This window comes from Mustela nivalis (genome assembly GCF_964662115.1).
Source record: "Mustela nivalis genome assembly, chromosome: 7".
Classification (NCBI taxonomy): Eukaryota; Metazoa; Chordata; class Mammalia; order Carnivora; family Mustelidae; genus Mustela; species Mustela nivalis.
The window spans coordinates 29,607,137-29,679,225 of record NC_139026.1 but is presented as its reverse complement, the minus strand read 5'-3'; the positions used below and the strand labels follow the sequence as shown (position 1 = coordinate 29,679,225).

At 40.3% G+C, this 72,089-nt stretch overlaps 1 long non-coding RNA gene across 1 annotated transcript; it reads left to right on the top strand.

The window, feature by feature from the left end:
• The first annotated feature begins 39,722 nt into the window (after positions 1 to 39,722).
• On the top strand, positions 39,723 to 45,154 carry LOC309868624. Its single transcript, XR_014313756.1, has 3 exons — positions 39,723 to 39,840; positions 41,901 to 42,023; positions 45,066 to 45,154. It is a non-coding gene; the product is annotated as an uncharacterized lncRNA (long non-coding RNA).
• The last annotated feature ends 26,935 nt before the right edge of the window (positions 45,155 to 72,089 follow it).

The window sequence follows — 72,089 nt, the reverse complement described above, 5'->3', positions numbered from 1 at the left end:
GACTGTAATCAGATTCCAGAACCAAATTCTCAAATTTCCATACTCCCCAACCCCATCCACCCCTTTCTTTGGCTGGTATCTTCCCTTTTCAATTATTTATTTGTTTGTTTGTTTGTTTGTTTATTTATTTTTAATGTGGACCCCAGTTTGTGATTTGATCTACATGAATGACAAGCCCTGTGACTTTGCTCAATTTGGTAAGAATCGTGAATGCATGGGAGTTCACAAACTTAGTTCTTTTACCCTTTCAAGTTCTTATTGTTTTTTGAAAATCTTCCCGGAGCTATTTGGAATATAACAGCCCAAAAACCAATACGGTCTGGATTGCCAAGAAACTGAGTAAAATCCTACTTAAGAACTGGTGTATCACCAAGTGATACACTAGAGACCTTCGGACTTGACGTTGGATACCTGGGTTTTCGTGTTGCCTCTGTTCCCTGCTGTGTAGCTGACCCCAAGCATGTCACTTAACTTCCTCAGCTTAGATTCCTTTGCAAGAAAATGAGGGAAAGCTGTCATATCCCGCGCAATGACACTGTTTTAAGGATTACACATGGTGCCGTATGTACAGTTCCTTTTTCACTATGACCCTCCTTTTGCTGCAAGGAGATGGCAGGATGAGGGGTGAGGGGTGAGACAGAAGCTGCTCCCAGCAAGGAAAGCAGAAAAGGTCTTCTCTGGGACCCTCCTGGGAGGCACCTCTCTGCCTAGCACTAGTTCCCGCAGCTCCCAGATCTGAAGGCCCATCTTTGGGGGAAGGTCACATCCTGCTTCCCAGAGTTTCAAAACTCAGCTCTAGATCCCAACCATTCCCCTTCACTTCCTCCTCACAGCCCACAATAAACGGTCATCAGAAAATGCCTATTGTAGAGGCACCTGGATAGCTCAGCGGATTAAGAGTCAGGCTCTTGATTTTGGCTCAGGTCGTGACCTCAGAGTCATGGATAGAGCCACCCCTGCCCCATCCTCCTCGTGCTCTGAGCTCAGTGCTTACTGCTCAGTGTGGAGTCTGCTGTCCCTCTCGCTCCCCCTATGCTTCTTCCCCTTGTCCTGCAGGCGCCCAGGCGCATGCTCTTTCTCCCTAAAATAAATAAATAAAATAAAATCTTTTTAAAAAATAAAACTAAAATGCCCTTTGTTGGTTCATCAGTGGCATGAAAAAGAAAATGTGCATCTTGATTGAACAGTGGAGGCAGATTAGAGGTTCCCACGCATTCCCCTCAGTACTCCAGGCATAATTAGAAATGGAAGCACACAGTGAAATTATGGCTTTACGGGTCAGTTTCTTGTAGGTAGGTTGGGAAAAAAAAAAAAAAAAAAGACACTTTAAACTTCTGGAAATAATTATGGCCAAAGAGAACTTCTCAGTTTATCTCTGGAGAATGACTTTGACGCTTGTTTCCTCGTGGTACTCCTTATCCCCTGCCAAGGAGTCATGCATTGTCCTGAAAAGCAATACTGAGCATCGCCATCTTGGCTCTTCCTTCTCTGGGTGTGACCACACGCGGGGCAGCCCCTCAGCCGCTATCATTCTACTCTCTCCATACTTCATTGTTCTCACTACTGCATAGCTTCCCCCTATTACCCTTGCATTGTTTCTAGGTCTCTCTCAAAAAGAAGACTTCTCAAGACTTACCAGCACACTCCCCACCTACACTAGGACTTTGTTAGGTCCTTTCTTTTTTGGATGCGAATATCTTTTTAAATGGAGGAAAGAGGAGAAGCCAGGCCATCGGTGACAATAAACACACACTTGCAGCGGGACAGAGTAGGGTAGGGGTGTGGGAGAGAAAGCCTAAGGCCACCTGTTTGGAATAGATTAGTGAGATTTAAACAAAAACATCCCTAAGTCTCCACTCAACCCCCAGGATAAGGGTGTATTTTCCAAATCCTTACTCCCACACTTTACCCTGAAAAGGGAGAAATGAAGAGAGATTGGCTGGAGCCCAAATGGGGCCAGGCTCTCTCAGAGCAAAATGGGGCCTTGACTGGGGCTCACGGGGTGGTCCACACTCTCGTACACAAGGAGTGGGAGAGGAAACAACAGCTGCAGGAGCTTGCCTCCGCGGAAAAACTGCTAGATGACCCAGAACTAGGGATTTTGTTTCATGGAGTGGGTGCGAACCTTGCTGAGATAGGACATTATTTACTCTTTTAGGACAGTAGCTATACCATAGTGATGGTATTTCCTGAGTTAAAAAGGCAAAACCGATAAGCCAACCGAAGACTTTGTAAACTGGTTGATTCTATAATACATCTTATATATTTATTGAGATAGAAATCATTTTATTAGAAAATAATAATTTTATTAGAAAATAAAATAATATTATTATTAGAAAATAATAAAAATGATTTAAATCACTTTATTAGAAAACGATAATAATCAGAAAATTAAGGTTGTCCTCGAAAAAGCTCATATGCGTACTGTACTCTTACTTGTAATCACTCGCTGTAACACACACACACACACACACACACACACACACCCTTATACACTCTTACACATATGAGGGCTTGCTATGTGAGTATTTTGAAATGAATTAGCCTGATCATTGATGCATTTCAATCACGTTCTCCTGGAGAAAACGTTAATCCTTAAGAAGGTCCTTATGCGTGAACTGGTAATGCCTGGCTGGTGGGGAAAATGATTATACCCAGTAATGGTTACTCTGACATTTAGGCAGATCAACCTGACCTTCAGATCTCACAGTGTGGACCACGGCATTGGGACTCATTGTTGACTGCAGTCCAAATTAATGCAAACTATGCGGAGGCTGTTTGGTCATATTATTAAATGTCCATTCATTTGACCCAGAGATTCCACTTTCAGAATGTTTGAGGACTTCTGTAACAGTACAGTTTTCAGTGTGACATTTGAGAATGACCTAATGTTCATCAATAGGAGATTGGTTAAGTAATTTGTTATTCCCATAAAAAACACAATACAGATCCGTATGTATTCACATGTAAAGATGTTCACAATATATAGTGTTTTTTCTTTTTTTAAGATTTTATTTATTTATTTAACAGAGAGAGATCACAAGCAGGCAGAGAGGCAGGCAGAGAGAGAGGGGGAAGCAGGCTCCCTGCTGAGCAGAGAGCCCGATGCGGGCCTTGATCCCAGGATCCTGAGACCATGACCTGAGCCGAAGGCAGAGGCTTAACCCACTGAGCCACCCAGGCACCCCACAGTATATAGTTTAAGGGAAAATGGAGATTGCAGACAATATACAGAACAATACAGAACATGATTGGGTTTTGTTTAATGGAAATATGAATTATATAAAAGTATATATAATTTATAAACATGCATACATCCTGGTTATGCCTGGCAAAAAATCTGCAACAAAATATTAACAGGCTTATACAGGCATGTTTGATGCTCACAGCAGGGACAGCAGTATCGAGAGAAAAAAATCAAGCCACTGAAGGACTCTTGGCATGCTATCTTTAGTTCTTAATGAAAAGATGCATGGCAACGATCTTTTTTATAAGAGCAAGTCATCCATTCCAACTTCTCCCCACCCCAGTGAGAGATAGAATCCTACAGAGTGGGGAAGGTAAAAGAGAAGAAGTAAAGAAAAAGTAAAATGTTTCCATGCTGTTCAGTGCCTCTAAGTATATGTGCTGCCGAAGCGAGCACATGTTCAGCGCCTCTAAGAAAAGGCGATGCATCCGTCCCCTTCTCATGACCCAAGTCAGGGCAGCCAGAGGACAACAGAAAAATCCAAGGTCTGTTTGGGATTCTGAGAGCCTTGTTTCCCAGGTGAGGTTTGGGGCCAAAAAGGAGCTGCCCCAGCATAGCCTGAGAACTGCAAACAATCAGTGCTTGGGAGGGATGCGTTAGCAGAAGAGCCTAGAGCCGCTTAATGGAGGTCCTTGAGCCCCAGTGGCGTGGTGTGCAGCCAAGAGCCACACGAACTTGGTGGCAATGGGCTAGAATAACTCCTGCAGCTTCAGTAAAGGGAGGGATATGATGCCTGCTCCCTCATGCTTTGATATTATGCATGACTCCAAAATGTAAATGCAAGCACCAGAAGAAAACAGGAAGGAAAGAACACACAAACACCGAGTCCACGTTGAGTTTACTAAGCTTACATTGCTACCATTTGGGAGATTTTGTTAGAAATGAGATAGGTTGCAGGAAACTAGAATAAATTAATGGGCACCCTGAGCTATGCATGATAGCATCCTTGAGACACATCAGCTGAGGATCTCAACGGAGGGATTCTTCTCCACCCGAGGAATCCTTGCATGAGCTAAGGCCATTCTCATTGTCGTATCTAATCTTGCTGACCTGCCCCCACTAGGCTATGCTGATCATTCTGACTGGCTACGCATATAACCAGTGTAGTCTCACACAGACCATGATATTTTCCTGGGACACCCCCCCCCCCACGCCAGTACATGTGTCCTTGGGCAGACCCTTTTATAATTGCAAGGACTTTTATATCAGCCCTTCATTTGATAGGAAAAGAAGTGATTTGGAGTAGAATGTCACTATTCTGAAGGACCTTTTCTATTTCCTTTTTCAAAACTCTTTCCAATCCTCCCCCATCCCCAACACACACACACACACACACACACACACACACATTTCTTTCAACACGCATGTGTGTTTCCAACCACTAGACATAAACATCCTGATCTTGGCTGTCTAGCTGAAACCAGGAAAGGCAAAAACAAAACAGTCATTTCTGTAGCACAGTGCAAATTCTTCAGTGTTTCTCATACCCTCTAGCTCTCCATCACCTCTAGATGCACACCAGAAATAAAAACAATAAAAGCCCTCTAGCCCATTCCAGTGGAATGGGAGGAAAAAGGCTGCCGGAAGCCATATAGTGCTCAAGATCAGAGATAATAAATAAGAATGACCAGTGATCCCTTCATAAACCTTTAAAAATGTTTGGCTCAAAAAGATTAGCTCCAGCTGATCCAGTGGAAAAAAAAGATGTGGTGCGGAAAGCAACAAGGGCTACCTCTTATAGTCAGAACTTCAAGAGTGATCTTTGGAAGCAGCCAAAATAGAATGTAGACAGAAGTCAATTTCACTTGAATAGAGCTTTTGAGAATTTCAATTCCTCTGAGTGCCCAGAGTTTTGTATAGCTTTTATATTTGATTAGCAATTTCGCTGTGAGAGAAGAAAGAGACACAAAGGAGTTATATTATATGGAAAATGCATCATTTTTATCCTCCTTCTCACTCCAGGGGGACGTTTGAGAGTCTGCAAGAGACTTATCGCCGTGCTCCCACTGGCTTCCGGTTTAACTGTAGAGTTCGACAGCCATTCCACGACACAAGTATGATTTCAACACTACAGGGAATTTCCAGCAAGATGGGAATCTGAGATGGCACATCTCATTGATGGAGTACTAGCGTTTTATTAATTCAGTTATGTGCCAGACCAGAAGGCACCAGTTAGGACCCTCTAAAGCTAATCACTCTGCTGTGTACTTGCTTGTTTACTTGGCTGCCTGCATAGTAGAATATGATCTCTATTTGGCCAAAGATTGGGTTTTTTCCAACTATGTCCTCAACCCCCAATTACCATTAAATATTTGAGGAATATGTGAAGGAGTTTCCTTGAGATTTTAAGATCCAAGGTGATGAGGAGCTGCACCCAGGGAATAGCAGTGGCCACGTGAAAGTATTTCCCATAGGGATCCCTCTGAGAGGATCAGAATGGGATCATACCCAAGCAAGACAGCCTTCAGAGAAAGTGTCTGATTCCAGTTCATCTGGCATAGTCAAGGACCAGGATCTGCTAAAATTTTAACCGTCAGGTATAAGGTATAAGGCACAAGGGAATTTTTAAAGTGGAAATAAGCCGTAGAGTGTACACCACCAACAGAACCCTAAGGAAATCGGTGGACTTTGGATGATGATGTTGTCTATGTGGCTTCATCAATTGTAGCAAAGGCCCCACTCTGGTGAGGGGTGTTGATAATGGGGGAGGCAGAGCATGTGTGGGGGTAAGGGAAGGTGGGAACACTCTGTACCTTCTGCTCAATTTTCCTGTGAACTTAAAATCACTCTAAACAACAAAGTCTATTTAGGGGGAAAAAAAAAAAAAACAGGAAAAAGTGAAGAGGGGAGGCAAAATGTAGAGGAAAAAGAATAAAGAACATGGGAAGTCGTGTTCTTTATGGGAAAGAATAAAGAACATGGGAAGTCACCTGCAAATAAGAGCCTGTCCTTCCACTTCCGTGGCCCTCAGATCACAGGGGGGCAAAGCTGACCAACGGATGGACCCCGCCATGTTCATGTACAGGCTGGGAGCCCTGACCTAGGTTTACAGACTCAGACACAAGAGTTCCTGAGTCCTGATGCGCATTTTCTTATGCATAGAGAAGAGGCAATCTGGAAAAATCTAGTTAATATAGTCATTTCCATGCCTATCATGACGTTTTTCTGACCCAAAACTCAGAGAACATTGTCTGATAGCCACTCTGATGTAAGACAGACATTGTATACTGGGACTATTTCAGATTTAAAATATATATAACTTATTTTATTGAAACTCCAGATGATGGAGGAAACAAAGACAAAAGGCACCTAGTACTGCTCCTAACCACCCTCAGTCTCCAGGTCAAAACTCAAGGTGGTTGATAGCACTTAAAGCCAACACTCAAATAGAAACCATAATTAAATTTCACAAATGCAAAACTCTGACCATACCTCCGATTATGTCTATGTCCTCTTGGTACCTAAGTTATTTTATGAAAAAGCAGTCTTCCATGAAATTTACATAAGCTGGTTTGATTTCTTAAAAATAATTTTTCTCCAGGCACCTGGGTGGCTCAGTCTGTTAAGCATCTGTCTTTGGCTCTGGTCGTGATCCCAGGGTCCGAAACCAAGTCCGCCAAGGGGCTCCTTGCTCAGCGGGGAGCCTGCTATTCCCTCTCTCTGTGTCAAATAAATAAAATCTTTTTTAAAATAATAATAATGGTCATTTTCCTCAGAATTTTAACTTTGACAAAAAGAACTACTGAAGGAGTCATTTTCATCCAGTGGATTCTTTCTTGCCGAATGGCTACTGTATGAGTGGGAGGGAGGCTGGGGTGGAGGAGATCACTGTGTTCTACTACCTCCAGAGCTGAATGCGAACTGAATGTAAACAGAAGAAATAACGTGCTCCAAGAAGATACACCCTGCCTGTGTCCCGGAAGCCGGTATCTGTGTCAGGACCAAGCCAAAGCCAGTACAACGAGTGGAGTTATGATAAAATACCTAAGGACTAGATCACCCTCCGAGGAAGAGTTAGTGCATTTACAGGGACAAAATTTTCTGTCAGTGGTTGTCAGTAGAGCGATTGAGCATTTAATAGAGGAAAAAGTCAGAAAATCCTCAGGGCCTGTGAGCAGAACAGTATCTACACATTTTATATATCTTACATTGTATTTTTTCTTCTGGGGATTGAAAAATATATTACAAGGAAGGTTAGGAAGGTAAGACTCCTTTTAACCACTAACCACATTCTGTTGTCTTTCCTCTCTTTTTGTCTCCTCCATAGATAACTTGTTGGGAGTTTGATTTTTATTATTCCAGGTCTTTCTGTCATTTTAATTATCTGTTATTATTTCAGTATTTCATTGCTATATGTTATTTTATTATTACTTTTTGGGTTTAGGTTTTTGTTTCATTTTTCTTTGTTTTATAATTGAAGTATATTTTACATGCAGTATACAAAATTTTACATGTGCTATGCAAAAAAGTCTACAAAATTTTAAGAATTTGGCTCAATGAATTTTTACACGTGCAACCACTGTAACAATTAAAATATTTAAAAATTCCATGCCCTGGAAGGCTCCCTCATGTTCTTTCCAAGTCAACATCCCCCAACCCCAAAGGCAGCCATAATTCCCACTTCTGTTATCATAGATTGGTTTTGTCTAAGGCCAGATCCAACTCTTGGGCCTGAAGAACCCCTTCATCACTGCTGTCTGTGATTATGGGTTTTCAGACAATTCGAATATGAGGAATAACGTAGACTGGTTGCAAATGATATGGGACATCTTAGATGGTTCAGAAAATTCTCCAGTCATTTCTTTTGCTTCAGGGTCAAAGTGGTGAGGAGCTAGGCAACAGAGGCTTCCTAAATTATTAATACTGTTGTTCTCTGACCTGCAGATGAGCGGGTTAACCTATACCCAAAAAGAGAAAAGGCCTCTGTAGGTTTCCAGGAGACTGGGAGAGCCTCACCTCATAAAGTGAGGCCAGAGGTGGGGAGTAAAGAGTACTGCCTAACGGCCCTCCATCACACGGGCATCCTGAGGAACTGGAGAGGGGCTGGTTTGATTACCTGGGACTACACTATTAGGGGTATAACATCAGAACCTAGGAGTAGGTCGGCCCGTAAACTTTCATGAGAGTAAAAGAGACCCACCAGCAGTCCCACCATGCTATGGTCCTATTCCAGATACTTGGGCACGTTCCAGCTGCATCGACTTGAGACATAACCTTTTCAAAAATAACTAGCATTTACTAAGCATCTATTCGGGGTCTGACACGAATACGTTGGTTCAATGGATCCTCAACAACTATCTCATGTTGTAGGAATTATTTGTGTTGGTATGGTTGTGACAATTATTTTACAGCCGAAGAGATCATGAATCAAAAAGTTAAGTAATTGTTAAAAAATCACATAATAGGAAGTGTTGGCTGGACACTCCACTCAAGTCCGCCAAACTCCAACCTGTGGTTAATTCATGTCTGTGGCAAGTTCATTAGAATAACGGCTGCCAATTCTTTACCCATCCCTAGGTCTATGCCCCTACCATGTAACTCTACGGTTCCCACCTGTTCTCACTCTGCTCTTAGACATACGTGTCCTGTGCTGGCCAAGGAGATGACACAAACAGACTTGAAAAGCACTTTCTCAGTTGGGCTTCTTCATCTCACTCATCTATCGTGGTCCAAGACCGTGAGTCCTAAAGAGGGTCAGTGCCATCTCATTGGGTCCCATTGAGGCCATCATGAACCCAACCAATTCCCCAGCATGAGGGAGTCCAGCCTAGATCAGCTGAGCCCCGTAAACTTGTGAGCTAAACAAATGCTTCTTGTAAGTCACTGAGGCTGTGTGGTTATTTCTGCAGCATTATTCTAGCACTGGAAAACTGACACACCGCAATTCTCCTCTAGTCAGACTGTCTGGGTTCGAATCCTACCTCCAATACCAGCTGGGTGACCTTGGGACATTGCCCAACCTCCGTCTCAGTTTCCTCATCTGCATAATGTGGATTATAATAGTATCTCATGGGGTTAAAAGTTTAAAAATTTGTTCATGGAGTATAAATTATATAAAACATTGCATACATCTTTAGCACATACCTTAACAGATTTTTACTTATATACATATGCATATGCTCATATTGAAATATTTCTAGGTATCCAAAAAGTCCCCTTATCCTCTCACAAACAGTAACACCTCAAAAGTAACCACTAGGCTGACTTCTGCCATCATAAATCAATGCGTCCTGGTTTCAAAATTCATATAAATGGAATCATATGATAGACACTATTTTGTGTTTGCTTTCTTTCACTTCAGATAGCCATGGGAGTATCAATATTTTGTAAATGGTTCTGGTTTTTTCTTTATTATTGCTATATAATATTTCATTGTATGAATACACCACATTTCATTATCCATTCTACTACTGTTGGTGGTCATGTGAGTTGATTCCAATTTGGAGCTTTTGAAGTATTATAAATGTTTTTGTATGTGTCTTTTAGGGGATATCACATCTCATTTGTGTTGCACTCATACACCTAGGAGTAGAACTTCTGGATCACAAGCTATACATGTTTTGATTTATGAATATTGCCAAAACAGTTTTCCAAAGTTCTGTACCAATTTACAAACAACCCTACTAGCAACACATAAGAGCTCCAGTTCAGGGGCGCCTGGGTGGCTCAGTGGGTTAAAGTCTTTGCCTTCAGCACAGGTCATGATCCCAGGGTCCTAGGATCAAACCCCACATCGGGCTCTCTGCTCGGCAGCTAGCCTGCTTCCCTTCCTCTCTTCCTCTCTCTCTGCCTGCCTCTCTGCCCACTTGTGATCTCTGTCTGTCAAATAAATAATAAACAAAATCTTAAAAAAAAAAAAAAGAGTTCCAGTTCATTTTCATTCTTGCTAACATTAAGAGTGAACAGTTGTCATACACTGAGAGAAGATTCTGTGATTACACATAGTTGATAAAAGACTTTCTGGAAAAAGAACTACAAATCAAACTCTGTGGTCAAAAATCTCTACAAAAAGAAACATAGACAACCCAACTAAGAATAGGCAAATGACCTGATCAGCTCTTCATAAAAGAAGATATTCCAATGGCCTATAAATAGGTGTCCATCATTACCACTCACCAGAGAAATGCAAATTAAACCACAATGAGGCAACATTACCACTAAGAATGTTAAAATTAACATTTTAATTAACACAGGCAATGCCAAGTGTTTTCTTTTGTTTTTTAATAAATGGCATCTTCTTCTAAGTATCATTTAGCAACTTGGATCATTCACCCAACAAATGGGCTTAAAGATCCAAACGTGTTGCTATGAATATCACTAACTTTTAATTCCTTAGAATTATAGTATGAAAATACTATAGTTTGTTTCAACATTTCTATTTCCATGGAAATTTAGGTTGTTTCCAAATTTTTTCACTGTTAGAAAGAGTACAACAGTGAACATTCTTCTGTGCTCCTCCTTCTGTAATGTGCAAATGCTTCTCCACAGGAGACAAGAAGAGGTAACATTTGGGCATATAGGGAATATGCATATTGAACTTTAATTGGTACTAAAAAATGACCTTCCCTTTCAGCTGTACTAATTATCACTCAATCAATAATGTATGAGAATATATTATAGTACCTCCTTACCAGTTTTTAAGGTCATCAATTTTTTTTCATTTTTTAAAGATTGATGTTTAAAATGGTATATTATATTAATTTTTATCCCCTCGATCACGAGTGAGGTCCTAGCTTTTGCCTCCTCTCCCTCTTTTCTGTCATTTGTCTTTCTTACTAGCATATATTTGTAATACATTTCATCAGTCTGCTATGAGTGTTGGAAATGTTTTCTCCCAATCTACTCGTTGGAATCTGCTAGTTGTTTTCTAACTTTTTAAATTGAATTTGCTGTATAGGGGTTTATAAATTATGATTAATGAAATTTATCAGTATTTTCCCTTTTCATTTTTGCGTTTTTCTCTCATTTATGAGTGTCCTCCCTATTCTAAAGAATTGTGTGTGTGTGTGTGTGTGTGTGTGTTACATAGTTTTAGTGTTCATGTTTTTAATCCACCTGAATGGTGTGAGATAGAAGTTTAATTTTTTTTTCCCAAATGGAGAGCCAATTTATTGAATAACTCGTCCTTTGAACTCTGGTCTACACACCAGAACCATAATAAATCAAATTCATATGTAAGATAATATATATTTATAATTTGAGTTCTGTGTCATTGATCTGCTTATCTATCCCTATAGCAACCACACACTGTTTCGATTAATACAACTTTATTTTATTTTCTAGCCATGCTGTTGGCAAGACGTAGCTCTATAACTCCTTTTCAGAATTGCCTTAGCTATTCTTGCACATTTACCCTCATAAAATTTTTAGAATCATCCTTTTAAAAATCCTTTTTATATTTTGTTTAGGATTGCAATGAATTTGTAGGTTATTTGTGGGAGAATTGATATTTTAAAATATAGAGTATTTTTTAATCCTTCAACAGTCAATCCTTCCATTAATTTGGATCTTTGTTATATGCTTCAGTAATGGTTTACAGTTTCCTCCACAAAAGTCTTAGGGTGCCTTTTTATGTTACTATAGTTTTTAAATGAGATCCCTCCCCCATTTTATTTTCTAATGGGATATTACCGCTGTATAAGTACGTTTTTGATTTGTTTTGTTTTTACATAGTTTTTTTTTCTATAAAATGCCTTAATATTCCTAATATTGCCACTACTGGTAGGAAACAGGAAGGAAATACACCAATTAATAGTATCCCACAAGGGACGCCTGGGTGGCTCAGTTGGTTAAGCGGCTGCCTTTGGCTCAGGTCATGATCTCGGCATCCTGGGATTGAGTCCCGCATGGGGCTCCTTGCTCAGCGGGGAGCCTGCTTCTCCCTCTGCCTCTGCCTGCCATTCTGTCTGCCTGTGCTCGCTCTCTCTCCCTCTCTCTCTCTGACAAATAAAAAAAAAAAAAAATAGTATCCCACAAAATTGATTACCTGTAGAGAATTCATGAAAACATTTTAAAATAAGTGTGATATAATGAGTTCAGTATAAAAATGAGGGTCTGTTAAACCCTGTTCAGGAAGTATGGATCCCCAAAATATATCATGATAATGTAGATATTATCACCCACTAAATCATCTAATAACCCATTCGACATACACACCACCTCCAAGCTTTGAAAGCAAGTCCTTACTGTCACGACTTCTTACTCTTTTCCTTGTCAGCTTCTCTCCCAATGTCTCTCTCAGTTGCGTGAATCAGCGCACCTCTTCCTGTCCCTTCTGGTCATCATCATTTCTGCTCTCCTCCCTGAGGTCAGTGTCCCATTAATTCAGTAAGAACTGTTCATGTTTTGAGATGAACAAAGCAAGAGAGAAAGGTTACATTGACCTTTCCCATCCTAATAGTGTCTAAGTGCCAGCTGCATCTTTTTAAAAAGAGGGAGGGGAAGAACCAGAGATCTAGAGAAGTTTAAAGATGCTTCCCCCTGATTTTCTCTGGTTTCATCTTCAGGGCAACAAAAACCACTGTAAAAGCTAGCAGGTGTTGAGCCCATGCTTAGTGCCAGGCCCTGTGCAAAGCATTTAGTATGCACCGTATTTAAGACCCCCATCAAGATTGGACGGTAGGGACTATTCTTACCCCCGCTGTGAAGAAAAGGAAACATAAGTCCCATGGAAGATGAATAACTTTCCAAGTTGCATAACAAGTAAATCTGTCCAGGAATTAACCAGTCATCCGACTCTAGCCCCTGTTTTTAACCCTGACACTAACCCAGGAAGAGTTTGGGGAAAGGGACGGTGCAGAGTAATAGCAGTGTTCATTCTATTGGCCACATGTATGCCTGCCTTCATGACTCTAAAGCCTGAAAGGTTTTACTCATCTCACTGCTCACCCTGGTAACGATGGTTTTAGCCATGAAAGACAACCATATTTTAGGCTAACTACTGGATGCAAATACACAGCCTCCTGGTTACATGGAAGCCCAAATTGGGACTCACAGCCCCCCAAAAATGCTCCTGGGCCCATAGGTACAGAGAAAGAAGAGGAAAAATGGAATTACCATTTCTGTCTTTTGCAGGATTCTGCGAGCTTCAGACTGTGGGACCTTGGGCATGTCACTCCCCTTCTCTCTCAGTTAGTGCAGTGTAGAGCGATAATGAGAGGGCTGGTAGGGTTGCTGAAAGGATTAAATGAGCACATAGAGGGCACTCATGAGAGTAGTTGGCACATTTTAAGCACCTTTTGGGGGTTTCCATCATCCTTGGAGCTTTCATAATTCAGGGTAGCAAGCTCAAATTTATTTTTATTTCAACATCATAAACTGGTTTCCAGCGGAGAAGTGATATAAAGAAATCCAAATATTGGGGCTTTTCAAAAGCTTTAAGACTCTTTCAGCCCTTTATTTTCAGACCTATACACTCTTCAAAGACAGTGTGATGGATGTTTCCGGCTCACTGAAAAGGATATTGTTTTGCTTCACTTTCCCCTCCCGTCATTACATGCCACTTCGTTTTCATCTACTATGAAACTTTTAGGAAAATAAATACCTTTCTTTTTTTTTTTTAAGGCTTCCCCTTTGAATTTGAACATGATGTTTTAGCCAAGTACAAATCCCCAACAGTATACACATCCTTCAGAGGCAGGCCTCGGGTGGTTGAAAGGGCTTTGCTACTGAGTCTAAGCCTGGAAGTGAATCGCTGGGAGCCCAGCTGACCCTCGCCAGTTTGCCTTGCTGCAGCTTGCGGACATACTGCAGTGCAGACCCGCCTCAGTGCAGTGTAGACCAGCAGTGACCTCCGAACCACCACAGAAGCAAGCCTCAGAAGTAAGAACAGGAAGCCTGTTCAAGGATGGAGTGCCCCTGATACAGATCTGTCCTTCTGCACGGTCCCGCCTGATCCCTCACCCACTTTTTATTTTCCTACTCCCTGTAGACTTAATCTAACTCTGACTATTTGACTTTGGATGCCCTTGAGCTAATCTCTCTCCCAGAAGTTGATTTCTGGTTTTGCGAGGCCCCACCTGCTCTTATGAGTAACGAGAGCCTGCCCCAACTGCCTGCCACCTGTGCTCACCTTGGCCTTTGGACAATTGTCCTTGGCTCCAAATCCTAAGTACTGACTTTGGTCACCTGTGCCACAGCATGGACCTATTCCAGCCTTTTTGTGTTTCTGTGCAATGCCTTGGGATCTCAGCCCAGGAAGCTCTCTGGACCAGGAAGCTCAGAACGATCTGTTTACTCTCCAAGGATGTGAGTGATGTATTGTGGCATTGCAGAGCCAGAGAAAACATGCTCAGAAAGCCCTGTTCATTCTTTTTATGCATAATCTTGGGATATTGGAGTTTCTGAAACCAAAGTATGCAATTTTCTTTTTTTTTTCAAAGTATGCAATTTTCTAAGGTTATTTTGAGGAAAGGATTTCAGATATTCTGTGCTTATTAGTGGATGGCTTCGTCTAGTTTTAGGACCAGAATTTAGATGACAAACGGACCAAAACGGGACAAAATCCAGAGGCTGGAGTTGTTATTGCACCAGCTGTCGGACTTTGGGAAAGTCAATTCCTCCAAACTTCAATTTCTGCTTATAAAAAAATTGTGGCCAAAAAAAGCCACTAAACCATATTCTTTGAGATTATGAAATAGGTCTTATTTTTTTTTTAAGATTTTTATTTATTTATTTGATAGAGATCACAAGCAGGGAGAAGGCAGGCAGAGAGAGAGGGGGAAGCATGCTCCCTGCTGAGCAGAGAGCCCGATGTGGGGCTCGATCCCAGAACCCTGAGATCATGACCTGAGCTGAAGGCAGAGGCTTAAACCACTGAGCCACCCAGGCGCCCCGAAATAGGTCTTATTTTTGTCAGGCTCTTGCCCCTTGCAATGGACTCAGAGAAAGTGCTCCAAAAATGGCTATTATTAGACTGATACAGGATAAAGGGGGGCACCTGGGTGGCTCAGTGGGTTAAAGTCTCTGCCTTCGGCTCAGGTCATGATCCCAAGGTCCTGGAATCGAACCACGCATTGCGCTCTCTGCTCAGCAGGGAGCCTGCTTCCTCCTCTCTTTCTCTCTCTCTCGCCCGCTTGTGATCTCTGTCAATAAATAAATAAATAAAATCTTTAAAAAAAAAAAAAAAGACCGATAAAGGAAATTAAATAAATTCAGGTATACATAATCCCTTTGAAAATTGTAAAGCCACAAGATACATATGTTTTTGTGATTGTAAATGAGCCGTATGCCCGGAGTTTTTAATGGAATTCAGAAATGATTTCCCCCCAAATCCATGCTGCAGTCCTCTTCATTCCTCAGGGCTCAAATCAGACAGGACTGGAATCCCTTTGCTTCCCCTCCTTTGTGCTTTCTGGTATCTCCTTGTCTGAACTTCCCACTAGACTACAGACCCCTTGAGGCAACCCACATGGCCTATGTCAGAGTCATCATACATACTAATAATCTAAAAAGCTTTCAGTATAATTGGGGCTTCATCATAAGTGTTTTATATATATTAAATTACTATGACATCCATTTTATAAATGTGGAAACTGAGGCATGGAAAAGTTACGTGAACTTCCCAAGCATACACAGCCAGCGAGGGGCAGACTGGGTTTTGAACCCACATAGACTAGTTTCATGGTCCTTGTTATTTGCTACATCACATCAGCTTGGTTGGATGGGTAAGTGGGAGGGTAGATTGGCAGGTTATTACATTTATTATTGGCATTTATATCTCTAATCATAGACAATGTAACAATGCAGAAAGCATGAATATATAATTAAATATATATGAGTTATCAGAGTAGAGTTCTCCAATCAGTACACAGATGAGTTCAGTGGGGATCAAACCTGGATGGTTATCTAACCCACAGGTTTTTTCCATTGCAATCAACAACAAAATTATTTAATTTTCTATATCCAAACAGCAATTATTGCTTACATTTAACTGTACCTTTTTCTTATTTTTTAATAGAATGTTAAATTTACTGCAAAAGTGTATATTAAAGATGTGCAAACATTTCTCTGATTATATATAGTGATGGAGAAGGGGAATATGAAAGGACTATATTTCCCTCTCCCTAGCTTATCTGAAAACTAACTGCTCAAGGTCTGGATCCTTCAAGGTGAGGTTTTCAACCCAACCCTCAAGAATCCACCCAGAAGCTTCTGATGAGCTCAGAAATGACAGCTTTAAGTCAAAAATGACTCCTACAAACACAGACACATTCACCCCTCCACCCTGGCCACTCACACAACCCCCATACATGCTACCTCTAATCTAGAAGCACCATCATTGTGGTCTAGTTGGTTGGTTTGGGGCTTCTCTCATAGATATCTCATTCACTCTCATGTTCCAAATACCCTCAAAAAAAAAATTAAAAAAAAAATTAAAAAACCATTAATTCCTATCCTTTTTGTCCAGTTCAGATCCATTTATTGAACTGTTTGTTCATCACTTTAATGTGGATGCTTTATAGACATCTTAAAGTCAATATATCCAAGCCAGAACAAGGGAGCTTCCTCTTCAAATGTGTTCCTTCTAAGAGTAAATAGTACCACCATGACGAGGTACTCTAAACAGAAACCTGGAAATCACATTAATTATCCTCATCTTCACATTTTATACCTATTCAGTGATTCACAAAACCGGACCATTCAATCTGTGAAGTATCTTAAAGCTCCATTCCCACTCCTCCCCAGCTCTGAAATCTAAGCCACTCTATCTTATCTAGACAACTTTGGGAGCCTCTTAACAGATAGCTCTCTTCCGTTCTTGTGTTCCTACCATCTATTCTAGCCCAACAGAGTTTAAAGGAAAATCTAACTACAATTATTCTTGAACAATGTCAGGGATATGGGCACCAACCATTGTGCTGTTGAAATATGCAAATTACCTTTGACTCCCCCAAAACTTAACTACTAATAGCCCGCTGTTGTCTTTATGGATAACATAAACAGCCAGTTAACACATATTTGGTAGATTATGTGTATTATATACTGTATTCTTATAATAAAGTAAGCTAAAGAGAATAAAATGTTAAGACAATCATAAGGAAGGGTCCAGAAAAAAGTATGGCATTTCCTCAAGAAGTTAAAAATAGAAGTACAATGACCCAGCAATTCCACTACTAGGTATTTACCACAAAGATACAAATATATTGGTCCAAAGGGGCATCTGCACCCCAATGTTTGTGGCAGCAATGTCCACAATAGCCAGACTATGGAAAGAACTGAGTTATCCATCGGCAGATGACTGGATAAAGGTATGTTGTACACACACATACACACACAGGAATATTACTCAGGTATCAAAAAGGTTGAATACTTACCATTAACATCCACATGGATGGAACTGGAGGGTATTATGCTGAGTGAAATAAGTCAATCAGACAAAGACAATTACCACATTGTTTCACTCATATGTGGAATATAAGAAACAGGGCAGAGGACAGTAGGGGAAGGGAGGGAAATCTGAATAGAAAGTCATCAAAGAGGGATAAAAACCATGATAAACTCTTGATTATGAGAAACAAACTGAGGCTTGTGGGAGGGGAGGGGAATGGGAGGATGGGGAAATTGGGTAATGGGCATTAGGGAGGCACATAATGTGATGAGCATTGGGTGTTATATGCAACTGATGAATCTGAACCCTACATCCGAAACTAATGATGTACTTACTATATATTGGCTAATTGAATTTAAATTAAAACAAGTCATAAGGAAGAAAAAATACATTTACAATACTATTCTATACTTATTGAAAAAAATCTCTGTATAAATCAAATTATACAGCAGTTCAAACAGGTGTTGTTTGAGGGTCAACTGTATATTGTTTCCCATCTTAAAGCCTTCCAAATGCTTTTGGGAGAAAGGACAGAATCTTTAATGCTGTTGCAGGATTTCCTTTTCCTTTGGTGCCCATGGTTCTTGGTAATGCCACTTTTAAGAATGAAGAGATTGACCAGACAAAGCATGGTGGACAGCAAAGCCAAGTTTATTGAGTAATAGCAAAGTTCATTGAATGATACAATGCTCCCAAAGAAGGAGGGTACCCGAGAGGGTTGCCAGAGGCCTAAGTCTACGGGTTTTTTGGGCTGTTTTAATCTGTTTAACCCTCCATGAACCTCCACCCGACCAGGTTTTATCAAGTGGGAAAGGGTGGAGGGCTCCTTCTAGGGTGGGGTAAAATCCTTTAAAAGGTGGTTGCCTCTTGGAAGTTGGTGGGGTGGGGGTGGGGGGGTTCTCTTGTTCCTGCCTACCTTTCTTTCAATTATCCTTCAGCAGTGTGACCCACAAGACCCTAGGTGATTCTGCTCCCACTTGCTCCTACAACTTTAGCTCCTGATCCTCTTTCCCTGGCTTTCTAACCTTTGAACAAATGAATTCCTTGAACATGCCAAGCTTTTTCCTGCAACTGGTGGGCCTTTGCATATGCAATTCTGTGTGGAACTCTCTCTTCCCCATTTACTATCTAGTCAATCCCACATTCGTCTTTTGGACCTCAGTTTAAATGTCATTTTGGTGAAGAAGCCATGTTTGATCACCCACTCCTTCAGGCTAGGTCAGATTTCCCCCATCATGCATTTTCATGATGCAATATACTTTTCTTTTACTTAATTTGTTGTACAGTTCATTTTCCTTTGTTGTCTTTTTTACAGCTTATTAGTTTATAATTACTTGTTTGGGTCTATGTCTTCTGTAAGTTCCAAGAGGCCAAAGACAGGTGTGGTTCACTATTCTGTTTACAGTGGTGAAGGCACATCCTTAAGTGAGTCAGTGAAGAAATGAACTGGGTGGCTTGGAGAAACAGTAACAGAAAGCTGAAGCATAGTTTTTCACTCTATCCTCGTAACAACTTTGTGAGAAGATATTATCATTGCCTTTTCATAGGTGAGGAAGCTAAAGTTCAAGGAAGTGAGGTTACTTGTCCAGGATGTATAGAACAATTCTTCCAGGAGGAAGGGTCTTTGGGATACTCCAAGTTATAAAAAATAACCAATTGCCTACTAATAAATTTCTCCAACTGCTTTGTCCTTTGTAAGTGCTAAATAGTATTGATATCTCTTTGTTATTTCCAAGAAGTTCTTTAGGATAAGCAAACCAGTTGGGCCAAGCCCACTAAAGCCTTCAGGGAAAGTTCTGATAAATGAAGAAAGCATTTCTCCTTCATTGAAATGGAAAACAGAAAGGAGCTGGGTGGATTAAAGCAAATCAGGTAGAAAAAAGAAGCTTGTGTGATAATGGCAAGAACAAAGAAAATGGATGAGATAAAGAAAGCAAAGGAGAGATAAATACAAGGACACAGGGAAGCAAAGAAAAACAGACTTCTCAAGTCCTTAGGGAAATCCAGAAGAGCAGTGAGGAAGATGTTTTTATGTTTAACAAAACTAGCAGTGTTTCTAAATACCCAGGTGTTTAGGAGCAAATAACCCGAGTACCTGATGGCTACCTGGGTTGTTCACACCAAGATTTCAGCATTCTTTTGGTGGATCAAGATTAATGTAGCATTTGCTATTTGCTCCTAATGTATTTGTTTCAATATAGATGAAAGTGAGAGGAAATTAGAGGAATAAGATTTCCTCCTCTATCCTAGACCAAAATAAATAATGTGTCCCCATCTCCTATGCTGTGTTCCCCCATTGGCCCCATTCTGAGGTTTGCCCTGACCCCTGTTAAATTAATTAAACAAGGAGGCCATTAGATGGATGTGGCTCTCAAGCCATGGTGGCCTATGTAAGCAAACCAAAGTCTAAGCTGACAAACTCCTCAAGGCTATGAAGTAAAAATCTCAGGACAACCAATCACAAACAACCAATGAGGATTTAAGCTCGGGCTGATCAAAAAATTTCCTTTCTTCACTTCCACACTTTCTCTATAAAAGTCTTTCCCCTTTGTTCCTGTTGGCAGTGCCCTCCTAACCTCTTTCAGCGTGTCGCTGTGAGATTGGAATTGATCTTTTCTCAATTTAACTCTTAAAATGTGTCATATGCCTCAGTTTATCTTTTAACACTCTCTAAGTGGGTTCTTCCATGAGCCAGCCATGTGAAAATAATTTTACTCCTCTAAATCTCTTTCCTTGTCTATTCTCTCTTTCTGAGAGGATCATTCACGGTTCAGGGCGTGGCTCCCAGAATCTCGGTAGGGGTAAGGAGTTGAGGAGAGAACTTCTAGTACAACCTCAGACAGGATGTATGAATCTCTACTGTATTATCCCACTTACCCACCAAGCTTTATGTGTTCTTTCACCCTTTCCTCAATTTCCAACACTTTAAATTTTAGACTTTTGATATTGCTTCATCTATGAAATAGTTTTTCTGGAATTGTGCCCTATGAATGGAAAATTTTGTGGCTTCTAAAAATTAAGGGGAATTAGTTTCTGTCTTATGGATTATATATAAAGGAAATATAATTTGAGGGTAAGTGAAAATGACAACACCAGGTTTGGAATATATTTTTAAAGGAAATATGGATGTTTTAATATTGTTTTAGAACCAAAGTAAGGGAGAAGCAAGTCTTAAAGTTGTATTCTTGAGGATGCTATCCCTCTATGCCAGTGGATCCCAACGTGTGATCTTGGACAAGCAGCAGAAGCAGCATCTGGTATTTGTTATAAATTCAAAATCTTGGGGTACCTGGATGACTCTGTCAGTTGACCATTCAACTCTTGGTTTCAGTTGGGGTCATGATCTCCAGGTCCAGGGATCAAGCTCCATCAAGCCCCATAGAGCCACTCATCAAGCTCCATGCTTAGCCCAAAGTTTGCTGGACATTCTCTCCCTCCCCCCTCTGCTCCCCCCACCCCACTGCACTCTCAATCTCTCTCTCTTGCTCAAATAAATAAATGAATAAAATATTTAAAAAGAAGAAAGAAAGAAAGAGAGAAAGGAAGGAAGGAAGGAAGAAAGGGAGAGAAATAAATTAATTCAAAATCTCTGGTCCCATCACAGACTTACTAAACCAGAGACTCTGAGGCTGAGGACCAGCTATCTGTTTTCTAACAAGCTCTCCCCTTTAAAGTTTGAGAAAAAACTGTTTTATGCTATAAAGTGGGAAGCTTGGGTAGGGGATGGAGATAGTAGACAGAAAACAGAGCAAGTGTGAATTGATATGTTTTCATCATTAAAAATGAAGATAATAATAGGTTGAAGCATGTGAAATTGTCAGCAGTCAACTATTTCTGACCCACATAAAGGCAAGATAAGACAATCAAAAATGTCTATTTGGGGGGTATTATTATGAAGATAATATAACTTATGTAAAAAAAAAACCTTGCACGAAGTCTGGATGTGAAAGTTCAATAAACATTAGTTTCTCTTCCTTTTTTTCCTGTTTCTTGAAAACATACTGATCAGGGCCTCTATTCTCAGAAACAAGCTCTAAAGTAATTATCAGGTGTGCCTTCCAGTGCCCAAGAAAGATCAATAGCAGACAGTTCACCCCCATACTCACCAGAAGGAACTGTTTTGTTAGATGAAGAATGTGCCACCAGCTCACATTCCCTCTAAGAAAATAAGTAGTTGTCACTCTCCAGTGATTTAGACAATTGGAATAATAAAATGTCTAGATGTTTACCTACACATACCTCTGGACCAATATAGCAACTAGATTTCTCCTTATCTACCTGCTTTTTTTCAGGTATTTGTATATGCCTAGTCCTTCCTTCCAGCTCCTTACCTGCAATTACATTCTTGTAAAATAACTGGCTTCTCGGAAGAGATGGAAATGAGCACTGGTCCCAGAAGCAATTCTGACTCTTGGCTGATGTCAGTGCAAATCAGGTGTAAGTTCAAGGTTTCTCTTGTCATAACAGGTTTGTCAGTCAATGTGGTGCAATAGGTTGTGTTATTGGAAATGGCCAAGAAGGGAAAAAAATCACACCTTCTAATCAATCTATGTTAGCTAAATGAGTAATGATAAATCTGGATGATTAAGCTAAATGCATCTTATAATCCTTGATAGCTTCAAAGGAAAAAGATGGAGATGACGTTGGAGGAGGAGGAGAAAGAAAGGAGAGGAATGGAAAAGAGAATGGAACACTTTTCTTGGATAAATACACCCTATCCCCAAATTAAAGCGCATAAAGGATCAGAATTCTGTTATATGCATCGTCGAATAGTGCTCTCTCCCATAGAAGGGAAAGAGAGACAGTCAATAAATAGTCAATACTCGTGAATGACTTCAGGAGTCAAAAGAAGTAAGGGATCTACAGATTTTTGTATAGTAGAAAGTTGACAGGATAGATACTTTATTGGGTTTCTTAGTGAAGAGTTCCTGTGCACTGAATGTTTGTGTCCCCCCGAATTCACTCAAGGTGATGAAGGTGATCCTTCATCATTTAGAGATGAGACCTGTGGGATATAATTAGATCATGAGGATGGGGCCTCATAAATGGAATTAGTATCTTAGAATGAGAGACCAGAGCTCTTCCTCTTTCCCTGCCATATGAGGATACAATGAGAACATGGCTGTCTGTAAACCAGGATGAAGACCTTCACCAGAACATGACTATACTGACACCTGGATCTTGGACTTCCATCTCTAAGACAATGAGAAATAAATGTGTATTATTTAAGCTACCCAGTCTACAGTATGTTGTCATGGCAGCCCAAACTGACTAAAGGAAGACTTTATTTGCCATTCAGACTTTGAAATAATGATGCCCGTTCTTACCATCTGCCCCTTGCTTCAAACTGATGAATTAACGTCAAAGCACCTGTCCATGTTGGAAATAATCCATATGCTCAAGGGACTGGTGGTTCCCCCCACCCTTTGGTAGAATATTAGTGCCCTGCCTCTTTGTTGGTGCTCACTTAATTGTTTGGGGAAATGAATCTGTCCTTCTCAGTTCATTCCCAGAGCACACAGCCAGATGGATAATAACCTTCCAGCTCAAATATGAGGTTACAGTGCACTTGGGAGTTTGTAGTTACGTGTTTGCTTCCTAATGACAGTCTCTATCCTGCCTTCTAGTCCAACCCATCGAACCTCAATCTTTCAGATTCATCACCTGGTAGCTGAGGGCAGGGCCACTGTGCAACCAAGCTGGGGTGTGATATAAACACTCAAAGTTCTAAAGAGCCTGACAACTTTGAGATAATTGGAACTAGGTAAAGACAATCTGTTACATATTCTGTTCGTTCTTAATTATTCTTATCCACCCTCCTTTCACACACAATTTTTGTTTTGAATATTTATGTGTATCTGATCATAACAGGAAAAAAATAAAGCCAGTCATGCTTTACTGTGAACCAAAGATGGCTTCATATGCTCAGTTTTCTCTGTCACCTAAGTATTAAAAGTATATTTTCCTCTAGAAAAATGGAAATACTTCTTTCTATTAACTACAAAACGCTGAGTGTAATTATTTTTCCCCTCTTGAACCTGGCCTTTCTCACCCAGTCAAATAAAATGTTAAAAAGGATGAAAACGTACTTAACTTGAAGTTATGTAAGGTCAACATACTGTCTTACACACAGACACACACACACACACACAGACACACACAGAGAGAGAGAGAGAGAGAGAGAGAGTCTTTGTCTCCTGAGAAGACTAAGTAGCTTTTCCTTCATTTCACCCCACTCTTTCCTCCGCATAGAGGCCCCTACAGAGTGGCTAGCCCAAAACACAACATAAGAGGATCTTGTCAGAGGCTCAAGAGAGCAGCTCCCCGCCCCCCCCCCCCCCCCCCCCCCCAGTTCTCACCTGCACACAGTCCATTCTTCCTGCTTGGGTCAAGTCCATGGGCATATAAGCTCCCTTAGCACTTTCCAGTCCTCCTCCTGCCTGAGCTTGCTAGGACTGCCATAAAGAAGTACCGAGGTCTGGGTGGCTTTAACTATAGCAGTTTCTTTCCTCACAGTTGTGGAGACTCACAGGTATCAGCATGGCTGGGCTCTTCTGAAGGCTTATCTCCTTTCTTGTGTCTTTATTTTGGTCTTCCTCTGTATGTGTCTGTGTCCACATTTCCTCTCTTTATAAGGACACTAGTCCAACTGGATTAGGGCCCACCCTAAGGATTTCACTGAACCTTAATTATCTCTTTAAAGACCTGTCTCCAAATACAGCCAGTTTCTGAGGTACTGGGGTTAGGACTTCAGGATATGGATTTGAGGTGGGGGGGTGAAATTCAGCCCAGAACACCCCTTTATAATAGCCAAGATATAAAAACAACCTAAGTGTCCATTGATAGATGCAATAGATGAATGGGTAAATATCTATATAGATATACAGATATCTATATCTGTATATCTATATCTATATCTATATCTATATCTATATCTATATCTATATCTACAGCTTTACCTTGGCCACTTTCTGTCAACCACAAGCAAGTTATACAATAAAGCCAGCCTATATTCAAGGGAAAGAGATGGGACCTCACAGTTATATAGGAGAAGTTTCAAATCATTTGCATGGGTAGCTTATAGGTATATATCTATCCGAACCACATAAAAGGTTGCAATCTCATCATTCATGATGACATGGATAGACCTAGAAGGTATTATGCTAAGTGAAATAAGTCAAAGAAAGGCAAATACCATATGACTTCACTTATCTGTGAGACCTAAAGAGAAAAACAAAACAAATGGACAAATAATGGTAAGAAAATAGAAATAGACTGTAGACTCAAACAGAGAACAAATTGGTCGTTGTCAGAGGAGACAGGGGTCAGGGGATAGGTGAAATAGGTTAAAGGGATTAAGAAATACAAGATTCCAGTTATAAAAAAATAAGTCATGGGAATGAAAAAAATACAGTAGAGGGAATATAGTCAATAATATTGTAATAACTTTGTATGATGACAGATGGCTACTCTACTTATCGTGGTGAGCATTTCCTAATGTGTATAATTGTCGAGTTACTGTGCTATACACCTGGAACTAAAGCAATATTTTATAGCAGCTGTGCTTAAGTAAAAAAAAAATAAAATATAATAAAAAAATAAATCCTGCCATTTGGGACAACATGGTCAGACCTTCAGGGTATTATGCTAAGTGAAATAAGTCAGACAGAGAGACAAATACTGTATGACATCACTTATATGTGACATCTAAAGGAGCTGAACTCATAAAAACGGGGTAGATTGGTGGCTGCTAGGAGTTGGGAGTGGAGGGAGTGGGAAGATGTTGTTCAAAGGTTTAAACTTCCAGTTATAAAATAAATAAGTTCTGGGGATCTAAAGTGCAGCATGGTGATTATAGTTAGTATTACATTACATACTTGACAGTTGCTAAGAAAATATGGTTGACCTTTGAACAACACATTTATAAATGTATTTTCTCTTCCTTATAATATCTTAATAACATTCCACCTAACTTAAGTTTTTTTTTTTTTAATTTTATTTATTTATTTGACAGAGAGAGGTCACAAGCAGGCAGAGAGGCAGGCAGAGAGAAAGAGGAGGAAGCAGGCTCCCTGCTGAGCAGAGAGCCCAATGCGGGACTCGATCCCAGGACCCTGAGATCATGTCCTGAGCCGAAGGCAGCGGCTTAACCCACTGAGCCACCGAGGCGCCCCCTAACTTAAGTTTTTAAAGGACCATTCTGTTAGCTCTTTGGAGAACAGAATGTAAAATGGTGTTTGGCATGGATTGTGAGTATAATTTTATTATGTTCAATAATATCTGGGCTAGATCCTTTATAAGTAAGCATGCCTAATGTCTGAACACACTTTTAAATGGCCAAAGAACGAGGAAAGGCCGGTGTAGATAAGCAAGTGTAAGAACAAAAGGCAGCCAGGAGTTAAGCTGGTGTTGTAAAATAGAACAGAATATGAGATTTCAGTGAGTCCTCATGGATTAAGATCTTGGAGCATTTTGAAAGTGAGAGCAGAATGAATAAATGTTGATCCTATATCAAATAAGTAAAATAGTTCTTAAGTAAGATTACCATGGATCATGGCTTTGTAGATCAATAGTAATATAATCACCCCAAAATTAGTAGTTTAAAATAATAATAAAATTTACTTTGCTCACGAAACTGCAATTTGGGCAGAACTCGGCAAGAACTGCTCTATTTCTGCACAGCATCAGCTGGGAAAATTCAAAGATTAAGGCCTGGCCTCACCTGCGGTCTTTCTCCCATGTCTGATGGCTGATGCTGGAAAACTCAAACAGAGAGCTGACACAATTGGGCTTCTGTGATACTGTGATTTATAATAAGAAATATATATTTGGTTCTTATCCAGTTCTCTCCTGGCACAGAAGACCTAAAACCCTTGGAATTTCCTGTGATGAGAGCGATAGAGGTGGCTTTTGTTATGTTAATGAAGCACCTAAAGATGGGGGCTGGTTGCCAGGGGAACCAACAGTGATTAAAGGGTTGGCAACTTTCAGTCCCACCCCAGACATCTGGGAAGGGGAAAAGGGCTGGAGATTGAGTTCAATCACAAATGGCCAAGGATTTAATCAATCAAGCCTGTGTAATGAAGCTTCCATAAAAACCCAAAGGACTGGATTTGGAGAGCTTCCAGGTTCGTGTACACAGCAAGGTTTGGGAAGAGTGGGGCACTTAGAGGGGGCACGGAAGCCCCCACATACCTTTCCACATACCTTGTTCTATGCATCTATTCCATCTGGCTGTTCCTGAGTTATATCCTTTTATAACAAACCAGTAATCTAGGAAGCAAAATGTTTGAGCTGCTCTAGCAAATTAATCAAACCCAAAGAGGGGGTCATTGGGACCTCCAATCTACAGCAGGGTGAGAAACACAGTAACAGCCTGGTCTTGTGATTGGCATATGATGGGCAGTCTTGTAGGACTGAACCCTTAACCTGTGGGATCCGAAGCTGTCTCTGGGTGTCAGGACTGAGTTGAATTGTATAGGACACCTAGCCGATGTCACAGAATGGCTTAGTGGTATGGGAGGAACCAGATAACCATGCACGTCAGAACTGATGATCAGACTCCTAGCTTCTGTAGGTCTATGTGAACTCTACCTGGTCCCTCTAGTATGGCGGTTTCAGGGTTACTGGACTTCTTACATACTAACTTGTGAGTCCCAGGGCAGAAGTCCTGAGAGATAGAGAAAGCCTGGTAGAAGCTGTATCACCGTTTAGGATCTAGCCTCAGAAAGAGTACAGCTTCCCCTAGGCCACTTTCTGTTAGCCTCAAGCTAGTTATACAATAAAGCCAGCCTATATTCAAGGGGAAAAGATGAGACCTCACAGTTATATAAGACAAGTTTCAAATAATTTGCCACATACTTTAGAACTACTCCATGAATGTTTTACTTACAGCTCTTTAGATACCTAGAACACACTTGCATCGGCCTCTGACCTTGATGTCGCCAGGCCCTCTGAGCATGGCCCCTTTCCTTGGCGTGCCAGTCCCTGCTAATCCTCACTCTGGAGAAGAGGCCTGCAAACCGATGAACCTCTGGGAGTTCTCCTATTTGTGCCCACCAGGGACGAAAAGGAATAATTAAGTTCCCTAGAAACCATTTGCTGTTGTTCGTGATGATATAGCGCAGGTCTAATGGAGAAGATGAATAGACAGTTTGCAAATGGCAATCAAACAATATAAAAACTACTGGCTCCTGGGCATCTCCACCTAGTTTATCCCCTGAACTCAATGTATCCAAAGCTGACTTCTCCTCTATCCTTCCTCAACTCTACCCACTCGTATTCCTTCTTTTCTTTTTTTTTTTTTAAAGATTTTATTTATTTATTTGACAGAGATCACAAGTAGGCATAGAGGCAGGCAGAGAGAGAGAGGAGGAAGCAGGCTCCCCGCCAAGCAGAGAGCCCGATGCGGGACTCGATCCCAGGACCCTGAGATCATGACCTGAGCCAAAGGCAGCGGCTTAACCCACTGAGCCACCCAGGCGCCCGTATTCCTTATTTTCATTTCCCTACCTCATCACCCACTCACATTGCTCACATTAGAAATCTGGTAGTGGAGTGACATCCCCTTCCTCTCTTCATTACATATATTAAAAAAGTCCACCCTCTAAATAACTCCTGAATCCATCCCCTCCTGTCTACCTCTATTGCTTCTGCCTTAATTCAATCCTCAATGTCCCTCATTCATAGTAATTAATAAACTAGCTATTTAGCCTCTCTTATCATTTTCTCTTCTACAAAGTCAATGATCATCTTTCTAAAACAAAGATCTAATAAGGATATTGTCTTGAATAAAGCAATGTTTCTTCATTACTCTTCTGGTTCCTTATTACTTATAGGATGAGGATTCCAGTTTTCAGCAGAGCATAAAAAGCCACGTTTCATTTTTCATCAACAGGTGCATCTAACACTTTAATCACTGCCTCCGTCTCCAACACATATGTCCTCTCTTATCTCTGTATCTTTGGTCTAGTGTTTCTTCCAGGAAGTCCTTTATGCCTTGGATCCATCAGTGAAAATCCTTCATTTTTCAAATCCCAGCTTCAATGTTACTTCTGTTATAAAATCTTCACTCTAAGGCCATCTTCTATCCCACAAAACCTATAAGTTTCTTAAGCATACAAAACATTGTCTTGTCCATCTTTGTATCTTACCTGTCCAGCATATAAAATATAGTCTATAAATATATATTAAACTAATGAATGAATAAATGAATTAGAATTAGTATTTTTAAACTAGCACAAACTTTACACTTGCTCAAAATTTTCACTGATTTATACTCCAAAATTGCCTCCTTTGTAGGTGATGTTTATGGTGCCATTCCAAAGAATATTAGATCTGGCAAGGGATTCAGAGAGTATTTAATTTATTTGTGTCAATTTTTATATAAAGAAGGCAAGGCTCAAAGGAGAAGAAAGAAACAATTTATTGACCCAGCCAAATCCACATATATATCATATTTAACCTTCATGTCAAACATGTACCTCAGATGTTAATTTTTCAATTAAGAAGATATATTTCAGAGAGATTGTTTAATTTCCCCCTCTGTCACACACTAAACTGGGCTTCTAACCCTGCTCGCTTGTTGTTCTTTCCCATACATTCTAATATCTTTCCCCTGTTTTTCCTTCTTATTTATTATTGAGATATAATAAAGACCTCCGTTAATTACTAAAACCACACTCAATTTTCGAATTCATTCAGATCTCATTTCTAATGCATTAAAAAAGGGATGATCTGATCTTCTCCCTAGAGATAAGGATTTGAGTAAAGGTATGACATCTGCAAAGAAAAGGGACATGGGAGTAAATCACAAGAGACAAAATAGTATAAAGGAGAGGTCACAGGCTTTGGAATCAAGTAGAAATGAAATCAATTCCTAACTCTACCTTGAATTTGGAGCACCAGTCTGACCAAATCCTTAAAAGCCAAAGTATAAGTGTACCTCAGAAGACTATAAAAACCATCAATTATAATTATTTTACAGGTTCCTTGCACCTCTTACAGTGATTATAGAAACTCTAGTTTCTTAATTCCTTCTTGAAATCTTAGAACACGTAGCCCAATGGCAGTATAGGCCGGATAAGCATTAAGATGTATCCTATCTTCAGACCTAATAAAATACATTAAAACTTATTTTCCCATTAAATCTATTTTCAAGTTGATTTTCTATGTAGGATTGTTTTATTTCTTCTTTCTTTCCTTCTGTCTTCCTTTCTCTTTTTTCTAATCAGAAAGAACCATGTTTTCTCAAAGAAGTTTGACTATATAGAGACCATTTTAATAAAAGAGCGAAGCAGCAAACTCTCCTTGTAAATAAAATCCTTGTGGATAAAATATGCAAGAGTCAGATCTAAATGAGCTTGGAGAATCCAAGAAATCACTCTTTTGTGAAAAGAAATGAGAGAGAAGTAAATGTACATGGTGGGTGGATGGCTAGAGCCCCAGGTAACTTAAGCCATAATTAAATGATTCTGCTCAAGAAAAAGTAACTCCTCTACCTGAAACTTGCCCAGGAAAGTGAGCTACAGGAAATATAATAGCCCTTCCACCCGTCAAGTTTCAACAGAAAAGAGAAGTGGTCAGTAACAGAAACGACCAGGGCCAGACACATGCTCATCAATGCTCCGGCCAAATACAACCAATTCTTTTCATGACAGAATGATTGTACAATTTGGTCATTCTGGCTAACAGTGGAACCACAAAAAATGTACAGACTTTCCCAGAACTTATGTATTTGATTTTCAAATAAATGCCTCCTCCTTTGTATTGCATAAAATGTGACCAGTTTCACTGAAAACACCATTCGTGCTACATGCTTATGGAAGGTCAGTATCTTTAGAGCCGTAGACCAAAGAAGAGTATGCATATAGTTCCTCAGCTCCCTCCATGCTATCCAAAAAAGAGGAAGTGAGCATTCATGAATGCCAAACTTTGGTAACCTGAAAAGAAGGTGGTTTATATCTGTTTTGTTTTGTTTTTGTTTTTGTTTTTGCAGAACTGGACAGAGAGGTGTAACTCTTCAAACTAGAGGGTCAAACAGAAAATGCATCTCCACATGTTTCTCATTGCAACACTGATGGAAGGGGCCAACTTGGCGCATATGACACATTCCGTTCAATTTTCCTATTTCTTGGGGTTTTATCTTTCTTTTTTTGAGGATTTTATTTATTTATTTGAGAGAGAGCATGAGTGGGGGGAGAAGGAGGAACAGACTACCTGCTGAGCAGGGAGCCAGACCAGGGGTTTGATTCCAGGACCTCAAGATCATGACCTGAACCTAAGGCAGACACTTAATGAACTGAGCCTCCCAGGCCCTCTTTTTATTTTTCTTTGCACATCTTTCTCTTATCTTTCTCCTTTTTATCTCTTTCTTTGTTATCCTTTTCTCCCTCCTTTCTCCTTCCTTTTTTTAAAAAACTTCCCTACTCATCTGTCAATTTCTGCCTTTACTAGTAGAGAACCTCTATTTCCTCATGATGTCACAGATGAAAGAAAGAAAGAAAGAAAGAAAGAAAGAAAGAAAGAAAGAAAGAAAGAAAGAAAGAAAGAAAGAAAGAAAGAAAGAAAGAGGTGGGGGGAAGCTGATAAATCCTGGCTACAGAAATTGTGAAGAGTGAACCATTTTGTGGGGAAAAGAGGCACTTGATTCTTCCCCAAATCACCACCATATGTGGTGACCTTCAGTCAATGAAAACAATACTGGGTTACACTGGTGGTTGGCTTCTTGAAGAATTTCAAAGTGTATTATGAGGCACAATCTTGGGTTGAGCTTCCTACTCCTCAATATAATGAGTAATTAACAATTATTGCTTTTATTAACTGAATAGGAATTTGTCATTTCTGAAGATGTTTAAGCAAAAGCAGATAACCACAAATGAAATATATTTTAAAGGAGATCTTACTGTAGAGATTTCAGCAAAGTGCCCCTTAAGACTCTTCCAAGTGTGAGACTGAATTGCCTCACTTAACCTATACCATAATGAGAATACAGAAGGTAATGCAAACCCCACTTAAATTGAAACATGAAGAGATTATTTGTCCATTGCTTTATGGGGCTAGGTTCCAAATCTCCAGATGCCTCGTTATATGTTCTTTCTATTGCAAAAGAATAATACCTTCATGCAATATTTTCCAACTCAGAAAATACAAAAGAATAATGACAAAGAGAATGTGAACAAGAAGTGCAACTAGAAATCAAAGATTTCCAGTCCCCAGAGCCAACAAATTTTCCTGCAGGACCCAGTGATCATTTACCCCAGTCAGGAGGAAAACTGTTGGCTGAAATGAATGAGATTGAGAAATCCTCTGGTGAAACTGATGACATTTCACCCTCTCCAAAGATTAACTCATTGAATGGTGTAACGGAAAGGATGTGACTTGAAGACATGCCTTGCAAATACTGAAACTCAATGTTTTCAAAGAGATTAGTCCTAATAGCATGAGGAGGGTAAAACATGCTTCTGATTAACAAGAAAAAAAAAAAAAAGCTAATCTGGGAGAGCCTTTTGATTAGATTGGCCATTCCATGCAAAATGTCACAACAACAATCAGAAAAGCCATCCCTGAAACACACAGTGAAGGGTTTTAAAAAGAATTGGCTTTGCCTGCAGAGACTAGGGAGCAATGCAATTTAGTCCTTGTATAAAAAGTCTCAGCCAGAGGAAATGATGGGGTGTCTGAGCAGTTCCAGCAAATTGAACAAAAAATGTGAAACAGATTATGTTGCTACTTCCTTCCATTTTTATTACTTCAATGGCTACTCATCTTTTTTTCCTACACCTCGCAGTCATGAACAATCTGGAACCTATGACAGAAAGGGAAACTGTCATCACTCTAAGACTGTGCCGATCAAGTCTGGTCTGGTGTTAATTTGAAGTCACTAAGGCATGTAATAGGAGGGAGTGGATATATTTTTCATAACATAAAAATGAGTAGTCTTCAGTTAAAATAGAATTTATCAATAAAGTCAGAAAGTACTTAATATATATCAGTGGGGATAGATGTGAAGTTAGGCAAGAGCCAAGAGAAAGGAAAGTTAATTTTTTTAAATGATTTTTTATTTATTTATTTGACAGAGAGAGAGACACAGAGAGAAAGGGAACATAAGCAGGGGGAGTGGAAGAGGGAGAAGCAGGCTTCCCGCTGAGCAGGGAGCGTGATGTGGGGCTCAATCCTGGGACTCTGGGATCATGACGGGAGCCAAAGGCAGACATTTAACCACTGAGCTGCCCAGGTGCCCCAAGGAAGGAAAATTATTTAAAAACAAAATACCTGATGGGGCACATGGATGGCTCAGTGGGTTAAGCTGCTGCCTTCGGCTCAGGTCATGATCTCAGGGTCCTGGGATCGGGTCCCGCATCTGGCTCTCTGTTCAGCAGGGAGCCTGCTTCCCTCTCTCTCTCTGCCTGCCTCTCTGTCTACTTGTGATCTCTGTCTGTCAAATAAATAAAAAAAATCTTTAAAAAACAAAACAAAACAAAACAAAATACCTGACAATGAAAGTACCAATAGTATATTAAAATTCAAAGAAATAAATATTTTGGTTACATTATAAATGTGATGATAAACATGAAGAATATTTGATCAAATGGAAAGATATAAAGGATGATAAAAATGTACGCTCTTTTCTGTTCTAGAGTTACAGTTTCCACTGAAACTGGATAATGTTCCAAAAGTAATTTGAAAGACACTTATTTGAAGTTCAGGGTGTATGTTCCCATAGAAACATTTTTGAAAAGTGTGAATTAGGTTCCTCAGTTATCTATGAATTTTGTCTAAAGCCAATATGTAGCAAAAGTATACTAATTCATATTTTGAATCAGTAGAAATCTGTTGCACTGGAACCAGAATTAGTTACTGGACCATGAAAAAATTAAGGAAATAGTTTCATGGAGCTCCTGATAAAGGGCTTTGAGGAGATATAAAAGAAATTGGGTGTCCATTGCAGCCGGTCATTATTCAGGTCCACTTTCATTACTTCTCTAGCTACATCGTCCCTCTTCGTGACCCTATCCAGTTTGTGGCTTTATATGTCACAATATGCTGAGGAATTTCCCAAATTTCTGACTCTAGCTGAGACCTCTCGCCTAAACTGCAGTCAAGTGTATCCCATGCCATCTTGTCTGAAAGACATTTCAAACTGAACATATCCCTAACCAGATTTCTAATCTCCTCACCATCAAACCAGACCTGCCCTCTGTCTTCCCCATCTTGGTTAATGGCAATATTGGCTAGTCTTTCATTTCTGACTTTTCTCCTTTCATACCCTAAGCCCACCCTAAGCCCAACCCTTTTCTTTGTTTCTTTTCTTTTTAAGATTTTTTATTTATTTATTCAACAGAGAGAGATCACAAGTAAGCAGAGAGACAGGCAGAGAGAGCAGGGGAAGCAGGCTGCCCACTGAGCAGAGAGCCCGACGTGGGGCTCGATCCCAGGACCCCGGGATCATGACCTGAGCCGAAAGCAGAGGCCTTAACCCACTGAGCCACCCAGGTGCCCCAAGCCCAACCCTTTCCTATATCCTGTCAGCTCTACCTTTGACGTGCATCCTGAATCCTCCTTCCATTTCTCATTTTCTCTGGTCTAAGACACCATCATTTCTTGGCTCAGTTACTGTACCTTCCTTCTAACAGATTTCTCTGCCTTACCCTTGCTCCCAAAAGTCTGTTCTCACCACAGCAGACAGAAAGACCATGTGAAACCACAAGGTAGAGCCACTCAACGCCCTCCCATAATGCCCTTCTCACTCAGGGTGAAGCCAAAATGTTTACATGGCTCTGTGCCCCGTCACCAACCTTCCTGAGCTCATCTTCTAGTCCCTTCCCCTTGTTCATGCAACTCCAACCTTGTTGGCCTCTTCACTCTTTCTGAAGCATTCCACTTCTGCTGCTCCCTTGGAGTTTTTGGGTCTCCTGTTCCCACTGCCTGAAGTGTCCTCTAGGTGACCATACAGTTAACTCCCCACCTCGCTCCTGTCGGGTCCTTCTTGAAATTTCACCTCCTTGGGCCTTCAATGGCCATCACACCATTTAAAAAAATTCCAACCTCCCCAGCTACTCTGCATGCCTCAGCTGTCTTTTTTTTTTTTTTTTTAATTTAAGATTTTATTTATTTATTTGACAGACAGAGATCACAAGTAGGCAGAGAGGCAGGCAGAGAGAGAGAGAAGGAAGTAGGCTCCCCTAGGAGCAGAGAGCCTGATGTAGGGCTCCATCCCAGGACCCTGGGATCATGACGTGAGCCGAAGGCTTTAACCCTCTGAGCCACCCAGGGGACCCCGTGCCTCATCTGTTTTATTTTTCTTTTCAGCCTTTACGATCATCTAACATACTGTATATGTAAGTTGATTACTTTCTGTCTCCTCCATGCTAGAATATAAGCTCCACAAGGTCAATGGCTTTGGTTCCCATTACCTAGAACAAGGCCGGGTATATAGTAGGCATTCAAATAGTTGTTGAGTAAATTGAATGAATTAGCAAATTAAATACTTGAATGAATAAGTAAATGACTTTATTTCACAAGTGCTTTGTTGGCACTGCTCTTACTTACCCTTATTGTCTATCACAGAGATACATTTTTATAAATTACAAATAGAAAAGAAAAAGTCAGTAACGTCCTGTTTGTCTCTGCATCTCCAGTCTTGTCCACTCTCCATTTTTCCAGCTACGATGATCCCTGTAAAACTAAACCTGCTAAAACTGCCTCTATGGAACTCCATGACTTTGAAGATAAAATCCATCTTTTTAATCTGGCTTATAAGACATTTCATTACCCACCTCTCGCATTTCTTTCCAGCTTCACGGTCAGTCAACCATGTTTCTGACAGGGAAGAACCATGGCAGTGAAGAGATTCTGACTCCAAGATTTCTCCTGTAGGTCAATGGCTATTGTGGCTCTTGATGCTGAACAACCTGCCTCCATGACTATGAAGAATTTTTTCTGAGTTGGCCACCTGCCATTCTTAGGGATGGGGTCGTCATTCGTTACTCAGAGTCTCTGTGCCTTTTAGCGTTAGAGGGTAGTTGGTTTACCTACTCCTTTTCTCTTGAATTAAGTGTTCTAAAACACCCTAGTATAAAAACAATTGAAGTGAACCTGTTCTACTTAAACTGGGTGGACTTGAGGTAGGGGCGTTTAAGCCCTGACTGTCCATCTCCCAAACACCTGGCATGGCCCCTGCTGCCCGTCTGAACAGCCACGGCTAGTGAGGCTCCGAGCCGCGATGCCAGGCAGACTCACAATTCACCGACCCAGAAGAAGAAAGCCTTTCGAAACAGCCACATCTATCGCTTATTTGGAAAAATTGCCCCAGTAACTGAAATGCACTTTGCTGTTCTCTCCTTCTCTCTTTGGCGTGTGACAAATAGCAACATCTCCAAATGGCAGGAAACAACAACACGAGAAATATGTCAGCATCTGCGTGGTGCGGGAGATGGAACATTCTGCAGGTTTTCGCCTAATGATTGGCTCCCAGGGGAGTAATTAGGATTTGGTGCACTTCTTAACGGGCGCTACCTCGGCGTTTCTGCCAGAGGATTCTGAGAAAAGATTTGTTGTTTCAGTTTCAAAACTGCATTTTAGACTGACACTTTGAATAGAGTGCATGTAGGGACATGTGGCGTAAATGTTTAGCAATTCCATCTCTCTGCCTCAGGTCCAGGACAGGCTTATTTTTCGGAAGTCTAATAAAAAAGTGATTATTAAAAAATGGAAAAGTGGAGTTTTTAACTGCCAGAAGATAATGATTTTTATTCTTAGATACTAAGATGAGGAGGCTTTAAAGGAGGCTGTGTAGTGGGGAGGGGGTGGTCTTTGTCATGCCCTTTGCTGAAGTGCAAATTTATTTTCCAGTTGAGAAATAAGACCCTATTTGATTTCGAAGCCCTTATTTGAGCCAAACCAAAGCAACCTGAAGTATTAGTCCATTTGCAAAAAGGGTGATAGCCAGTGCAAACCTAATGTCTCTGACTTAAGATGAAACACGTATACAAATCAATGAATAACTGTGTGCTTTTTTTAACACTTGCACACAGCCCCCTGCTTCCTCCACTTCCTGGCAACATAAGCCAGCTCCCCAGAGGATCGGGGGCGAGAGAGACCTATTGGAAAGAACTGGTTAGTCATTCCCGTCTGCAACCTATCATGACTTTGGAGGAACCAAGAAAAAGGAGCAGTTATTTCTGTTACCGTTATATGCAGCTTATTTCAAGACAGACCCAATTGCCAAAATGGTTTTGACTAGCTCTTCAGCGACTCTGGGACCTCGGAAGGGTAAATGGCCACCCATTGCTATAGGCACACCCCTGTCTCTCTCTCCCTGTCTGTCTGTCTCTCATACACACACACGCACACACACACACAGACATCATACAGACACTGTACACAAAGCACACACACTGCACACAGACAAGTCGCACACACACCAACAAGAGACACCGCACACATATACACACCACATGCAAACACCCCGCCCACAAACCCACATCATCTGTACGTTCCTCACACATATGCACCCACACCACAGGCATACACAGGCTCTATACGCACACCACACACACACATACCATATACAAATGTACACATTAGACACACACCACACATTTCAGACACCTCTACAGACACGATGTGCATGATCATACAACCCTTGCAAACACACACCACATACAAATGCATGGACACGGCATATAAATTCACCACATGGATACACACCACCTAAGACGTAAATGCACACCCCAGCTGCCAATAATCACACACGTGTCACAAATATACACACGTAGCGTACATATGCACACCCCAACACAAAAACACAGACCATCCTACCACCTACGAATGCACATCTCACACCCACATCCCATATGGCCAGTGTGCACACACCACAGACGAATTTACTGCACACATATGCACACATCCCATGCAAATTTACACACTTACACACCACATACAGACATACCTCTATGCACACATACACATCACACACACAACACACACACATACGCAAACCTCACCTGCAAGTACGCATACGTACACATCACAAGCATACACCCAATGGGCTCACACACGTATCACACACACATACCACATACCCATAGGTTCTACATACAAATACACACACTCGCCACGCACATACCGCATTTGAATACAGTACACAGACACGAAGACCACATACACACATATCCCACACACATCCATATACACTCCACGCTCATAACCACACGCCACATGCAAATACACGCATCGTGCAACACACACTCATACACACCACACACCTATGCACACCCCAAATGCACTTACAAATGCACATGCCACACATCTACACACCACATCATGCACAACATTCATACATACAGCACATGAAAAGTCATCTTCGTCTTCCCACAGAGGTTGTAGGGTGGCCGAGGAAAGAACCTTGAGAGAAGAGAACTGGGGCTGTGGAGCACAGCGGGGACGCAGGAATCAGCTGGGCTTCCCGCAATCTGACTGAGCAACCATGTGAAGCTGTTGCCTACCCATCATTGCTGTTGCTTCTACCCCTGTTGGTAGTAGCTCAGAAATCAGATCTGTTCGCATTTACTAAGTTACCGGAATGTGCCAGCAACCAGTAGGCCCACACCTCTTGTTTCATCAGCTCGGGTGTTGGCAGAAGAAATGCACTAGCTGCAGAAGATGAGAAAAGGGATTTACCCCCTCCCCCAGGAAGACACTTTTATTGTCCTTATAAATACTAGATCTTACAGTTCAAAAAAAGAAAGTAGCTTTGAGTTTCCAAACCATAGGTCAATCTGCAAAAAAAAAAAGTCATTTCCAAGATATCCATTTGACTCCCTTTTGCAGACCTGCCTCCAGGCCTTAATACATGGAGGAATTACTCCAGGCATGACTGAGCCCAGAGTCAGCAGTGAGGTCTTATCTAAGCCCAGCACAATTGCTTCAGGAGCTATTGTTTACTTTTAACAGCAGGTCTTAGTGAAGTTGGATGGTGGCAGTTATTTTAGTTCTTATGTCTGTGAAAGGTATGGCCATCTCATCTGGCATTCTGTTTTGGGGTACCAAAGAAAATGCTTGCCCCAAATGTAGGCTACATGGTAGTTCAACATGAAGGTTCTGGAACAGGAAGCTGAAGCCAGCTCCCCCGCTGAGCTGTTTACCAATTAGATGTCCTCAAGCAAGTCATTTAAACCCTTAAAAGTCACAGCTCTTCATTGGTCAATTAAAAGTATAGCTAGCTCCTGAGATTGTAATGAAGGTTAAATTAAGCAAAATGCTAAGAACAGCATTAGCAGTGTTGGCAAAAAAGGAAGCCTTCACTAAGTGGTAGGCCCAATCAATAGGAAAAAATGTTGTAAGAGAATTGGGAAGTTGGACTGCTCTATTATTAGCAAGAAAATGGAAGTGTTCGCATTTGTTAGGCATCTTCTCAAGGTGAGGCTTTGGCCTTCAACAACCCCATGGTGTCAGCTGGCAGTGCCTCGGGTTTTCAAATATGGAAACTGATGTTCAGAAAAGTTATGGTAGCCTTCTTGTCACACAGGTGACAAAGTTGAGATTTGAACCTAGGGTAGAATAATGCCAAAGTTCTCTTTCTTTCGACTCCGCTACTACATTTTGCATGTTCTAAAGCCTCTCCTCATTACCCTACTGCATCATTACCCTACCTCCTAAAGGTCAAGTTAATAATATCAGTTCATTCCTAGCAACTATAGCATAGCCAACTATAGTATAGGAGCACGGAATTCCGGGGAGATCTGAGAAAAAGATCTAAAGCCATCCTGAAGTAGAGCTTAAGGTCTCCTATGGAGGAGGGAGGGACTTACAGACAGCCTAAGTTCCTGAGTGGTTTCATAAAAACACAGCTTCCCAAGTTTGTTCTGAACTCAAGACATTCAAGACTTTCTCCTGGTGGCATATTCAGGAGGAAAACAAAGGAGAATCTGAGTAAAAAAAATGTGCAGAAAAAGAGGAAGAGAGGAAGGAAAAAAGGGAGGGAGGAAAGGAGAGAGAAAGAAAATTAGAGAGAATCATTTCATCCTGAAAAGCTTGCAAGGGAAACACAAGAGCCTGCATATCTATAGTACATCCAAAGGATATTGGGAAAGGAAGTAATGTCCCTCAGGAAACCAGGATGTGAGCAAAGCCAGACACCCCAACAACACAACAGCAAAAGCCCTGTCTGCTCTCTCCAGCCTGAGTCAAAAAAGTCAGAAATTCAGGCCCCTTAGGGGGGGATTTTTCTGAGATGCTATTTTCTAGAGGTCCTAGAAAAAAGGTAAGTAAAGTGCTATCCACTCCCACCACTCCCCCTAACCGGAGGCCATGGGGGAACACCATTTCCTTCTCTTCTGTCCACCACAAAAGCTTCCACTTCTTCCACAGGCCACAGAAGCACAGGCCTGGTAGGAGTGTCGGGAAGTGGGGGAGGGGTGGTGTGGAGGGTTGCTCTGACGACAAGGGCCCGGCTTGTCCCAGGAACGCCACCCTCTCAGCAGGACCCTGAGATCTGAGTGCCCTCCCCAGCTCTGAAGGTCGTTTGACCTTTAAGATTTTCATATTCTAGAAGAATACTAGTTTTCCGTTCCAAACAGCCTGTGCTCTTCAGTGGTCCGTCTTCCACATTCTCATGTAAATAAGGCGAGATTGTGACGATAATTCCATGTTCATGCATTTGGAAGAGAGGCACTGCTTTTTCAGGAGCCAGGAAAAAAATACCATGGAGGATACGCTATTTACAGATGATTAAAATGCAGGCGCACACACGCAGAGAAGCAGAGAGCAGACTGGCTCTGTGGTCACCGAGCCATGGCGGCGAATGAGATCACTGAAAGCCAGGAAGGTGAGCTCACCTTTGGAACTGATAGGAGCCATTGTTTAGCCTTCCTTCTTTTTTCTCCCTTTGGATCTAAGGCTGCCTCTCCTATCACTTTCTCCTTTGACACAGTTATCTCACTGTCAGCATTGAGACTAAAGAACATCGGTCATTCCACATCAGAGCAATGCACTCCCCTCCTTTTGTCTTTTTCAGGAAATTAGTAGCTTGTGTTCCATTAACTGGAGTGTTTGGCCTTATCTCATTCCTATAAGCAAAGTGGAAATTTCAAGGCCATAATTTAAAATTATTCTGTCCAATTCATTCTAAATGCTTTCAATTGCAGCCTTTATCTCCAGACCTCACTAAAGATAATATTCAGGCTCACCTGCAGGCCCACAATTGTCCTCTTTTTGGAGCTGAGGTCTTTAGAAATGTAATGAAATGTGACAGCCTTTTGAATTGGGCCCTAGAAACTGTCCCTTTTATGACCAAATGGATTCTTTGCCACCTTAGAAGCCAGTCTCTACATTGTTTTCTAATTTATTTTACAGGAAGACCCGGGAAACTCTGGTTTCCTAAACAGACAAAACGAGTACATTGTTCCAGAACAGTCTTACAGGGATTTGTTGCTTTTACTGATAGTCATTTCAGTCTTGAGGTTGACAAACAACATCTCATCATCAGACCGAGGCTTCAATGCGCCCTTTTGTCACCTATGTACGGAGGGTGACATATTAGCCTGCCCTAATGGTGCAGGCTAATATGGCCACTTTTCACTGTGTGCAATTCAATTTCAAGAGAAACTCACAGAGCTCAAAGCTTACCTTCCTCCAGGATGCACCAGCTCCCTTAATTGAGGTTTTGTTGTTGTTGTTGTTGTTTTAGAAATGGCATCTATTCTGATCTGTCAGAACCTATGTTGTGCCAACAGCTAAGTCGTTTACCATCTCTAATTTCTTATTTTAAAAATAAGTCAGGTCTCAAAGAAGTCAGATGATTTCCTGGAGTCGTATAGATAGTAGATAGCTGAGACTGGCTCATGTCATTTGAATTCCTCGTCAATACCCTTTTCACCAACTTGTATGGGCATCCAGAGACGTGTAATCATGATCTGTGTTCTAACAAGACTCCACTGTTTCAATAACTGAAAGGGGGCCTTACAATTCATTATACTAGCTCAGTTATTCTACGACACTTAACAGAATTCTAAAAATACATGGATTGTTATAGCTTATAATTCACACAAATCTCTCTTCTCTGACCACAGCGTGGTCGAAACAGAGCTCAGAGGGGTTCATCCAGGAGCAGTAGAAGGAAAATAAAATCTACCGTGTTCTCTGGATTCTAGTCCTGATTGCCACCCCTAATTCTGTGACTCTGGGGAAGTCGTTAGTTTTCACATGTAAAATTGGACAAGTTGAAAAGACAGTTGAGATGTTTCAGGTGAGTGGTTGGACTAGGTGATGACTGAGGTTTCCTTTCAACACTGAGATTCTGTTATTCCCTCATCTGTTTACCAGACAATCGGTTGGATGCACTCCCCTTACTCACCCCTGCTAGGAGCTCACTTTCATCTCGGGCGGCCCAGCAGAGTCTGCCCACAAAGCATCTCTGAGGTGGAAGAAACCAACCTACAGTGTCAGGTAAGCCATGGTGGCAAAGAGAGCTAGCCATCCACCAATGTTCACTTCTTCTTTCTGGTATTGAAATCCCCCACCCAGATTTTCACTGGGTTGAAGGCCTTCCAATTATTGATGACAGTTCCTGGCTTCACTTGCAATGAGGTGTGGCTCTGTGACTCAGTTCTGACTCATGTCAAGTGAGCCAGAAGCGCTGTGTATGACTTCTAGGTTTTACCCTTAACTGGAAAGGATGTGTCCCCCACTTCCTATTTACCCTTCCCAGTGTCTGAGGGAGAGTCACGATAGCCAACTTGGACAAAGATAGAAGCTGCGTGCTATGTATAACAGAATTAATATATTTATCTTATATTGCCTACCTCCAGACAGGCGCATAAGAGAAAAAAATATCTAATGGCATTGTGAGTCTCTGTGTTACCAGCATAAATAGTTCACCCAATGGTACAGCCATCAAGGCTGCCATGAAAGAAAAATGAGGAATGCAGGGCACCTGGGTGGCCCAGATGGTGGAGCATCTGCCTTAGGCTCAGGTCATGGTCTCCAGGTCCTGGGATCGAGCCCCACATCTATCTCCCTGTTCAGGGGGTAGCCTGCTTCTTCCTCTGCCTGCTTCTCTCTCTGCCTGCTTTTCCCTCTCCCTCTGCTGCTCCCCCTGCTTGTGCTCGCTCTGTCTCTGTCTCTCTCAAATGAATAAATAAAATCTTGAAAAAAAAAATGAGGAATCCAAGCAGGCTTCTTCAGCCTTGGATTCCATTTGGTAATGACCAAGTAGTGGTTAATGGTAATCCAAGGAATCTCAAGCTTAGAGTTCATAAGAAGACTGGATGATGATTGTTAAGGCCAATGATGTTTTTAATCTGATGTACCCTGTAGAATAATGGTATAATGAATCCTCATCCCAATCATATGTAGCCAGATATGTTTTTTTTAAGAATTCCAATCTCAATAAATAGTCTCACACTACAGAAACAGTATAAATTATGAACATAGTATAAAATATAAACACTAGAGCCATCAGTAACAAAGTCATTGGTATTGGGTTTTAAGAGCCACCAGATTGTCTTTAGAGAAGTCTTTCTTCAAATACATCATCGTCATGAATCTGGAAGTCCCAGGAGCCCATGGACCAGAGATCACCACCCTATGGCTGGTATACTAAAACAACTATTTCCAAAATTCTTCATTTACTAGTCAGTTCCCTGCCACATCTCTCTTTCAACACTGGGCAATTTACAGACCATTATGTGAGTTTGTAAAACTTGATATCCGATGTCTGATCAGCATCTTGCTTGAGAATAAAGAATGAACCAGGGGCACCTGGGTGGCTCAGTGGGTTAAAGCCTCTGCCTTCGGCTCAGGTCATGGGATCGAGCCCCGCATCAGGCTCTCTGCTCAGCAGGGAGCCTGCTTCCTCCTCTCTCTCTGCCTGCCTCTCTGCCTTCTTGTGATCTCTGCCTGTCAAATAAATACATAAAATTAAAAAAAAAAAAACAAAGAATGAACCATAATTTGTACAAGATAACTGTGGCAAATACTACAGATGGCTTCACTCAACAACCGTTCCAGTCTCCCTTCCTGTAGAATAAAGTCGAGAAAACTATCCCCACATTCCTGTAGAGAGTTCTGCGTGGAACCCAGGTTCTCCAAAGCCCACTCACATTCGGTGAGCTACCTGATACCTTATATTAAATCTCTTTCTGTTTACACTAGCTAACCTCGATTCTATTTCTGCAGCTAAGAACCTGATCGCTACAGTGGTATTTTCATTCTCTGCCTCTTCAAGGATTGAAAACATGAGCTTCTTAGAACTTCTTTGTTATGGCTATCTTCTTATCACTAGCATGTTCAACATTAATTATTTTAATAAGGAAATTTTAACAAGGGAAAAAGAAGGAAGCCCCAGTCAGGAGGTGGGGTGGTAGGCGCTATGTGCTAGTCAGAAAAGATACACAGCTGCCTTCTTTCCAGACTGACTCACTGGCCCTCTGCAGAGACATGTGGTCATTTTCACACAGATCTCAATATAGAAGCCAATGCTAGGAGACTACAGAGGGCAAGGAGCTTTTGGATGGGGTACTTTGATAATCTGTTATGCTTCCAGAGGCTAAAGGAGTAAGCATCAGGAGCCAGTCCTTAGAAACCCTGTCCATAGAGTCATTAACTCTGTTTCATGTAGGTTTGTAGTCCCCAAAGTGTGGTCCCCAACCCGCAGCAGCACCTGAAAAGCTCCTAAAAATACAAATTCTCACCTGCATGCACACCTACAGAATCAGAAACTCAGGGCTGGACTCACCTATCTGGTTTCAGCAAAGCCTTGAGATAATTCTGATGTGTGCTCAAACTTGAGGACCACTGATACTGATTGTCTGATTCTAGCCGGGGTGAAATGGAGTTTAAGAAAAATAGTGGCAGGGTAAGAAAGAGAAAAGACAGTTGAAGAAACTGAACTTTGATCACAAAGGAGGCTCAGGTTGGAATATAATGAAATCTTTTCCCATGTGACATGTGAAATGGAGAAAACATCAATAGAAAGAGTATTGTGCTGGGAATCTAGGTTATTGGATTGGAATTTGGAATTTTTAACTAATAAGTAATGTCAAAGTAGTCACTTAACTTTTCTGGGATTCCATTTTCTCATTTGTAAAATGAAGAAACAGGGCGCCTGGGTGGCTCAGTGGGTTAAGCCTCTGCCTTCGGCTCAGGTCATGATCTCAGGGTCTTGGGATCAAGCCCCACGTTGGGCTCTCTGCTCAGCATGGAGCCTGCTTCCCCCTCGCTCTCTGCCTCTCTGCCTACTTGTGATCTCTCTCTGTGTGTCAAGTAAATAAATAAAATCTTTAAAAATAAATTGATTAAAATTAAAAAAATAAAATGAAGAAACCAGATAAAATGTTCTCCAACACACACAAATTCTGTTTTCTATCAGTTCTGGACAAAATTAACACTATTATCCCTGATTAGCATCAGATTGCTTCCTTAGTATTGTGCCCTTTTTAGTATAAACCTGATGATAGAAATTTCCCAGCATTCTGTTTCTCTACTTAGGAGCTGTACTTGGAGGAAAATTACCAAAAGACACACGCAATTCTCCACCTCAAGTCAATGGTCCAGGCATATACTCCAGCTGAATTCAGGTCTGGGAAAATCCATTGCATGTCTGAAAGACCTTATGTAGCATAAAAAATATATTGGAAAATAGTCCTATTTTAGAAATGTGTACAAGTTACTTATATGTGTCTTTTGTATTATTGATGCTTTTATCAGACATGAGCTTTGACGGTTAAGGACTAGATTTGCACAGTTCAAGATACTGTGTGCATGTGTGTGTGTTAATTAAATGCTTTAATCTACTTCCAAATTTAAGAATTGAGAATCGCTGGCATTCAGCCAAGGCCGAGGCAGGTAGTAATTACACTTGGGAAAACCACAAAATTACATCCTTTAACAATGTGGAAACATTGCAACATTGACAGAAGATTGTGTCCACTTGGTGAACTTGGGAACTATAGAATTTAAAAAAAAAAAAAAAGGCCTTTGTGTAATTGAAGCTTGAGTGCATGAAGGAAAGAAGGGCTTGGCCTACCCATGAAGCAGCAAGGATGAAGACTCAATCAGTTAATGAATTTGCTGAAGGTGGAAATGCAAACACATTGCATAACTATCAAATAATAAATTAATAAAGAACGCTAGAAGAAGGGACAGCAAAAATGTGTGATCCTTAAGGCTGAGCCTGGATCTTTCTTCCTACCACCTTAGTTAGGTAAATATTAGGTACTTAGTAAATATTTGAGGTTGAATGGAAGAATAACAATTGAGGATGAGAGTATTTTAACTCTTTGTAAATAATTACAAAGAAACACAAATTTTAGCTGTGTGTTTCCAGTAGCAGCAAGTTGCTTTACTTTTATGGAACCTAAAATTTAGTATCTTTGCAATGCCGGTGGAGGAGGCATGAAGATGTAAGGTAAGCTATATTATGCTGAACCTTGTGAAGTTACAGAGACTCACTGTTTCTGGCCTACAAAAAGGGCAAATTGAAATGGTCCAAAGGGTCCAGGTTTGTCGTTGTTGTTGTTTGGCTTTCTGTCTAGGAGATATCCTCAACATTTTAAAAAACGACTAGCACTCTGTAAACACTGAGTCACAAAGAGTAAATTCTGCCACTAGCAGACACGGAGCCCTTATATGTTCTTAAGACTCCTCCCAACCCCCACCAAAATATGTGACGGCCGATTAACCGCAGGGGTAATTTCAGAGCACAAATCTTCTTTAAAACAAATGAAACATAGTGTTATTCTGGAACTATTAGAAGAACATAAATAGAAAAGACTCTGAAGAAGGTTTTAAAATGAGATTGTGGGGATGGTTGCCCAACTAAACTAAAAAACATTAAATTATACATTTTAAAAAGTTGAATTTGATGGCCTATCAATTATATCTCAATAAAGTTTTTGTTTTGTTTTTTTTGTTTTTAATAAAAGAGACTAGAGCTACAGAGAGTGGAAATTCAAATGGCCTCCGTAGACCATTCTGTGATTCCAAGGAGGAGGAGGAAGAGGAGGAGGAGAGCGTTACTTGCCAAACTTCAGACATCTGCCTGCTGGCTGGCCAACCCCACGGCATCATCTCTGAGAAGATTGCATGTCGCAGCTCCCATCCTTGCCAAGTCATGAAAGTAAATATACAAGCAGTATTAATAGCCTCTGGTATTTTCAGCGCCGTGCTCAAACTCCGGAAAGGGATCCCCTGAACATTCCTAACTGAAGCATGGTGAGAAGTGTCATCTTCGCAAAGGCCGTTCGCGTCTTTGTGGGAAGGATCTTTTTCAATCGACTCGTCCAGTCAAGTTCCTATGGCTGGTTCTAGGCCCCAGAGTAAATGTAAGCGTTACCTGTAAGCAGTGACCCTTCACCTGGGAGGAGAAAAGGTTAGGAATCTCAGATGAACAGCCAGAACACTCCAAAAAATGTAGGAAGGCCTAGACCCAATTTTACACACAACATCAAGAGTCCAAGAGCCTTTGAATCCCTTCCATGGATTCCAGATTAGGAATCTTTGGTCTATCTTCTTTAACATGTTCTCTCTGCATTCTGTGAGAGTCTTTTAGAGAGATTTAACATTGAAAATGAAACACCAGAATCTGAGAGAGACTCTAGGTAGGCTATCGCTTTCCATCACTATCACAAACACTGATCTTAATTACCTGACTAGAACCTACGGTGCCTTCTAATGGGATCTAAATGGCACCTGGCAATGGGGGGAAAGAGCCGGGTAGAATAGACTCATAATTCCCGTGTGTTTTCACTGCCTCTGGCTTCTCTCTGTACCCCCCCCACCACCGCTTATAATCACATACATTATCATTCTATTCCCAGTGTTTCTTTGACATTGCGTTGTTCCTCAATACCTGGGCAAGCCTGTATAGTTTAAAAATTGTTTAGAAACCCTATTTTTATTTATTTTTTATTTAAATTCCAGTTAACATATAGTGTAATAGGTATAGTGCATAGTTTCTGGAGTAGAATTAAGTGGTTCATCACTTACATATAATGCCCAGTGCTCATCACAACAATAATAATAATGCCCATTACTCCGTTAGCCCCACCCCCACCCCACCCCCCGCCGCCGCGGCCTCCCCCCAGCAGCCCTCAGTTTGTTCTCCACTGTTAGGAGTCTGTTTTATGGTTTGCCTCTCTCTCTTTCTTTTCCCCCATGTTCATCTGTTTGGTTTCTTAAATTCCACATTTGAGTGAAATCATATGGTATTTGGTTTTTTCCTGACTGACTCATTTCACTTGACATAATACACTGGTTCCATCCACGTTGTTGCAAATGGCAGGATTTCATTCTTTTTATGGCTGAGTAATATTCCATTGTAGATATACACCACAACTTCTCTATTCATTCATCAGCTGATAGACATTTGAACTCTTACCATAATTTGGCTGTCATTGCTAATGCTGCTGTAAACATCAAGGGGCATATGTCCATTCGAATCAGTATTTTTACATCCTTTGAATAAATACCTAATAGTGCAATTGCTGGATTGTCTTACAAGATACGTCTCCAGAGGCAAGGGAAACAGAAACCCCATTTTTTATAACAACCATTATTATTAAGAATGTACTATTAAGGGGCTCCTGGGTGGCTCAGTGGGTTAAAGCCTCTGCCTTCGGCTCAGGTCATGATCCCAGGTTCTGGGATCAAGTCCCGCATGGGGCTCTCTGCTCAGCAGGGAGCCTGCTTCCTCCTCTCTCTCTCTCTGCCTGCCTCTCTGCCTACTCGTGAGCTCTCTCTGTGTGCCTAATAAATAAATAAAATCTTAAAAAAAAAAAGAATGTATTATTAATAATAGCCATTAACAATTACAATCTGTAACAAAAGAAGTCTAGAGAGACCAAGAACTCAGTGCTTTCTTACAACTTAGGTTACCGGGCTCTGATCATGCTGAGCATGGGTCTAAAGACAGGTTTTGAATGTATTTAAAAGCAACTATTTTTTTTTAAAAAGGGATGGAATCAAAAGTGGTAAGAATTTATTAAGCATCCATTATATTCTCAGCCCAGTGTTTAAATGGCATGGAGAACACAGAGGGAAAATAGCTTCTTCCATCACAGAACTTACTAGTAATCAACAAGACAAGATGGTGAAATAACAGGCAATTAGAGAGTGAAACACCTGGTTCTAAGTATTCAAATTCATAAACCATTTTTTTAAAGTTTCAAATAAAAAGAAGTGTTTTGTGTTCTACAACTTGCTTGCACTGAAAATCAAAGACGTTATGAACATCGCACTGAAATAGCCAAATTTGGGGGAGGAGGACACCATATGTCAACAATTACCAATAAGCCAATTTGTAACCACCAATCACCAAATTTGGGGGAGGGGGACAACAGATGTCAACAATCACCAATAAGCATTATTTCCTGGCATTCTGCACAACTCTATGCCATATAATGTATACTTAAAAAAATAAGCAAATTATGGCCCTTATGCCTAAGTCCCTCACAATCCAAGTTTATTTTCCGATTGATGAGGAAGAAAAACTTGCTTTCTTTTTTTTCTTACTTGAAGTTCCAACAGGAAGTATCCAAGGAGAAATCTGTTCTTGCAAGATTCTCAGCCAGAAACAGAAACATTTCCATCAAAAATATAGCAAATAGGACTGTTCTCCTGAGATTTCTAACCTAATTAGTCAGATGAAAACACCTTTCAGATATTCCTTTGCTAATGTGTTTAGAGATGATAAAAAAAACCGGGAAGTGTATTTTCTCCTCTGCTATCTATGGAACGCAGGCTGTGTCATTTGAGGTAAAAGCAGGCTGACGAAAATGAATTTGTGGGTCATTTAGGAAGAAAGCAGGACTGGAATGAAAATAAAGGAGTGCAGACTAATTGTCAGAGATTCCCAACCATTCTCATATAATTTACATTAACCCATAATGGTTTGTATGTCTAAACCAAATTGCAAGATTGAGTTGGTAGTTATGAGCTTGTTGAATAAAGTCAATTGAATCAAATAGGATTTTACTGAAGGATCTTTTGTGTGATAACAACCCAAACCCGGATTAGTCAGCCAATGACGTTACTGGAAGGGGTGACATCTTGAATCCAGGGCACACTTTTCTCGTCGGGGCCAGCCCCAAACTTCCCTCAAAACAGACAGACTCGCTTTAGCATCTTGGGCGTTATATGGACACTGCCTGTAGACAGTGGTCTCAGAATCTGTGTTACGTGTGTGTATGTGCACACACGCGTGTGCAAGCATGCGTGTTACTTTTTTTTTTAATTGTATTTATTTATTTGACAGACAGAGACCACAAGTAGACAGAGAAGCAGGCAGAGAGAGAAGGGGAACCAGGCTCCCTGCTGAGCAGAGAGCCCGAGGCGGGGCTCAATCCCAGGACCCTGAGATCATGACCTGAGCCAAAGGCAAAGGCTTAACCCACTGAGCCACCCTGGCGCCCCATGTGTGTGTTACTTTTTACTGCAGCATAAAACATGCACATAGAAAAGTATCTAAAATGTACCTGTACTCTTCAACAACTGCTTAAACAGAGTCCAGTCCAGAGTTAAGAAATACAATACATCAGCTCCCCAAAAGAGCTGAAACAATATAGTTTGATTTGGTCTGGCTCTGAATTTTATTGGAAGACGATCATTACGTAGGTATTTTCCATACCACGATTCCTTCGTTTAACCTTAAAATTGTGATGGTTTCCAGTGTTGCCTGTAAATGTTGTTTGCTCATTTACATCACTGTTTAGTATCCCAAAGCATTTATCCCTTATATGGGGGCCCCTAAGCAAACACTTCTCGAGGGTATATTCCTGGAATTGCTGGGCAATATGGTTTGTATATCTTCAGCTTTCCTTGGCAATTCTAAGCTTTCTGTCAATGTGATTTTACATCTTAGTTATAGCCCATCTGGTCAGTATATCTGTCATCCCAATTTTCATTTTCTAATTGCTAATGAGGTTGAGCACCTTCTTCTATGTCTACCGGCCTCCATCACTTCTTAATTTAATAATCAACATCTCACTAACTGGGACTTGTCCTTTTTTGTGTGTATGTATGTCCCATTCTTAACATAGCAAGTAGCCGGACCTTTTCCCAATCAATTTGGAAGGATTTCATTGCTGTAATTACAAATTATCATATCAACTTTGCTTCAGTTTTAACCAGTCACTGAAACAGCCAGATAATGTGTCTGGGCCAGGCGGGGAGGGGGGGAGCGGGGGAGGGGGGAGGGGGGTCGAAGTTGGGTATTCCACCTATTGCCTGACTTGTTTTCAAGTCCTTGCCCATATCTAGCCCTTAAAGTTATCACGGTGAAGTTGTACAAGGATAAATGATGACACTTGAACTCATCTGCCACAAAAAGAAGCCTGTTTGGTACAGAATTTGAGGACTTAAGATCCATCAGTGTAGGGCATTATGACAGTAGCTTACGGAGTTGGTGTCTATTTTCTGAGTGGAATTACAGCCTTTGATATTTAGGGTAACACTAGTATTCTCTTCTTCTAACCAGAAGAGCCCTAGAATGTCAGAGTAAGAAAGACATAGTGTGCTAGTCTGTTTCTTAGAGAGGCGCCCATTAACTGCTTACCTCCCATGCCCCAAGTGTCAAGGGTAAGCTACATTGTCACTGATAAAGAGCATTTTCTTTTCCCTCTTTCTTTCTTTCTTTTTTTTTTTAAGAGCATTTTCTGAAGGAGTCTCTACTTTGCAGAAATGTGGCCTGCTCTGCTCTGTCTACATAACCTTGAGGGGACAGAGCAAGAGCCCCTGGGACCTGGTGCTAATCTCTTAATCCTCTTCGATCTTTTGGTGTATAGTCCTCATCTACCTGCTTTCATTGTCTTTCTATTGCATCTCAAAAAGAACCTAAGGAGTACAGAAAGTATTCTTTTTTTTTTTTTTTCCAGCATAACAGTATTCATTATTTTTGCACCACACCCAGTGCTCCATGCAATCCATGCCCTCTCCAATAACCACCACCTGGTACCCCCACCTCCCACCCCCCGCCCCTTCAAAACCCTCAGATTGTTTTTCAGAGTCCATAGTCTCTCATGGTTCACCTCCCCTTCCAATTTCCCTCAACTCCCTTCTCCTCTCCATCTCCCCTTGTCCTCCATGCTATTTGTTATGCTCCACAAATAAGTGAAACCATATGATAATGGACTCTCTCTGCTTGACTTATTTCACTCAGCATAATCTCTAGAAAGTGTTCTTACAAAAGGAATTTTAGATTGTTAATTTTGGCAGATATAAACTTAAATGAAGCTATTTTCATTTCTTTCTCAAATTCCATGGATGTATAGCCTTCTTCTAGGTTTTTTTTTTTTCCCCTCCTTTACGAAAAAGAAATTTCCAAGACCTATGCTCCAAATAAGTACGAGATTAAAGTACCTAACTCTGGAGGATACACATGAAAGTCAAACTATTCAAAGGGCATCATTGCACAAACAGCAAAGAACGTGTTCCAAGGCCTGTATCTGCTGGGGGCTTTTTGTTTCTTTTGCTTTTTCCTATCCTTTTCAGAGTGAAGACCAGACACACCTGGGAGTACTAAATCCCCATAAAGGAAAAATGCTTTGTGTGAAATGTGATGTAAAAGCAAGTAGCCAACTGTCACTTAGATGAAAATAAAACCAATTGTTTAGCCTAAATGGAATAATAAATTCAGTCAGAACAATTGCTTCATCTGGCTGTCGTCTTCGTGTCTTCAAGAAGCATAATAGAGGGGCGCCTGGGTGGCTCAGTGGGTTAAGCCTCTGCCTTCCGCTCAGGTCATGGTCTCAGGGTCCTGGGATCAAGCCCCGCATCTCTCCGCTCAGCAGGGAGCCTGCTTCCCTCTATCTCTCTGTCTGCCTCTCTGCCTAGTTGTGATCTCTGTCAAATAAATAAAATCTTTAGGGAAAAAAAAAAGCATATTAAAGAGGTAGAATAGCATCCAGGATGTTAAGACATTACTCTTTATTTACTCACCTGCATGAGGCCATCTTCCTAAATGGGTAACTACTTCTAGATGTCTAGCAAATGTTTCTGACAAGGAGACTTTCACTTTGTTTTGTATTACAGTATATTGAACTGTTCTTTCGAAATCCATTTCACATTTATAGGAGACATGATCTTCAATATAATATTCCTAGCACAGTGGTAAGTACTTAGTACTAACATTCAAATTTCTTTTGAACAGATAACTGAATTTTGTAGCCTATAAGGTACTTCTTTTTGAAGCTTTAATTTGGAAAGTATGGTATACTTATTGTTTATAAATAAAGGTATATCAAATTTTCCATTTAGTCAGGTTAAAGCTTTGCAACCAAGATGGGTCTAAAAGCAGAGCAAGAGAATCTTTCATATAGTTTCTCTCTAATAGCCAACATAAGCTTCAACAATCCATTCAGTAGATTTTAAATTACAAAAATAAAGATTGAAGCCTTGTGTCTCTCATTTATTTGAGGGGGAAAAAGTCTCCGTAATAACAGTAACGGGAAGGAAAAGTTACCCCCCTTATCCAAATGCGGATGGTATCATGGAAAGAACATAGAGACGCTAGCTTCACTCACATTTATTCAATAAATATCTATTGAAAACCTATGTCAGGCATTGTGTCAAGAGCAAGCAAAGTAGAAAAAGAAAGAAAGAAAAAGAAAGACAAATAAACAAACAAACACCAGCTCTGGCCAATCTTCCATTTGTTTCGAGTGTTCCATTCAGTCTTGTGTTCAAAACTCATCTTTACCACTTACATGACTTTATACAAACTAAGATCCTGAAGTTTCAACCCAACCTGTCATTTGCCTGCTTCTGAAAAAGAAACAGATTTTTTAGGGGCATCTGGGTGGCTCAGCGGGTTAAAACCTCTGCCTTCAGCTCGGATCATGATCCCAGAGTCCTGGGATCGAGCCCCACATCATCATCGGGCTCACTGCTCAGCAGGGAGCCTGATTACTCCTCTCTCTGCCTGCCTCTCTGCCTACTTGTGATCTCTGTCTGTCAAACAAATAAAATGAAATCTTTAAAAAAATCCTTTAAGAAACAGATTTTTTTAAAATAGTGCGCTTATATCTTAACTTTCCTATATGAAAACCAACAGTCCATCCTGGATCCTAAGTGGCAACTCAACTAGATTTTTATTAATTTATTACACATTATCAACCAAAGTTTTGGGTTCTAAACTTCTCCAAATCATCAGGAGAACATTACAAAATTACTTCCATACACTCCAGTTCTGGTGTCGAGCTTGACCGCTAACTTCATAGAAGGGGTCCTATTTCAGTTAGTTTCATGTCAACTTGCCTGGGCTAAGGGATGCCCAGATAGCTGGTAAAATACTATTTCTGGGTTTATCTGTGAAGGTGTCTCCGGAAGAGATTAGATTTGAATTAGTAGACTAAGTTAAAAAAAAGATCATCTTCGCCAATGTGGATGGGCAAATTTGTGAGCCAGTTTCTGAAATCAATCAATCAATCAATCAATCCTAGTTGTATTTTTCTGGAGAACCCTGTCAAATACAAATTTTGGCATTTTGATGAGATTAACATTTGAAGTGGTGGGCTCAATGACGATCGGTGACCCTCCCTTATACCGGTGGGCTTCATCAATTCATTCAGGGTCTAAGTAGAGCAAAAGGCAGAGGAAGGAGGAATCCATCCCTTTTTTCCTTGCCTCACATTTCAGCCTGGGACATCTCTTCTTCTTCCCTTGAATCTGCTCCCCAGGTTCTCAGGCCTTCAAACTGGGACTGAATTACATCACCAGTTTTCCTGGCTCTCCAGCCTATAGATCATGGAACTTTTCAGCCTCCATAATAACATAAATGAACTTCTCATGATCAATAACACCTATATCTACATCTACAGATACAGCTACATTTATATATTATAGATCTAGTTATAGATCTCCTGTTGGCTTTGTTTCCTTGGAGGACCCTAACTAATACAGCTTCTTTTCTGAACTAAAGTATAAATGTTGCACATCAAACTAACCCTGGCCAACCCAGGCAGTTTGTTGATTTCCTGGCTCCCAGACTGCATTACTGCAAATAGTGACTATCAAAATCTCATCTTCACCAATGTTTCACTGAACATTGTACATTTTGAAGTTCTTAACTAATTTTTGGTTTAAAAGGAGCCTATTTAGGGGCTCCTGGGTGGCTCGGTCAGTTAAGTATCTTCCTTTGGCTTGGGTCATGATCTCAGGGTCCTGCGTTGGGCTCCCTGCTCAGTGGAGAGCCTGCTTCACCCTCTGCCCCTCTCACCACGCATGCTCTCTCTCTCTCTTTTTCAAATAAATAATCTTTAAAAAAGGGGGGGGGAGCATGTTTACCATTCTTCTTTATACATATGTATTTAACTAAAACCCTTTTTCAGTTTCAATTGGTCTAATATTTACCTAAACTTGATTACTGAAAGAACAGCTCAAGCAAGATTAACCATTCCTAATCACTGCCAACTGTTTAAAAAAAAATTCAAATGATCTTACATCAATGACCTGAAATGACACTTAATCACTAGGATTTCTGAAAGCCTAGAGGAATGACAAGGTTTCTTTTCTTGATCATTACCCCCACGTCTGTCTGTATGGTTGTGAGAGGGTAAGGGTTTCAAGGACTCCGTTTTGTAAAATACCAAAGGGGGACGGGGAAGACAAGCGAGCACAAGGAAACTAAGGAAGGTCTACGAACTTCCTTATTTCAAAGAAGCAGAAGTGCTGAGAAATGGAAGCCAATCTCCATATTATCTACAGGACTTGCAGCTCTCTGAGTTCCAAATCAGTCTTAACTTTTTGATACTAATGAAACCATTTATTAATTTCCAGAAGAGCAAACTCTTGGTCATATATTCTGTAATGGAAAGATGGAGAGGGTATGGATTAGTCAAATGGGAAAGAATCAGTAGGACTTTTTTTTTGGAAGTACATGCTTGGCTTTGGCAGGAACCTCAAGCTTTCATGTAGTAACATTATATTTCCTTTCCCAATCAAGTCTGGATTAGTGGAAATGAAAATTAGTTTCTGTTTCCTAAGCCACTGAAAACAAGGGAGGACGGCTTAGAGCATTCTTCTGGCTAAAGCGATTGCTGTTTAACCTAGGGCAAGCCACAAAGCAGGATCCCCCACTCCAATAATCCCGAGCTCAATTTAACACTCATTCTGCACAAGAGAAATCCAACACTCATGACTAAGAGAATCTAACTCAAAAGCAATAGCATCACCTTCCTTCACTCCCACCAAGTGAAAATAAACTGGAGAATGGCTGGGCTCCAAAACAGTGAGTTGCTAATCATCATGGGTTTTGCCTCTTTTAGAGGAAATGATATGTAATCCAACGCCTGCATGGGCCTTTTCAGGAAATTGCTCATCTGTCTAATTAAGCTCTTCTTTCTCCACAGGTCTGCGGATACACTGAACAGACATATGGCTTCCAGAAAACCTTCTTGCCTTCTTTCCGTTGGCCACTGGAAATTTCTGATGTGGTGGAATCTCCTTAAAATGGAGACTTTTTTTTTTTTTAATCTCCATTTTTAAGGAGATTCTGTCACCTTGTATTAATTTCTGGGTATACTTCCTGATACTTCATTAGAAAGTGTCATTTCCTATCAGGAAGCACTTTTGAAAAAAATAAATTAGAAGGTCCACGAGACGATGCAGATGGCTTCATAAACCTTGCCACTAGCTTTGGGCCTCTAACTGCTCACGGACTCCAAGTTTCTATGTGCTCAGGCAAGAATGTTCCAGCCTGTTTATTTGTTTTTCCAGTGGAATAGTTATTATACTTTGACCTCTGCTCCTTTCAGAACACACCGCAGAGAACCTGCCCTCTGTCCTACCTTCCACCAATGAACCTTGCTTTTATTTCCTGTCCTTGCAAAGTTAGTACAACCTGCTTCACTTCGGCAACAGTAATGTACCATTTCCTTCCTTTTACATCAGCTTCTTCATTTCAACTTCAATTAAAGAACATTGTAACAGACATTTATGCAGTCCAGTGTCAGATCCTGGAGACATGAAACAAAATAACAGGAAGGTTTTGTCCTCAAGAAGCTTGCAATCCAGGGGGAAGAAAAATACAGAATTAACCCCAAAAAAGAAAAAGGAAAAGAAAAAGGAAAAAAAAGTCTTATAAGCAGCATGCTAAAGAAGCAAAGAGGAAAAAACAAGACGTCATTATTCTCTCTACTTATGAAAAAAAAAAACAACTATCATTAATTTGAAATGCTACAATACCTTGCAAATAATACTGTTTGAATATATGGTCATACATCTATAGTTAGAGAAGGGGGATCAGCAAGCATCCTCTGCCAGTGAGGTATTGAATCTAAAATACTTATAAGAAGGAAAGCTGATTCTTATTCTTAATTTATATTCACACAGAACATAATGATAAATGAAGTTAAAAGAAATAATGATAAATGAAGTTAAAAAATAATAAATGAATAAATAAATAAATAAATAATGATATAGATGATAGATATATAAATGATATAATGATAAATAATAAATAAATGAAGTTAAAAAAAAGGATAAATGAAGTTAAAAGAACCAAAGATCATAGCATTTAAGTCTATTGAAGCTAATAACTGCCCCCCCCACCACCTCAAAAAGCACACTAGGGTGATAATAGTAGAGGCCTAGAACCTAAGTCTCGTTCAGTTTGATCCTCCCCTTAACCCACCTTGAATCAAAACTACACAACTTCTTAGATCTGTTGAAAGACATCACAATAGAGATAATATGGGGCTTCGAACAAATCTCTGAATTTGAGATTTAACATTCCAGTAGTTCTGGAATGCTCCAGGCCCTATTCATGCACATCAGAGTAGTTGAGAGACAATTTGGTTCATTGCAGAACAAACCGAGCCTATAGGTTCCTAAGAGCTGCTACATTTACAGGGTCAGAGCGGATCCAGGCAAAGCCAGCTCCATTCCATTCCATAATTACTTGAGCCTGGGGAGTCCTTAGTATTTGAACCTGTATCATGCCCCATCCCACAATTACCTGATTGCTTAGGGAAGCAAAGAGGCACCGTAACATAAAAATATTCACAAAGCTGCCGACTAATCTCTTGTAAGACTAGTCACCACTTACCCTTCACTTGGCCCTTCCTTCCATCTCCACCCATCACATCAACACCAGGTCTGGCTGACGTTTATGGTTGTTATAGGCATTTACAAACAATGCAAATGCAATGCGCTAGGTTGCAGGGCAAAATGGCAAACATTGCAAAAGTTATAGTGTTTCAAAAGACGGTGTGATGCTGGAAAACTTGGATCCCATGCACACAAATGAATTGCCTCTGTGAATCTGTTAATAATTAATAAATAGGAAATCAATAAAGATACTGGTGTGATAGGCATGGCAAAAAAGAATTATTTGATAAAAGGGATTAAGATAGTCCTTCCGGATAATTGACAAAACCCTCACTTCAGGCAAGATAACCTCAAGTGTAATAACATTGCAAAGTGTATAAATATGTTAAGTGAAGATTTCGATACTGCTGTCATATGATTTGATTAGAAAAGATAGGGCTGAAAAAGAATGATCAGTATTTGATTCATCTCTGTTTTCTCAAAATGCTAAATAGACTTTTTTTTTATTTCCAGTAAAGGGTCTAATTTTCTCTTTGTTTTATAAACATAATGAATATAAGAAGCATTAACAAGGTTCTGGGCAAGGTGGACAGTATCTTCAGGAGACTAGTTTGACAGTATTAAGATTTTTTTTTAATTGAAGTCTAGGTGACATACAATGTGGCATTAGTTTCAGGCGAACAACACAGTGATTGAACACCTCTCTACATTCTGCTCTGCTCACCGTCATCCCTGTGACCTTCTTATTCCATACGGGGAAGTCTGTGTCCCCCACTTCCCTTCACCCAGCTTGCCTGTGCCCCACCCCCACCGCTCGGGCAACTCTGTCTGTTCTCTGTATTTATAGGTCTGATTCTGCTTTTTTGTTTGTGTAGTCATTTGTTCTGTGTTTTTGTTTTTTGTTTCTTCTTAGATTCCACCTACAAGTGAAGTCACACGCCGTTTTCTTTCTCTGACTTATTTCTAAAGTGCTAAATACAATTTAACTTAAATTTATTTAAATATAAGTAAGAATAAACAAATTATCAGCAGGAGATTTCCTTTCCCTTTAAAGACACAGAACCAATCATGGTTCTTCTAACTATTTATTTATTTACTTTTATAGTTTATTTATTTATTTGACAGAGATCACAAGTAGGCAGAGAAGCGGGCAGAGAGAGAGAGAGGAGGAAGCAGGTTCACTGCTGAGCAGAGAGCTCCATCCCAGGACCCTGAGATCATGACCTGAGCCAAATTAACCCACTGAGCCACCAAGCGCCCCTTTTCTAACTATTTAAAAAATATATATTTTAAGTAGGTTCATTTTCAGGAGCTTTAAATATATGACTATGAAAGAACATCCGTCAAAGAAAAAAGTCCGTAAGTATTGAATTCCAATTTATGAACCTTGGGTGGCTAAGGATGAAGAGAGGTCAGGTGCAATGCTTTGAAGCCCCCAAGTCAGCCTTTGGGTCAAGAAAACAGCCTCCTCCTCCCCAAGTGCCCCACCCCTCTGCACATGGAAATTTTTCTGGAACTCCATTGGAAAAGTGCTGCTCTCTCTACCGTAATCTACAAAGCCCTCCGTGGGAATCGATTTTCTATCAGCCCTTTCCTTCTAAAGAGGTATCCTCGTACAATATGAAGAACCCGGATGTTTTGGAGTCCAACAGGTTGTGTTTCAAGTCCACCTTTGTATTTACAAGCCGTGCAATGGGGGGACACGTCTCCTATCCTTTCAAAGCCTTAATTTCAATGTCTGTGATAGGAAAGTAATAAAATCTACCTCACAGAGCCACCAGAAGACGATGAATGAAGCCACCATTCTGAATGCGCAACGATGTGCAAGCTTCCTAGCAGGCATATTTTTAAAAAGAAGTTGGTTCCCACCACTTCCCCCCTGACAAGAGAGATTATGGGGAAGCATAAGCCCTCTGGCACCTGGTGGGAAAGGAGGAAGTGAAAGGCGATTAAGGGAGCAAAGAGGAGATGGAGAGGGTAGAGCTGACTGACTTCACTGGTATCACCCCCTCCACCCCTCCCCACTGTCCTGCTTCACCCACAACTGCTTCTCCTCTCACAGGGATGAGGGATGAGACAACTATGTGTCAGACAGAAAGTACAAACTCCACGCATCCGACTCAGAAACCGGGCCAAGCTGCCTGGAGCAGATAATACATACAATTGCCCTGATCAAATTCAGAGGCTTCAGAGTTCAGCCACTCCAGGTGGAGAGGTTCTCCTGTTCCTGGCAGGAAACTCTCCCGCCTCTGAGGGACAGTTGCTAATGGTTTTCTAATCTCAGTGTCAAACCTTTCATGAATGAGGTTTACCGCCTGGGTATATGGGGGGGGGGGGCGCTAAGACGGTGTATAAAAGGAGATCTTTTCCAGAACTTGAAGAAAACAGTCAACAAAACACTGGCCAGTGTTTATATTAGTCTTTATCTTCAAAGTCTGAGCACTTTCATCTACAGTCAACAAATATTTATTAAACACTGAAACTATTTGCTGTGGCAGGCATGGTGAGCAACAGAGAAGAGGGGCAGGGTGAGCGTACAGACTCTACTCTCAAGAAAACTGCCACCAGCTTAGGGGCCCAAGCCCTACCTCTGTGTGAAATGACTGGCCAAATGGGACAAAACAAAAACGTCTATCCTCTCGTGATGGCGTGTGAGAAATGCCTCCTGCCTCAGAGTGCTGTCGTGAAGCCCAGATACAATGAAACACTGAAGGCTTCTAGCAGGAGCATGTGTGTTGAACAAATTCATCCTCCCTTCCCCCAGGAGCAAATCTAGGGCAGAGCAATGTCAAAGCCAAGGCAGCAGGCAGTTACAAGGAGGAGGTTATCAACAGCTAATGCTGCTGAGAGATTTTGACAAAAAGGAAGTTACAACTGACCTTTTAGAGGACTGTTTCTGAAGTGTGATGAAGATCAAAGTCCGTTAATAACAAAGAGGTGGGAAAGGAAGGCATATCAAGGAAGTGTAGCCAACAGGCATAAAATATAACTTTGAGAGACTTGGAAGGGAAAAGGAAGACAGAAAACCATAGGATCTAGTGATGGTCATTTGGTTTCTTCTTCTTCTTCTTTTTTCCCTTAATGATATAGAGCTCAGTTTAAAAGGCTTTTCTACAAAGGGGGAAAGAATTAAAATATTCTGGAACCTTCCACACCTCTAATCTGAAGCCAGCAAGGCAACTACCTGGCATCATGTCTCCAAGAAACTAGAAACTAGGTGAAATCAATTCCTTTTTTCTTTCTAATAAAAAAATGCTAAAATAAAAATAAAATAGCTTTCCCTGGATTTTTTAAAAAATATATTTCTTTCATCAGAATTCAATATAACGAGGTAGACAAAGACAGAAGTTAGTTTCATCTGCAGGAAAGTTAAGGGACTTTCGCCTAGGATCTTACTAATCTTTGTTAAAACTTGTCAGAGTTTATATTTTAAGCTAATAAACACTGACTTGTTATATCAGTTTTTATATCCCTCCTATCACTGAATAAATGTTATAGGAAATACACAGGGCTATTCATGCCCTCTGGAGACTTCAACTCAATAGAGACAACAGAAAATATACATATAACTTGTGTATAAAGGACACGGTGACCAATTTAATAAAACACTAAAGGTACTAGAAGGAGAAAAGAGAAAGATGTAAAATCTGGGCTGGAGGAGAATGGGGTTTTCCTGAAAGAAAGATGGATTTCAGTTGGGGTTTGAAGAGAACATAGAAGTTTCTAAGGCGGATACGGCAGAGCCAACGAGGGAGTGAGGTGAGGCGTGGTTCCACCGGAGTCCAGGCAGGAAGAAGGAACCGACAAAACCAAGGGTAACAGGGACAGTCAGAAACAAAGACACTCTATGTAACAGTGTGAAGGAACAGTTGAAATATCCACCGCCCACAAACAGACTCAGCTACAGGCAAGCCCTCTGCTTGGAATATCCTCACCTCTAGGCCTTTCTGTCTCCTTCATTATTGCACTATTACTCACACCACTGTTTCTTAACTTCACATTTCAGCTCTAGGGTCTATTTTTTCTCCCATTGTACTCATACAGCAAAAAGAGGAAATAACTCATCCAGCAGTGGGGCTTTCTTAGTAAGGTTTTGAAGAGAGATGCTGGGGGTGGCTGACGCTGCCAAAATGTTTCCTTTTTTTCTTGCTGTTTGTCAGATGTAGCTGTTGAGCAACCCTGGTGAGTGTCATCAACATGCAATCTCATCTGATTTATCTTCCTTTACTCACTCAAACTCAGCCCTTTGCCCCCTTTCTTTCTGGCTCATTGAGGGTTTCACAACCTCTTACCTTTAATTGCTGAGTAAGTGTAACACATTGTGTATCTGGCATCAGATACAAGCTCCAAGGAAAAGGACTCAACAGTCACAGACAGACGCGGCGGGGGCTGTCCATTATGCCTTCATCTTTCGCTTTGCCATTATTTCATTTTTAAAATTACATTTCCTATTTTTCTCACAGATTCCGATTCAAAACAATAAATTTTTGTGGTGGTCTTTTTCTCCAAACCCCTCCCTTTTGAAACGTGGGTGACTGAAGTAAACATTCTTGAGAGTTCCCGAGAGCCCCTAGTCTCAGTCCCTCCAGAGACCCATAAAAAAAATTCCACACCGATAAACCATTGATACAAGTACAGGTAATGGAATATTTGTGTCTAATGGGATCCTAAAACTGGCTTTCAATCACACAGATAGAAGAAATGAACCTCATTTGTAGGTCAAAAGCTTTTACAGTGTCCTAGAGCAAGCCATGGTGGTTTCCTCCTCCATCTTGCTCCCAAAGATAATGGGGCCTTTATCCTTTCTCCCTAAATAAGCCTGACTTTCTATGGATCAACCAAGAACACTCTCCCTTCTCTCCCAGTTTCTCCTCATGTATCCATCTTGATAGGAAGGAAAATGATGCGGGCTTTGACAGACGTTTCTGGAGCAAAATTCCAGATCCCATTGTTAAGTAAATATATGAAGTTTGAGTCCAGTGAAAGATATGGCTGGGCTAAAAGTGGCTAAATAAAGCACAAAAGAAAAAACAAGACAACGTGTTAATACTTTCAGCAGTCTATGGGTTTTATAGACCCTGCCCCTCCACGCCAGGTCTGAACTCACAAACGTAGGGGTGACAAGCGTTTTTAAAGCATTCAAATCAGGAAGGACTGTAAATGCATTACAACATTTCCAGGACCTTCTTTCACATCCCTGGATACAAGTGGGCCAGTCTACCTATTATCTTTTTATATAAATATCTTCTCTTGCCCACAAATCCTGAAAAGGTCAAATTCTGGGAAGTCACTTGTCTCTGTCAACATTCAAAGGAAGCACCTGATGTAAGATGTTTCCTGCCTGAGGCCATCTTTGCTTCCAAGTTGCTGCTGTATCCACTGCCTTCAGTAGCACCTGGAGCTTAGTAGGAGTTAAGTAAATATTTGTTGAATACTGAAGAAATTGACAAATAAAAAGTTCTCATTGTTGACAAAGCGTTCTCTTAAAAGGCTACCTGGCCACGCGTAGGAGCAAGAAGCTGCAACAACCAAACCCTATTTGCTCGGAATCCTTACCCCATTGGCTTTTCTTTAGGCTTCCCAGTGTTCCTAACCTTTGGAGTTCTAGCCTGGATTTGGCCCCCAGGCACTAAGCAGATGAACAACTTTTATGGCTAGCTTGGAATTAGACTGCTTATTAAAATGGCTTCAACACTTCACCAGCTGGCTTATCTTGGTTCTCATAGTCCCCAGTCCTGTGTTCTAGAGCGACATGGATAGAAGTCCAAATGCAGCATGTTGATATAAAAGAGTGACTAGATGGAGGATTATGAAATGTGACAGCCAGGCTCTAAGACGTCTTCCGATGGTCTCGGCTTCCTGGGCTCCATGTCCTCAGATGATCCCCTCTTCTTGAGGATGGACTGGACTTATGGCGGGCTTCTAACAAATTGAATACTTCAGAAGCGATAGTGTATTAATTCCAAGATTTGGAATTGAAAATTGGAAAGATTTGGAATTGGAAATTCAACTGGAATTGGAAAGAGTGCTGATTCCATTTTGTTCTCTGTCTCTCATCCCTTGCTCTGGACAAAGCCACTGTCCTGTGGATTAGGCTGCTGGAGTAGCTCCCATGAAGGAACAGAAGCCTCCAAGCCAACAGCTGGTGAAGAACTGAGGTCTGCTAACAGCCACCTGCATGAGCTTGATGATGGATTCTTCAGCTCCAAGAAAGCCTTCAGATGACTGCAGTTGGGGCCAGCAGCTTGATTGCAACCTCATGAGAGACTGTGAGCCAGAATTATCCAGCTAAGACAGCCGAAGGTCTCCGACCCACAGAAATGTTGGAAAATAAATACTCGTTGGTTTTTTTTTTTTTTTAATATTTATTTATTTGACAGATAGAGATCACAAGCAGGCAGAGAGGCAGGCAGAGAGAGAGAGGGGGAAGCAGGCTTCCCACTGAACAGAGAGCCCAACGCGGGGCTTGATCCCAGGACTCTAGGATCATGACCTGGGCCAAAGGCAGCGGCTTAACCCACTGAGCCACCCAGGCGCCCCAATACTCGTTGTTTTAAACTGTCAGTTTTGGGGGTGGTTAGAGTTCTAGAGAACAATACACAGAACTGGAGGTCAGAGAATATGTTCTTAAAGGGCCAGAGAGTAAGTATCTGGGGATTTGCAGGCCATATGGTGTCTGTTCCCTTCCTCAGTTCTGCCAGGGTAGCCCCAGAGCAGTCCAAGACCATTTGTAAGTGAGTGCACGTGGCTGTCCACCTATAAACTTCATTTACAAAAACAGTCCGCTGGTGTGTGGACTATCTTATGCCAGTCTATGCATTAAACCAATGTATTTGCAGTCTGTGTAGTTTCTTATGTTTCCGTGTCCTGAAGCTACCCTATCGAGAAACATACACAGCCAATTCAGATCACAGATTTTCTTCTATAATGTGAAGGAGATAGCCTTCCCTATCATTACTTTTAGAAATATTGTTAAAAAAAGATGCTGGGCTACTCTGGGCAAATGGAGTAAGATACAGGGAAAGTCCCTTCCAGAGGTGAAAAACAAAAATCCAGACCTTTTTAATCCCAGGAGAGTTTAGAAGGAGAATGAAGAAAGGCAGTCTGAAGAGAGAAGGTGACCAGCTTCTACAAATCCTAAGCAAACACTATGGACAGAAATGAAGGAAATGCTTTAGATACATCTAGATAAGCACAAGAATCCTAAGAACTTCAGAACTGGTCACCCAATAGCTTGGATATAGTGGTAGGCTCAAAGCTGTGAAAACTCCTGAGCCATTAGAACGAAGTGAGACAAGACAGCTCAGCATTGGTTAAAGGAGACTGAAATAAGCCTTATAGCCTCCCATGGACTTGACCCAGAATACAGAAGATACAGAAGTGCTCACGTGGCCCTAAATAGTTGTGGAAATGCTAACACCCCTGGTCAGCAGAGTCCTAGGCTGGCTAAGGACAGGACCTCATTTACCAGAGGCATTAACATTAATATAGGCAACAAGGGAAAAGACTAAATTTTTACTTCTTTTTCCTCTCTGGAAAAGACTCTGCATCTTACTTTTCTTTTCTCCAAAGTACCATTCTCCTAGTGCATGCTCACTATGGAAACAGATCCATAACCAGAGGTTTATAGATAAGCACCCCCCACTCCCCAAAAGATATATGAGCCCCTTCCACCACATTGGCCTATGGGCCACCTTGAGTAAAACAAAGTAAGGGAAATTAACTCTGGGAGTACACACACTTATGCAAAGAGACCGAGTGACCTCAACACACAACAATTTAAATCAGAAGGGGTTGAAATACTTCTACTTGATGAGTTCACATTGTTTTTCCTGTTAGTCAGAGGGGTAGGGGCGGTATCATGAGAAAGTTTATCTCAATAATATATTAGTTTTCTGTTGCTGCCATACCAAGCAGTCATAATCAAGGAGGCTTAAAACAACACAAATTTGTTACCTTGCAGTCTTGAGTCAGAAATCCAAGATGGGTCTCACTGAGTTAATATCTAGGTCTCAGAGGCTATTTCTTTTCTTGAGGAGCTAGCCTTTCATTTTCCAGCTTCTAGAAATGGCTTGCATTCTTGGCTCCGGGATGCCTTCTCCCGTCTTCCAAGACAGCAATGTAGCATCTCCCTGACCATGTATTCATCATCATATCTCTTTCTGGCACCCGGTTTGGAAGAATTCTCCATTTTTAAGAATTCATGTGATTAAACTGGACCCAACTATGTAAGATAACAATGCACAAATTCCATCTGGACATCTTTGGGGAGGGTCCCAATATTCTGCTACCACAGCTATGGAAAATAAAAGAGCAACATTCCATTTCAATGTGTGCTTTCAGTAAATTTGGGACCCTGATGATAGTAGTGTCCAATATTTAAGTATAATTTATATCCTGCACATATTATAATGTAGAAATTATCCAAATATAACACATTCTGCATGAGAAGCTAATTCCTTAAACTTCTCAACTAACCTTGAATTAAAAATCTTGGACAAAAATACATGAACTATATCTTTTGATGTCAGCAACCTCACTCAAACAAACAAATGAACAGAAACATAAAAACAAAAAGTCATGGGCTCTTATAAATGTTTCCCTAACCAAAAGCACATTTCCCTATAGAATTACAAATAAAAAGGTATGAGCTTTATGTAACCAGTAAGAAGTAGACAAAATTCTTAAGAGAAAGGATCTTAAAAACCCACGAAAACCCTGGTTTGCTTCAATTAAAACCTAATAAGTCATATTAGGCTTATTGGGCATATATTATATATATATATGCCTATATATTATATATAATACTATACATTAAATATATGTTTAATATATTATATGACATATATTATATATAAGTCATATAATAAGTCAGTATGATCTGTTATTAAATTAGGCAACCTAGTTAATTACTGAATTCATCAAACATGTAAATCATATAAGAGATTCCTACCAGAATAACAAATAGAGTTAAGACTGTTAAGAATAACACTTACTATAAATTATGTGTATTCTAAATGAACTGATAATGCCATTATTATAAACATTAATGCATGCATATTGCTTGAGAATTTTGTGTCCATATGGTTTTTTGAAGTGCTTGTTTTTTGTTATGGGAGCTCTTCTTAGTTTTCATATGAAGACTAGTTTCTAAATTGAAGCTATATTATGAGAATTATTGTTATTTTTTCTAGCCATCTACTATTACTAACATTTTTAAAAGATGTTCAATAATCACCGATTTAAATAAAACACATCCATGTTGTATATGATTACCTTATCTCAAATAAATTCTTATTTTATTTAATTTTCTAAAAGATTTTATTTATTTATTTGCCAGAGAGAGAGAGAGAGAGAGAACAGCAGGCAGAACGAGAAGCAGACTTCCTGCTGAGCAGGGAGCCTGATGTGGAACTCAATCCCAGGACTCCAGGATCATGACCTGAGCCTCAAGCAGACGCTTGACTGACTGTGCCACCCAGGCGTCCATCAAATAAGTTTTTAAACATAGGGTTTCCCATAAATTAGACCAGTTCCACAAAATGATGTTCCAAATATAGAGAAGAACACAATGTATTTGGCAATGAGCATAAGTAGAAATTTCTTTGCAGAAATTAAATGTTTTGGGTTGATTATTTGTTGTGGTCATTGCTGGTGTCAGATACACTGACAGACTTGTACTTTTCTGAGGTCTTACAGCCACTAAAAATAAGCACATTTTTAAAATTATAGAATATCCAGCCTAATGCAGCTGCATGAAGGCCAGTTTTCATTGTCGTTTTGTTTTGTCCTTCAGCACTAAGAGGAATTCTCTTCAGTCTTTTCCCAAAGCTTTCTTTTCAGGCAAGCTTTTACCCATTCTACAGAAACTCTCCTCAGAAGGAGGGAAAGGATAGACACATACTTTCTAATTATTAGCTACATTTCTGCAACTTTTCATCTTCTTCTTTGTCCAGTCACCTGGAAACACACAGATGGATGCAATCAGGTCATTGGACAAAAACTAGCCACTTAACAATGAAGGAGACAGCACCATTTGGATATTTCTTGTATATGAGATACCTTCAAGCAGCCAGACTGAAAAGAGGAAGGTTATGAAGGAACATAAGAACTGTAGAATTAAACATTGGGGAACAGTCAAGGAAGGAGAAATGGTTCAAGTCGGGAGGAAGGATGTGGTATTTGAGTGAGCCATTTACAGACAGGAGGCTGTAAGGATTGAGGGGAAAGGTTTATCAGTCATCAGGAACAGCGATATAAATTCTTCATTTTGCAGAGAATCAGAAGCTAAAGATATCCTTATCTTTAGCAAAATGTAGCAGATAACAGATCTTAATGTCCCCATGGAGTAAGAGAAAGACATGGGAAATGAGGAGTGGTGTCCAGTCACCACGTGGTCACTGACAATCTCAGTAGCTTAGAGCAATTACTTCACCTTTGTGAGCCTCAGTTTAACATTCTGTAAACATCATGAGAAATAAAAAAGTTGGCAGCCTTGTTTGTATTTGTGAGCAAGAAATGTAGCATGTCATGTTTGAAATTAATGTTAATTTTTCTATCATTATAGAGTTTCTCCTTAGCAAAGATACCACAGACCTAAGGACTTCCTTATATGTAGATAAATTTCCTCTTTTAAGATTACTCTGCATCTAACTTCTAAATTCTTTTTCTAAAATTAACTCTGGGATCTGGAGACTAGAATAATAGAACTCTCACATGACATTTTTCCAGGAGAAAGCTACTGAAAAACTGCTAAATATAGAATATGCAAAGAAGAGGGATATGGAAAATCATGGACATATAGGAAAATTATGGCTATAAAATTTCAAAATTACACCCCAAAGTGCCAAATGCTGGAATTTCCTATAAAGCTTAATTGTGTTTATTTCAAGGAGAAATACTGTGGAAAGCTGGGTTTGAGAAGTTCCTCACATTTTGGCCTACCACTTCCAATTATGCTGGAAATTCACTATCAGTCCTCACACTGGAGATGTATCATTATCTAAACAATCATTTCCATTTCACAGAAATCCCAGGACTGTTTTTCTAACAATTGAGCCATAACAGAGCTGTTCCCATGGTTACCGAGAGTTCTAATTTCAGTTCCTCAATATGCATTTTATCATGTAAGATTGTACAATGCTTAAGAACAGGCCACTCTTAGTTCCACATGCTCTTTCTATTATTTTTCTCCAAATTTCTCATACCCAATCCCCATTTAAACTTCCTGTTTTGCTCACTTTTTGACTAAAGTTTGTGCAACCAGCTTATACAGTGATCATGTTTCTGGCCAATAAATTCAAAGCAATGGAGGAGTTCAGGGAAAGAAATTGGACAGAGATGAAAGAATCAGCTCCTTGTCACTCTCCATGGCCCTATATTTATCCATAATCATGGTGGTAAGGGAAGGAGCCATCTGAATCCCAGATAATGGGGTCCTCAGTGATTCAGTGATGCCATTTTATATCAGTTAAATATCTTGACAACAAAGAAATTTGATGCTCATAGCTCAGAGAAGTGCTTTCTCTAGAGATCAGAGTCTTACACTAAGTCCATAAAATGGACCTCAAATGTGTTCAAGTGCCTGAAATAGAGGAGCATACATGTGTGCCCATGTGCATGTCACTCCATGTAACTGAGGGAATTCAGCTGGGGAGGGAAGAAGGGAATGTCCATAGTCTTAATCAGATTCTCAGAAACATCTGTACAGGAAAGATGGTTTAAAAGAACACTTCTCTTCGACAAGATCTGTGTTTTAAGAAAACACTTGAAAGGGCCAAGTTTTTAACAAAAATAGTTTTGTAAAATTAATATTATATCCTCAGTCATTGAGTGGGTATTAAAATTAGGTGTAAAGTTTTTGGATAACCAATATGAAAATGCATAATAAGATTCATAAATATGTTTTTCTTGGATCCAGTCACCATATGGTAAGGAATATATCTTTAAGGAAAAATTCAAGAAGGCAAAAAAGTAAAGAGATACTCATTTTGATATTATGAATGCTAAGAAAAAATTAGAACCCAATATTAGAGACTGGTTGAATAAATAATGTACATCAATACCATGAAACATCATAAGGCTACAACTAAGAATATTCTATGGGAAAACATAAAACATTTATGATGATATATTAAATGAAATCACAAATACATGTATGAGTAAAATGATTATAAAATATGTAAGCATTTAAATAATCATTTGCAAAATAGTTACACTAAAGTAATGAGATTTGTGTGATTTTGTTATTTTAAAATCCTCCCAAATTTTGATATCCCATCAGATCAATGTTGAATTAAAAATAAAACAGAGACTTCTGTTTAAACATGACAATTTGAAAATACATTTTTGACCTTCACTTCTTTCACTAAAATAGGAATAAATATACAAGGAAAATGTGACCAGAGAAGGAAATGGCAGCATCAAAATTTTGAAATCTATGAAGCCAACAAATGAGGGTGACTAACATCAAAAATGGGGAAAATTAAACATACACCAGCAGTGGAATAAAATCAGGAATAAGCTTGATCCCTGGAACATTTCAAAATCAAAGACAGCTTTTAAATCTAAAATAGAGGTAAAGATAGGGGCTGAAACAGTTACATATTTGAAAGCAACTTCTGGATCAAAGCCAAAAACAATTAAACATATTCCCTGCCCAGATTCACCTTTCCCAAACTGCTTAGCCAGAGAACTTTCCCTACCCCACCCAACAAAAATCTACCCTTTAGAAGGACTGAAGCAGAACAATCTTAGATTAGGAACAGCTGAAGTCAGAGGTAACATACTGAAAATGAAGCATTTAAATGACATATCAAAGAATAAGGTCCTTTACCCCATCCTCACTCAATCCAGAATGTACCAACATCCAGGTTAGATCCCTGGGCAGGAAATCTTAGAATGACCAGCCTGTGACAAAAAAAAAAAAAAAAAAAAAAAAAAAAAAAAAAAAAATCTACTAAATATTCATGGTTGTGGTTCCCCAATAAGATATCCCAATCAAATCATAGTGGAATAAAGTCCATCAGATCTTCCAGACAGCTTTTTGGTGTATCAGACTTAAGTATAAATGGACACCCAGAGGACACAAGGCATTTGAAGAAAACTTTGAGCATAAAGAACAGCAACCAAAACAAAAAATAAAAGAGACTGGGAGAGATGAGACAGGGTAGAGACAGAAAAATTCTTCTCCAAACAAATAACCCCAGAGAGATAAGAAAAGATATTGCAGCCATGGAACACAGAAAAAGATGCTATTTTTAAAAGAACATTAAGAATATAAACAAAAGCTCTTGAAATTAAAAATCTGATTTAGAAATTTAAAATGCAGGAGTAAGATTGGAGGGTAAAGTGGAGACAGCCATCTAGAAAGTAAAACAAAGGACAGAGAGAAGACAAGAAAACAGGCCAGAATGTCCAACATTTAACCAAGAGAATTTATAAATAAAAAGAAAAGAAGAAAGAAAGGACAAGATTTTGTTAAAGAAATAATCCAAGAAAAGTTTCTAAGAACTGAGTTTGAAAGTACCCATCAGATTCTCAACACAATAAATAAAGAAAAATCCACATCAATGTGTAAAATCATGAATTTTCCAAAATATCAAGAGTGAAAGATCTCAGATCTTCCCAGAAGGAATCAGATCAAAAGCCAAGAATCAAAATGACCTGATTTTCCACTACATCCTAGTGAGAAAGTAATGCTTTGAAAACTGTAAGAGAAAATGATATATAATATTGAAGTCTATATCCAGATAAATTATTCAAGAGGGGGAATAGGCTTGAAAGCTCTCAAAAATCTACTTCCCATGCTCTTTTTCTCTGGAACTAGTGGAGAGGATAAACCAAGAAAGAGGAACCAAGAGATGGGAACCAGGAAACAGTGTCCAACACAGGAGATAGTTGAAGGGAATTTCCATGATGATGATGATCAAGGGGGATCCCAAAGACACACCATTGCAGCTAGACCTGGGAACATCAAATCTACCCAACCAAGAAGGATAACTTCAATGCTTTTAAAAGAATTTAAGAGATTTTTTTGATATGTTTGAATGCATTGAGAGGGATTTATAATTCTGGCAAAAAAGTGTGGGGTTGAATTGAGATAGGTACTTCGAAAGTTAAAATGAAAAAACTAGCAAAAGGAAATAAGGGGAGAATACACCACATAGTTCATCTGTGAATGACGTCTATGAGTTATAAAAATACAAACATTGAATATGGATTTAATTTAAAAGAATGATAAGATTGTATTTGAAAAAAGGGGGAAGAAAAGTGTTTCAGTGGAGAGGGAGTAGAGGCGTGTATTACAAAAGTAAATCCTTGGCTTTGGAGTCAAAAACTAATAGCATCAATTAAAAAAAAAAGTCACTATAAGCATGTTACTAGAAATGTGGGAGCAAATACTAGAAGTAATAAGTAGAGGAACTTAAAATGGAAATGAAAATTGAGGGTACAGAGGAGTTGGTAAGG